Source organism: Pavona decussata, unplaced genomic scaffold (assembly GCF_977016875.1).
Source record: "Pavona decussata unplaced genomic scaffold, jaPavDecu1.1 SCAFFOLD_321, whole genome shotgun sequence".
Taxonomy (NCBI): domain Eukaryota; kingdom Metazoa; phylum Cnidaria; class Anthozoa; order Scleractinia; family Agariciidae; genus Pavona; species Pavona decussata.
The window spans coordinates 199,845-271,933 of NW_028145711.1; the positions used below are offsets into that span (position 1 = coordinate 199,845).

At 38.6% G+C, this 72,089-nt stretch overlaps 3 protein-coding genes and 6 pseudogenes across 5 annotated transcripts in view; 7 read left to right on the forward strand and 2 right to left on the reverse strand.

Annotated features, from left to right (window-relative positions):
* Positions 1-3,168: 3,168 nt before the first annotated feature.
* LOC146453886 (uncharacterized) lies at positions 3,169-4,991 on the forward strand (annotated as a pseudogene).
* A 1,900-nt stretch (positions 4,992-6,891) lies between these two features.
* Positions 6,892-8,943, forward strand: LOC146453887 (uncharacterized; annotated as a pseudogene).
* Positions 8,944-14,231: 5,288 nt separating this feature from the next.
* LOC146453888 (uncharacterized) lies at positions 14,232-18,272 on the reverse strand. The gene is made up of 4 exons (XM_085095978.1): positions 18,206-18,272; positions 17,000-17,071; positions 15,867-15,970; positions 14,232-14,479 (listed from the first exon to the last, which is right to left on the reverse strand). The coding sequence occupies exons 1-4, from the start codon at positions 18,270-18,272 to the stop codon at positions 14,408-14,410; spliced, it is 315 nt and encodes a 104-aa protein (XP_084952104.1). The 3' UTR covers positions 14,232-14,407.
* Positions 18,273-19,571: 1,299 nt separating this feature from the next.
* On the forward strand, positions 19,572-23,556 carry LOC146453889 (uncharacterized). Its single transcript, XM_085095979.1, has 5 exons — positions 19,572-19,796; positions 19,976-20,158; positions 20,270-20,469; positions 22,940-22,956; positions 23,480-23,556. Exons 1-5 carry the CDS (start codon positions 19,572-19,574, stop codon positions 23,554-23,556), a joined length of 702 nt encoding a protein of 233 aa, XP_084952105.1.
* A 4,429-nt stretch (positions 23,557-27,985) lies between these two features.
* LOC146453890 (uncharacterized) lies at positions 27,986-29,757 on the forward strand (annotated as a pseudogene).
* A 1,004-nt stretch (positions 29,758-30,761) lies between these two features.
* LOC146453891 (uncharacterized) lies at positions 30,762-41,133 on the reverse strand (annotated as a pseudogene). The gene is made up of 3 exons (XR_014859378.1): positions 41,061-41,133; positions 33,000-33,579; positions 30,762-32,228 (listed from the first exon to the last, which is right to left on the reverse strand). The product of XR_014859378.1 is annotated as an uncharacterized LOC146453891 (transcript).
* A 12,376-nt stretch (positions 41,134-53,509) lies between these two features.
* Positions 53,510-54,752, forward strand: LOC146453892 (uncharacterized). The gene has a single exon (XM_085096038.1). It carries the CDS (start codon positions 53,607-53,609, stop codon positions 54,750-54,752), a length of 1,146 nt encoding a protein of 381 aa, XP_084952164.1. The 5' UTR covers positions 53,510-53,606.
* An 11,451-nt stretch (positions 54,753-66,203) lies between these two features.
* LOC146453893 (uncharacterized) lies at positions 66,204-70,121 on the forward strand (annotated as a pseudogene).
* A 1,483-nt stretch (positions 70,122-71,604) lies between these two features.
* The window catches only part of LOC146453894 (uncharacterized), a 2,714-nt pseudogene continuing 2,229 nt past the window's right edge, over positions 71,605-72,089 (forward strand). The window contains exon 1 of the transcript XR_014859366.1: positions 71,605-71,922. The product of XR_014859366.1 is annotated as an uncharacterized LOC146453894 (transcript). The remainder of the gene's footprint in view (positions 71,923-72,089) is intronic.

A 72,089-nucleotide genomic window follows, 5' to 3' on the forward strand; every position in this document is an offset into this window, starting at 1 on the left:
CAAGTATCGGCCAAATATGGCAAGTATTAATGAAAATAAAAGCTGATGTTACAACGATATTAAACGACAATCAGGAACTAAAAAAGGACGTGGAAAATTTGAAGACCTCGATGCAATTTCATGCTGAAATGGTAGATGCACTCAAAACGCAAAATGAGAAACTGGTTTCAACAAACAACGATTTACATAGCGAAGTATTTAATTTGGGAAAGAGAGTGCAAACACTTGAATACGAGCACGATGCCTTAGAGCAATATACGTGTAAATTTAATATCGAAATCCATGGCATTCCAGAATTCGAAGGTGAAAACTTGCAAGACATTGTTATCAAAACGGGCCAAAGAATGTCAGTAAATGTAACAACCGAGGACATTGACATTGTACTTCGACTGTACCGAAAGTCGCCAGCCATTAGACCCATAATTGTTCGCTTCACTACATACAAGAAGAGATGAGAATTTTACAAAGGAAGATTTAATTTAAAAGAAGCGAATACTACAGAGATCATCGGGTCAACACAGGGAGATACAGAAGGAAGAATCTTCATAAACGAGAACCTTACACAATACAGACAAGAAATTCTGGCTAAGGCAAGAAAAATGAAAAGAACCTATAAGATCAATCGAGTTTGGACTGTGGATGGGAAAATTTTTGTTCGGAAAACTGAGGAGTCCATACCGCTTAGAATCAGTGAGGCTTGGGAATTAGAAGAACTGGCAACCTGATTATACTATGACTGTTTACCTCATATCCTTTAATACCTCATAAGTCGTTGGTGTAAGGAAAAATGAACAGACCTAGATATACTACATTATTCAATCATCATCAATTTTTTTTTTATTAAATTACACGACCAGTTTTCAGGAGGCAAACACACCGTTACTAGACTATGCTTGTTCGATCGCTCGTCAAACCTTTTTGTGCCTAGTGGCTCGTCGTAGAGCCAACAAGGCACTATGTTATCATCCACGCACTCATGCGTGCGTGTGTGTCTGTAACTCGGCTTTTTCTTGTATTCTTTTGCCAACAACGCGAGTAGAACGCGAGATCATTCGACCAATGTTCGTTTGTTTTTCGCATCTCGAGGAATGACGTAGATGGTAACGATCAACCCGATACCACTTTCAAGAAACGTTCGTTTGATTTTCGTATCCCGAGAAGACATGACGTTGCAAGGTCGTTCCATGTGCTCACATCACACAGTGCGTTTGTATTCATCGTTGGTAAGTTTTCTATGTTTTATATCTCCCTTACCTTCTAGAGGCAGGCTGAACTTTCGGTTAAATTTCAAAGAATTTGATGTTAAAAGCAACATGAAGAGATTTTTAAAGAATTTTCTTGCTTTATCGGCAAAGAAACTGAAGAAAGTCTCCATGATTCTTCCCTCGATCAATGGCCGTGGACGAGCGCTTCCTGCCCAATCCTGTCTTTATATGCCTTGTTTAGCGATCAGTAACTTCTACAGAAGATGGAATTACCATGCAAAAGTAGGAAATCTTATGATAAACAGCCAAAAGGTGTACCACGACGGTCCTTCTTCGCTCGTTGGCGACTGTTTATATAAACTCCTTCGGGAGTGCCAAATGTCCCTTCGGGGAGCCATATCTAAACTCCCTCGGGAGTGCCAAACAAAATCTCTTCGGGGAGCCATATCTAAACTCCCTCGGGAGTGCCAAACAAAATCCCTTCGGGGAGCCATAAATTTATTAAAAAAAGACCACAATGACCCAACTTTGAAAGCACCAATCGAAGTTCAGCCTTGCTCTAATGACTTACCAAATAAATGTAAGCTGTGTAATGAAAAACACAGACACTCTCGACTGTGTGTAAACCGTGCTAAATGTAGGATGAGAGAAAGAGAGCCGTCTCGGGTTAGGATTAAAACTATTATTGATTTGCTCAAAAAGAAAAAGTCACGTGACAAACTTAAGAGAATGGTGTTCAGATGTGTACCTGTTTCATCTATTTTGTATAAAGTTGCAAAATATTTCAAGCATTAGAAAATGAAGTTTATTCGAAAAGAAAATAGTTTCTATAGTTCACATTTTTATGCATTTAAAGTTAAGGGAGAAAGATATTATGTGGCTAAACGCAAAGTGTCATTATCAGGTGATGTTGAATTAAATCCTGGTCCTTTGACTGGGAATACTTTTCAAACCATTTCTGTTAACAACCAAAATTCTGTATTGCGATATAGAATGCTTAAACATGGATTACAGCCATTAGATGTAGGTGGTGAGGGTGATTGTTTATTTAAATCAATATCACATCTGTTATATGGTGATTCAAACCGTCATGTTGAAATTAGAGCAACAGCTGTGAGATTCTTATGTGATAATCCTGATCGGTTCATAGAAAGTGTAGTAGGCACTTCTTGGATTCAATATCTGTGTAATATGTCACACCAAGGTACATGGGCTGATAACATTGTTATACAAGCAATTTCTGACTCAATGCAATTAAAAATAAATATAGTGGAATCAAGTCAAACTTTTAGAGAAAAAACAATAATTGAGCCAACAATTTGTAATGATGCTGGAAATATCCAGTCAGTATATATAGGCCATATAGGAGAAATGCATTATGTATCCACATGTCCAGTCTCGCCTTTAGAAAATTCTACTGATATAGAACAAGAAAAATCGGGTGAGCAAAATAGAGCTGAATATATGAAAAAATATAGAAAAGGTACTGATTCTCCTGAGAAAAGAGCAAAGGAAAACGAAAACAAAAGAAAGCGTAGAGCAGCTTTAAATACACCAGAAAAAAAAGCTAAACGCAATGCTTATGATAAACATCGTAGAGCAGCTTTAAATACACCAGAAAAAAAGCTAAACGCAATGCTTATGATAGACATCGTAGAGCAGCTTTAAATACACCAGAAAAAAAAGCTAAACGTAATGCTTATGATAGACATCGTAGAGCAGTACTGAAATGTAGGAAAGGTACTGATTCTCCAGAAAAAGGAACAAAGGAAAATGAAAACAAACGAAAGCGTAGAGCACCTTTAAATACACCGGAAAAAAAAGCTAAACGCAATGCTTATCATAGACATCGTAGAGCAGTACTGAAAAATACAAAGACATCTGTTGATGTTAGTGTGAAAAAGTTTCATGACATAGTTAAACAAGGTCCACTATACATCTGCAGTTGTTGTGATCAGCTGTGGTATAAGCATAGTGTAGTAAATGCTTGTAAACTTAGAGAATCCCAACTTGATAGTGCAAAATATCTGTGTAATAAGATAAGTCTTGATGACAAAGAGTGGATTTGTAGAACTTGTAATAATTATTTGATGAAGAACAAACTCCCTCCATATGCTATAGCTAATGGCATGGGTTTTCCAATGAAACCAGAATTTTTTGACCTCAATGAATTAGAATGTAGATTATTAGCACCAAGGATTGCATTCCAAAAATTAATGCAAGCTCCACGAGGTAGACAACTAAAGATACATGGCAATATTGTTAATGTACCTGCAGATGTTGCCCATACCGTAACCATGTTACCACAACTGCATAGCGAGACTGCAACAATTAAAGTCAATTTAAAACGTAAGCTACAGTATAAAAGTTCAGTATTATCTTTGAATGTAAGGCCAGATAAGGTTGTTGAAGCAGCCAAATGGCTGATGTCAAATAGCACCTTATCTAAAGATGAGGGAATTGTAATCAATGAAGATTGGGCAAATACATATGTCACAGAAGTTGCTCAGCTAGAAAATGATGATAATGAAATGGAGTGTAATGATAACTTGACCGAAAATGTAAATAATCAAAATGAAGGTGAAGATGTACAACAAATTTCAGCTGGTGTCACTGATACTTTATTCACTGCCACAGACTTTTTAGAAGACTCTGAACGTCAAAATATACTGAATGTTGCTCCAGCTGAAGGTAGTCAGCCACTTAGTGTTTTTAGAGACAAATATTATGAAGAACTAGCATATCCTGGAATATTTTTAGGACAGTCACGACCAGATACTGAACAGCGAAAAGTGAAAGTAACTTATAGTGATATATGTAAATCAGAACTGAGACGATCAGATAGACGAGCTGCAATGTGTGTGGAGAATATATTCTTTAAGACAAAAAAAACTTCAAATGAAAATTCTTTTGGGAAAGTGCCATACTGCTCTTAGAAAATGTAAGGGAAATAGCCGAAGCATTAACGCAGGACAGTTGAAACAACATGGAGCTTTAGATAGACTTATTCGTCATGATGAAGGCTACAAATTTCTAAATGCTTTGAGAGGTTCACCACCATATTTTGAAAAAGCCAAAAAAGACTTCTTTGCAATGATTAGACAATTGGGTCCAGCTACATTGTTTTGCAGTTTCTCATCTGCTGAAACCCAATGGGTGCATTTACTTAGAATACTTGGCCAGCTTCTTGACAATAAGACTTATACTGATGAGCAAATAGAGAAATTTAACTGGGAAGACAGATGCCGTTTGATACAGAGTGACCCAGTTACTTGTGCCAGACATTTTGATTATCAAGTAAACCAGTTTTTAACTCACTTTCTATTAAGCTCTTCAGAGCCTTTAGGTAAAATATCAGACTGGTTTTATCGAGTAGAATACCAACAGAGAGGGTCACCTCATATTCACATGCTGATATGGATAAAAGATGCCCCACAATTTCAAATAGACAGTGACAAAAAAGTGACAACATTTATTGATAAAATCATTACATGCGTTAAACCTGTAGACAATCCAGAACTGTTAAAACTTGTCAATAGACAAGTACATAGGCATTCACATACATGTCATAAAAATACAAGCAATCTTTGTAGATTCAACTATCCACAGCCTCCAATGAAACAAACAATGATATTGTATCCACGTGATGAAAAGACACCCAATAGTGACATAAAGGTGTACAAAGAGAGCTGGAAATCAATAAAGAGTTATCTGGATGATTTACAAAATTGTGGAAATATGACATTTGAGGACTTATTACTTCAGCTGAATATAACTGAAGAATAATATTTTATGGCTATCCGTTCATCTTTGAATGCTGCTACCATATTTTTGAAACGGAACCCAAATGAAATACACATAAACAACTATAATGCAGATTGTTTAACAGCATGGAGAGCAAATATGGATATACAGTATGTATTAGATGTTTATGCATGTGCTGTATACATAGCAAATTACATATCAAAATCACAAAAAGGTATGAGTGAACTTTTGAGACAAGTTAGAGAGGGCAATTGCAATATAAAACAGCAAGTAAGAGATATTGGCAGTAAATTTCTTAATAATGTAGAAATAAGTGCACAAGAAGCAGTTTATATTGCATTGCAGTTACCCATGAGAAAAGCATCAAGACAAATCATATTCATAAACACTTCACCTCCTGATGACAGGGTAGAGCTTTTGAAGCCTATAGAAGACATTAAAGAAATAGATAATGACTCTGAAGAAATATATACCACTGGGTTACTTAAGAGATATTGTAAGCGCCCACCAAAATTAGAAAATTTAACACTAGCAGATTGGGCTGCATGGTATGATAACTGTAGTTCAAAGCCATACGTTAAGGAAACAAATGAAATTTAAACGTACGACTGACTGAACACAAACGAGCAACTAGAAATGGTGATATCAACAATCACATTGCTGAGCACCATTTACAAACGAACCACAGAATCGACTGGGACTCTGCCAAGTGCATCACCTACTGTACAAATTATTATCAACGACTCACTCTGGAAAGCTGGTTTACTAACTTAGAACAAACGCCACTCAACCGTTGCCTACAACTACCTGCACCATACAAACGACTTATTGACAATAACAGCGAAACAAACAAATAGACATTTTACTAACAATAGACCCACGGACTTTTTGACTAACAAAAGACGGATCGAAACGCACCAATCACTTTTTACAGTCTTCACAGCCAATAACATCACGGCTTACTGACAAACGACCAATAACATCTGGACTTCGTTGACCAATCAGGTTAACAACCAGGGACGTATATATACCACCTACTGACGTTCCACAATTCACTTGACTCTGAAGATGACTTCCGCTCAGGTTGTCGAAACGTCAGTCAAAGTCACCACAAACAGTCCTTCTCAGGACTACACTCACCCGGATGATCATAATTTACGTACTTATGAGATTGATATTGATGGTCTTCCATTGGAAATATATATTGATGATGAACAAAATGATGATGATGAGTTTGTCAACACAACAACCAGTAAAACAAAGAGACGTTCTAAAGCTAGGGTTTTAAGAAGCGTATGGTTTAACAAAGAAAAAGAACCAGAAAAACATTATCATGAACTTTTAATGCTGTTTACTCCATGGAGAAACGAGGAAACTGATTTACTAGGAAACTTTGCATCATATCAAGATAGATGTATGGTTCTCTCCAATGTTATTAAAGAACAAATGAAACAATATGCTGTTTGTAATGAAGATTTCAATGAAATTCAGCAACAAATAAATCAAATAGAAGAGAGATATGATGATATAGCTCCCTGCACACAAAATATAGAACGACAACATCAGGCAGAAGGAGACCAGGATTTACATCCTGATTTTAGTGGCAATTATAATTTATCAGGTGATTTAGGAATACCATCTGTAGACAATAGTGAACCACTGACAATGAATGAATTACCAGACGATGAATACAGACATATGGTACAAACTTTGAATAAAGAACAAAAAGAATTTTTCTATCATGTCTTGCATCAGATTAAGACCTCTAAAGAACCATTTTACTGTTTTCTTAGTGGTGGTGCAGGTGTTGGTAAATCACATGTCACTAAAGCCTTGTATCAGGCTACATTGAAGTATTACAATACTAGACCTGGCATTGATTTTTCGCAAATAACAGTATTGATGCTAGCACCTACTGGAAAAGCAGCATATAACATTAAGGGAAATACCATACATAGTGCTCTTGCAATACCAGCAAGTCGGTCACTAAGAAACTACAAAAGCCTTGACTCAAGTAGACTTAACACAATACGATGTCAACTAGGTGGAATAAAACTCATATTTATAGATGAAATATCTATGGTGGGAAATACCATGTTCACTATTCAAATAAATGGTAGACTAAAAGATATCAAAGGTAGTTCACTACCTTTTGGTGCAGTCAGTATAGTTGCTATTGGTGATTTATTCCAGTTACAACCAGTGATGGATGATTATATATTCAAGGACATGGACAACGATGAATATAGAATTCTTGCTCCTAATGTGTGGCAAGAGCTTTTCAAAATGTTTGAACTGAAACAAATAATGAGGCAAAGAGAAAGCAAGGAATTTGCTGAGCTATTGAACAGATTAAGAGAAGGTAATCATACAAATGAGGACATTGCAAAATTAAAGAGTCGCTGCATTGCATTAAGTAATCCAAGCTATCCAAAAGATGCACCACATTTGTTTATCCAAAATTCAAAAGCGAATGATTTTAACCACAAAGCTCATAATGCTCTTACAGGTACAAAATATTCTATCAAAGCACATGATAGTGTACTTGGAGCTGAATCACAGGAGCTTAGAAACAAAATATTGAAACAGATACCGAGCGATCCTAGGAAGACTAAACAATTACACTCAATATTACACTTAGCAGTTGGAGAAAGAACTGAGATATCTCTGAATACAAGGACAGATGATGGCATGACTAATGGTGCAGGAAATGTTATTAAACTGATGCAAATACATAATACTGATAAGCCTTCAGGAATCATATGGGTACAGTTTGATCATACAGATGTAGGAGTAAAGACAAGGAAGGAGAACAAACATTTGTATATTAATGGCATTGAAGCATCATGGACACCAATTAAGCCTATAAGTACACAGTTTGCTGTTAGCAGATCCAAGTCAGTCCATATTGTCCGAAAACAATTTCCATTGAGACCTGCTGCTGCAAAAACTATTCATAGATCTCAGGGTGATACTGAAACAAAGATTGTAGTAAATTTTGAGACAAGAAGGTCAATTCCTCACATACCTTATGTAGGATTAAGTAGAGTAACAACTATTGATGGTCTCTATGTGACTGACCTGTGTGAGAATAAAATAGCTGTTAGCAATGATGTGCAGACAGAAATGCATCGATTGAGAACTGAAGGACAATTGACACTTGCAGTTAACCCATTATACAATGTTCCAGAAATAAGTTTGAAAATATGTTTTCTCAATGCAAGGTCTTTGCATAAGCACATCAAAGATGTACGTGCAGATCTAAACTACTCCAGTACTGATGTAAGCATTTTTGCTTAAAGCAGGCTCTGCAACTTGGATAATGATAGTTTATATAATTTAACAGATGATAACAAATACAGCATGTTCAGGAATGATGCACCAGCAAGAAATCCTTCCAATATACGACCATATGGAGGAACTGTAGTGTATACCTGTCTTGACTACTATCCAGGATATCCATTTTGTGCTAATACAAATGGCATAGAAATAACAATTCTAAGATTTATTGTTATACCACATATTTGGATAATTGGAATATATAGGTCTCCTGCACAATCAATACAACAGTTGTGTGCTGCACTTCAGAGTATTTTAGATTCACTTCAAAGAGAAGTCAATATTTTTATTGGTGATTTTAATATTAACTGGTTCAGTGTTGCTAATCGTTTGCCACTCTACAATTTCTTTGTAAATAACCATGGTTACAGACAATTAATTAAATGTACCATCACAGATAACAATACTTGCATTGATCATATATACACCAACCTACCTGAATCGCAAATTAAATTTCAAATTTTAGAAACTTACTTTTCAGATCACAAGGGAATTTGTGCAATACTTAACTGTTTTTGAATTTACCATTGACTATTATCATTCCTAGTCATGATAATAGCTAAATAAATAATTACAATGACATGTCATTTACAGATTAATCAGCTTGGATTTCAACTTGACTTTAAAAAGAAAGATGCCTCCAAAACCAACATCAAACAGCACAAAACGCACATCATCATCACAAAGTTCAAAGAAACCCACTACACCACCATCACGAGCCCAAGAACCCACTTCACCATCACAACCTGAAAAACCCACTATCTGAAAACACATTGCAAATGTCCTTTTTGCTTCTTTCGATTTGTCGTGGTGCTAGTTGGAATGCACCCAGGCCGTCATCTCGGTAGAGGCCCACGTGATTTTTAATGCCTCCGGGTAGCTGGTTTAGCAGGTATGACCCCACTAGTTCGCAGGTCTCAGCACCATCAAATGAGCCCATTGTTACATCAAATGAATTTGACGAGTTTTTCTTGGCCCATGGGGTATTATCGTTAAACAATAGCGACTGTTAACTGTGGAGGATTATTTTTCTTTCTTCGGCAGAGATGTCGGTGTAGCGGGCCGCGAATGAAAGGGCGTCGTTTAAGAGTTTTTCTGAGATTGATGGATAGAAATTGACGATGTCGAAGGCATGCCCAACTTGCAAAGTAAAATAAGCGCGCACAACAAGGACATGCTTAAAGGCGATGAAACAACCACAACCAGAACATGTAATTGTAGGGTGAAGGCAAAATGCCCTTTAGCCGAAGAATGCTTGACAAAAAACGTCATCTACCAGGCTGTCGTAACAACCCCCCATGGGAAGGAATCTTACGTGGGTCTTACTGCGACTGAAGTTAAGACTCGCTACTGAAACCACCTGTTGTCTTTCAAAGACCCGAAGAAAAAGAACGCAACGGAGCTGAGTAAGCATATCTGGCGCCTAAAAGAAAACAACATAGAATTTACCATCACGTGGGAAATAGTGGCACGGGCCAAGCCGTACTCAAACTCTAACAAAAAATGCAATCTTTACACCACTGAGAAGTACTTCATCCTGTGCGAGCCGCATCGCAGTTCCCTAAACAAAAGAAACAAGTTAACAAGCACATGGCGGCACGCCAATGCATACCTGTTAAAACACGCATAAAACCTTTGCTATAAAAGACCAGATCTTGGCCATTCAACTCGCACCTGAAGAGAGAAGGCAATGCTTTTTCGAAACAGGCCTGTCGTGCCTCAGTTTTTCCTGAACCTGGACTGATTACTTAACTACAAAGCTCCTTACTGTTGAGCACTTTACGAATCTAAGGAAAAGCAACTTTACATTGGTACTTTTTCTCCTGATTTTGCAAAAAAATGGTCTTATATCCTTAACACTGCTTCTGGAGAAATGAGGGATTTGCTCCGCGATGAATTTTCGTTCTCTCTTTGCATAGTTAAGCGAGACATTATGGAGCTTGAAACCCGGATTGCAAATGTGTTTGGTAGTTCTGTTCTGGATAAATTCAAGGACAAAGTTCAACAAATATGTGGTGATATTCAGCTTCTGTTGAATGTGCGGAGACAGAAAAAATTCACTAAACTTGATCTCTTGCGTTGTGTTGAGAATTTGGAGGGGGATGCGGTGTTTGGTACTACTGGGGAGCACACACCAACGGAGTCTCAGGTAGGAAGTTTCGTTTCTGCTATTAGACAGGAGGTTGATGGGGGTAAACAGCGTATGCCTGTATTTGTTGATGACTTGGGGCCGGAGGGGAATCTCAATGGTATAAATCCTTTACCAGCTGATTCGCCAATTCTAATGATGTCTTTATCAAAAGAAGGCGAAACTAAGGTTATTACTGAACACTTGTCGAACGGGATTACTTCTAGTCCGTCCTTGATACTCGATGACTCTCTGGATAGAGGAAGTGCGGCAGAACTTCCAAGATATACAAAGTCTTTGTCAGTTGATGACCTAGCGTTATTACTGGTTGATTTAACCGAGGGACATACTAGTGGGGAACAGGTTGAACTTCTACCTAGTCACGCGTCTTCCAGTCGAATGTGTACACCTAATGAGAGTACAGAAGGGAATGTTACTGACGAACAAAGGGTGGAAAGTGCGGCACCTCTGCCAGAACATATTGGGATGGGAATGTGCAATGATCGGGTATTTCGTGATGGTTTTCAGGTGGTTGTTAATTTATCTAGCAGAGAGCTTACACAAGCTGAGATCTCACTATTATCGAAAGGGTTATCATTTTGTCCGACTCCAAGGGGGATTGATATCTTTGCCTTGAGGAAAGACATGTTTGACTATGTGAGACGTCTGGGCTTAAAAGAGTATTACTGTGGTGATGAAGAGGTCGATGGGGACTTTTCCGAAACACCTGGGTTTCGAAAACGGTCTACGTGGTGTCCAGAGAGAAACAGAGATGTGGTATTAGAAACTTATGTGACTATGCTGGAGAGTAAGATATTCTCACAAGATTTGAGGGTTCGTTGTCAAAGAAATTTGTCGAAGGAGGAACAGAAAGCATTGGACAATTTGAGGGGATATACCGATATCATTATAAAGCAGGCGGATAAGGGTTCAGCGGTAGTGGTTGTGGACAGGGTACGGTATGTTGGTGAAGCCATGAGGCAGTTGAATGATAAGGACGTCTATATTCCATTGAATGAAGACCCCACAGCGGAAATGATTGAGCTAATTAATGGAAGAATTCGTGGACTTCATGGTGATGGCTATATTAGTGATTCAACTCTGCAGTACTTATTGATTCACAGTGACGCGAGAGCTGGGCGTTTTTATCTCCTTCCTAAAATCCATAAGCAAAATTTCCCGGGACGGCCGGTGATATCTGGTTGTAACACACCTGCAGAAAAAATTTCTGCTTTTGTGGATTATCATTTGAAACCTTTGGTGCCACAGATTCCCTCTTCTGTCAAGGATACTAATGACTTTTTGAACAAACTTAAACATATGGAGAAGTTTCCCGAAGGGGCAATTCTGGTCACTCTTGACATGGTTGGCCTTTATCCTAATATCCCCCATGATGAAGGTTTGGAAGCTATACGAAAAATTCTGGATAAGAGAATAGACCTGGAGATTCCTACCGCTCATATTGTTGACTTGGCGGAATTGGTTCTCAAGAACAATAACTTTGAATTTAATGGTAGACATTTTTTACAAAAACGTGGTACAGCCATTGGTACCAGGATGGCACCGGCCTACGCTAATATATTTATGCATGACCTTGAATCGCAGTTACTTGACTTAGCTCCAGTAAAGCCCTATCTGTGGCTCAGGTACATTGATGATATTTTCATGATTTGGACGGCAGGAGAACGATCACTTCAGGAGTTCCTGCAATGGATAAATCAGTTTCATGATACCATCAAGTTTACATGGGACTGGTCAAAACAGAACATTCACTATCTTGATGTACAAGTTATCAACAACAATGGTGTTCTTGAAACTGATTTGTATACTAAGTCAACTGATAAGCATCAGTACTTGTTCCATACTTCATGTCATCCTAAAGGGGTTAAACAAAGTATCCCATATGCACAGGCTCTTAGGCTCAGACGTATTTATTCTACTTCTACTGCGTTTGAGCATAGGGCGGCTGATCTTAGAAAGTATTTAGTTTCCAGAGGTTATCAAGAAAATTTTGTTCGGGACCAAATACATAGGGCTCGGGTAATAGACCGGGGAGAGCTACTTGCACCCAGGCCACGAACAGCTAACAAACGAGTACCGTTTGTCATCCATGTCTTCCTAATATAGGGGGAATTCTAAGAGAGTTACATCCGCTTTTACACCTCTCCAGTAGGTGTAAGCAGGCCATTAAAGATTTGCCCCTGATGCCGTTTCGTCGTCCTAAGAGTTTGGGGGACTATCTGGTTCGCGCTAAATTAAGACCTCTAGATAGGGGATCTGCGGGTATGCGAGGAACTCATAACTGTGCCAGTAACAGATGTGATGTTTGTAATTATCTCATTGTAGGTGATAGTTTCTCTAGCCATGTTACTAGTACAAGCTATACTATAAATCATAGTTTGGATTGCAATTCCAGGTATGTTGTTTATTTAATCAGTTGCAAGGTTTGTGGTGTCCAATATGTTGGCTCCACCACCACAAAGTTTAGATTGAGGTTCAACAACCACAAGAGCCGTTTAAGAGCCCATTCCAAGATGTCTGCTGCCAATAAGGAGAGCGATGACCTTGTTTATAGACATTTTTATGGTCCTGGACATCACAGACTGCAGGATGTTAGCATCCAACTATAGACAAGGTTAATGCAAGAGAAGATCTACTTGCAAAGGAGGGGCAGTGGGCATATCGGTTACGATCCTTGAAGCCGGATGGGCTCAATGAAAGCGATTTCTTTTTTAGCCAAAATAAGGGGGAACGTATCCGAAATTAGATTTCTGTTTTTTCTATCGAATTACTTATTATATATTCTAGTGGGTAATTTGTATGTAATTTTCCCCTTATTTTAGCATTTATTTGTCCTAGTCACTCATATACTCTCTGTGCGCGTGCTATTGTTAGGCACGCACTTGTTATACATTTTGGCACGCGCGTTTGTTATGTTTATGTTTGAATTGTTACCGTTAATTTCGATTATAGTTGTAGCGCGCATTTTCGTATTTCGGTGGCTACGTATAGATTTGTGTGTAACGGTTTTTCTTCATTCACCCTGAAGAAGACCGACAAGTCGGTCGAAATATAGGTGTTCCTTTAAAAAGTGTCTTGTCTTCATTTGTGTTTGATAGATATATATATATGTATATGTATATGTATATGTATATGTATATGTATATGTATATGTATATGTAATATAATGCAAGAGATAGGTTATTCGGTCATTTATTCGCCACTCTGAGTTTCATGCTTCTTGCGAAGCAATCATCAGGCAACTGCCAGAAATACCGGTTACAATAAGAGAAATTTGAAAATACAGAACAATAGACAATAGATGCTAACTTCTTTGAGTGACGTGTCACACGGCATCGTTATCAGTAACTAAAAAAGAACACTGTTTAGTAGGAATTTCCTAGCATGTCTACAACCTGATGCGAGTTCATTTCTGCTGTTGAGAGTTGACATTTCCGGCCTGCATAATATGAAAAATTTCTCCCACAAACACAGATTACATCTGTTAGATACATTCGAATAGGACCTAGCTTGTTTAACTTGCCGCCATTTAATTTTATACGCAGCCGCAGGCTGTGGTTCTGCCTGGGTCTCAGGCTTAGATTTGTGCACTCGTTTTCAAAACTCCAGGCATATATTTCAAGAAAATCCAACTTTTGTTCACTTTAAGGTGGACTCTTTCACCACATGACATCATGCCAGTCAGCTTCACAAATAATTTACCAGCTATCCCATCATTCAGCCAAGATAATTATTTCAAGAAAATCTAACTTTTGTTTACTTTAAGGTGGACTCTTTCACCATATGACATCATGCCAGTGTGCTTCAGAAATAATTTACCAGCTATCCCATCATTTAGCCAAGATAATTATATCTGATTTTATGAAAACGGGGCGCCCAACTCAAAATGCCTTGTCCACTAAAACTCCCATTGTTTGCTGGGGACTTACCGCGACATGGCAAACTGTTGCTATCCAACAGCGAACTTGAGTCTTGTCTTTATATTCCATGTCTTCAAGGTCATCTGAAAGCTTCTGGTAGTCTGCAATTGAAATCAGAGCAGACTAATGCAACAATACCTTCTCACAACAAGTTAATACTGAGCAGTTTAGTAATCCTTCCCACCCCCTCCATTACAGATTGCTTTTAGAGATATTAACTGGCTTGCACAAACTTTGCTATTGCACAATATTTTCATTCGAGTGTTGTCATTCTTATGTCAAGATCGGTGTGGTCGCAAATAAAATTGTGACTGTTGAACTTGTATAATATAAATTGTTATCGGCCATCAAATATTTTCCCTCGCACGCGATTGGTCTTACGTGACCGAATATACCCCAGCTAAAACTTGAGAATATCCGATGATATTCCCTAAGTGAATTATTCCCCAGTTTCAAAAACTTCAAGGCGCGTCTTGTTTTTAATTAAAATTAATGTCATGATAGGGGAACGGTTTGCTTTTGTGACAGGAGGAGAGATAAACCTTCCGGTCGATAAAGCATTATCAGAAAACAACATACGCTGTAAACGTTTTTGACGGTAAACTGTGCTTCAACGAAATGTTCAAATACTCAAGCTTGTTGCTACATGTTGTGAAAAATATTTAAAGGCTAATAACCATAATAGCCTTTCTTTGGCTTTAAAAATATGCTCAGATATTTGTCCTTGGACATTATCTGCTCCTTGAAGCTCACAGTTTTCCTCGAGCTTCGATCTCGGAAAACTGTTTGCTTCTCAGAGCAGATAATGTCCACGGACAAATATCTGAGGATATTTTCACGCCAGATGGAGGCTATTGTTTATAAATAGTTTACGCTATACAAACCATTAATATTAGATCAAGCTTAATTATGTTTATTTCTTTATTAGGGGAAGTATCACGAAAATTTGCGGTCATTTCAAAACTTAAAAATGTTTGACTGTTAGCAGAAACAAAATAATTGTCAAGTTTGTTAAAAATTATCACCCCAGTACAATAAAACTGTCGATTAGTGTCTCTGGCCAGAGACAGAGTAGGCCGGTTTCGATTAAAAGTTGAAAAATATTAGGCTAATGTTTTTCAAGTTCACGCATTTTTGTTTCCAAAACGCGCGAGAACAGATTACAACTTGTTTCTTTCAAAAATTGAGTTGATTTCGTTCCTCTTGTCATTCTGGAATTATTTGACAGGTGATTGAAGGTCTTATTTCATCATTTTTAACAAAAGATATCAAAAACCTCATGATACTTCCCCTTTCCTTTGTGTTATATTGTCTACCGATCCAAGTAAATGCTTATATCATTCCTATAAAGCCTTACACGTTTCGGCGAATTGTTTTTCTTCAAGCAAATAAGCATAGATTTGATATTAATTGAAGTACTTATGTTGGCTTACGTACCTTTGGAGGTTTCGGGAGAAGTTACGTGTTTAAATACATTATTTTGCTGACCTGAGGCCTGGAATCTGCATGCACATCAGGCCAGTCAGACATTAAGTTTGAGGTTCTGTCAAACGTTGCTACGATCAAGTGGTCGTTTCCTCTCTCCTGACTGGCTAGAGAAAAATGAAAGAGTCAACAAAATAATAAACTCACACAATTAGTTTATCACGGCTAGGTCTAACTGATAATATACACCTGAAGTTAAACCCTGCTTGCTAATTTGAGGTACAGACGCCATTATTGCGGTTGGGACTGAGTCCACGTAACTTTTGGCGCAATGAATAAACATCTTATCTGGCTTATAATTGTTTCACTTAATCGCATGTTAGCCTTCATATCAAAACCTCGGCCAAACGTTTAATCGTTATTGTTTCCACAGTGAAATTTACATGGTGATAAGTCAAATAATAACAAAAAGTGATGGGAAATTGATTACATTATTAAAATATTCGGCGCCTGCAAACCTGTGAGGATAAATAAAGGCCATTACTTTGAGCATAATTCAACACCTGATTTGGCGTCACAACAACGTTTTTGCTAGCAGAATTTGAGCTATAAATACAGCAAAAACAAGTTATCAAATAAATTTAACAAAGACATTTGAATTTAATTCAACAAAATAAACCGAGATTTAATAAGTTTTCCCTACACTCGTTACGTGTCCGTAGACTAAAAATATATACTTAACACCCGTGCCTAAACTAATAAACCGGCGAAACGAATCTGATATGAATAAAGTTCATGAACATTGCTCTGAAATTTCGCTAGAGTATAATTTTTAGCAGAGTGTGTGATTTCTCAGAGTGTTTAGTTTATTCAAGTCTTTATAGTTAACCCTGACATTCGCAACGACTTCGACTTGGCGAATTTGACGGGCTTATTTAAGCTTAACTTTGAGAGATTTGTAGAGAAAAGGCTGAATGCCGCCTTACGTTTGGATGTTTTAGGAGAAACGTATAATACCGCTGCTAATCTTACGGGTACTGGCGACAATTTTAAACTCTTTCAAAGCGTTTACTGCTCGTATACAAGCTTAACTCACTCTGCATTTAATACTCGCGTTTCTTCTTTTCTGACCGGGCAATTCAATTACTAGATTAAAAAAATTAAACTAAATAAGAGAAGTTACGATTCTAGCTTACCCTTGAACGGAAATCTTACTCGAATCCCCTTTTTTGGCACTCCACAAACGAGACTTGGCTTTCTGTCGCCATCTTACGAAACATCGCGGTAATAAGCATGCTCACCGAACTGCGGCCTGTTCGCGGGTTTGTCTACGAAATGCCGAATTGGCGCGATGTCTGGCGCAAAGTTTTTTAGCAAGCTCACATCAGCGTACGTAGACGGCCAAAAGCCTCAGAAAAAAATGGACTCTTCAGACTATTTCATATTCTTCCGTAGGTTTAGCGGCAACAATTTACACAGTGTACGTTGACAGGAAATCGATTTTTAACAATTTTGAAATCTACCCGGCGGGCGTGACGGCAAACGTGAGATTCGCGTTTACTTTTCTTGAACAAGGAGTACAAAAATGAGAATAGTGCAAACTTATTCTGGCCTTTGATGCTAACGCAAAACTGAAAATAGCAAGCGGCAATATAGGATCATGGATCATAAAAAGAATAAACATGGCGACGTGGTCATATCTTATGTTTGCCGTTTGTCGCAAACCTCTCTATTTACTAGAAAGGTGTAGCGCCGTGTTGGCTTTAAAGGGGAAGTATCATGGGAGATCGATGGGAGATATCGTGATTTTTGGCCAAAATTCACTAACTTTAAACTTTGAACATTGTGTCAATTAATTTCTGAATCGCTAATTTAAAGAAATGTTAATAGTGCTTCTCAGACGAAAGGTTGAACCAAAATATAGTACAACTGACGATTTTTAGTACGTTACAACAGCGAAATTTGAAAACGTCCGCCAGACGTTTTTAAATTTGAACCCCTTTCTATCTTGGTCATCTGCCGGCAAAAAATATCCTTGGATATTTCATTGCATTCTGATAGTCTTTAATGGAATTTTTGTCATTATATGATGTGTTACTAAACAGGCGCGTAGGAGGGGGGGTTCGAGGGGTTCGAACGAACCCCCTTTGAAGAGCAATAATGGCGGAAGTAAAACTTTTAAATAAAGTTCCTGTGGTCGAAATACAGCAACCAAAGAAAAATAGAGATATAAACCCGTTCTTTAGGCCTTATATCTTATCCTCAGTAAAAATAAAAATTGTCAAGAACCCTTGGAGATTCTAATTTTTAATGACGTTTTCATTTTTGGTTCAGGACGGACAAGTCGTTGCTGATTCGTGTGCTTCGTCACTAAAAGCATGTGTTCCCGACGACATTCCAACCTGTACATGCTCCTGAAAATTGCTGCCACCCGCTTCCAGTCACCACTTGTGAATGTGAACGTTCCATAAGCACAATGAGGAGGTTGAACAACTACATAAGGTGTACCAAGGGAGAGAGTAGGCTGTCCGCCCTAGCTCTAATGCATATCAAAATTAATATGGTATGCATGAGAATAATGCCTGTCAATCTTGACAAGATAGTTAATTTGTTCTTAGGCCTACACCCGAGAATGATGCAGTTTACCAGCTTGGTGTATGACTATCAGCAGATCGAATAGCTTTCAGAACTTGACAGGGTGCGGAATTTACATTCAACTTTCTTGTTTAAGTTGAAACAATTATGCCGTCGAAATGATGTATGTAGCTTACAAAGCTGCTGTAAAACAAAGTTGTGATTTGCCTTAAGTGGGTCTCAAAATGCAGGAAATGAGATTTCTGGGAACCGGCGCTCAGCAAGATTTGGGGCTCAACGAACACCCCTATCGAAACCTTAGCTACGCGCCTGCTAAAAATAGCGTGATACTGTCCCTTTAAGCCCAAGAGGGCGAGCGGAAATAAAGAAATATTGCTAGATCTTGCTGATTTCGCTTTTGAACAACAACCAGATAAGAAATTATTAGCCATTTTGTTATTCTTTCTATCGACAGCTATTTATCTGCGGAGAAATTACTCTCCCATTGAACATCGGTAATCACCTTTTTTATCATTATTGTTCTTGTTTTATTTTATTTGTGGTAAACTAAAAGCCGTTACCCTTATCAGAAATTAAGATTTAGTTATGAAGAGAGACTAAACTGAAAGGCGGTCTCAAACTTCCCTAACGCTGAAAAACTGTGAATCCCTCCTGCTGTCGTAGGAGCAAAAAAGACAACCGATCAATTTCATAAACCGGCAAACAGTAACTCAGATGTTCGAGAAGTTGAATGTTGCCATTAGCTCGGCAATCGTCGTATAGCATTACCATAATATGTAAAAGAACTACCACCTTCCAATATGTGCTCGCGGAAGCTGGCCAGACATAACGAAGGCTTAAAATCCTCAATTGGAGCTGTTTGGAAACTGAACTTTAATAAACTAAACATGCTCAAAAATAACACGTGACAATCTTCAATTTTTTCTCACCGAAAAAACCTAGAACTTAACGCCTCAATAAAATGCCGGCGTAATTATTCCTTTTTCCCTTGTCATAATTGTTGCGTTTTCTGCATGCCTTGAAGGCACTTCGGATTAGGCCCACAAATTCTCTTGCTTCTATTAGGAAGATAAATCATCCAATCGCAGCTCTTGTTCCCACAGAATTTGTTTCGTCAACTCCACCTTTTTACTTGCAATAAACGTTATTGTGTGCAGTGTTGTTGCCGTCAACATGGCTTTCGCAAACGTACGTCGAGTCATGTTGAAACACAAACGCAGGGCAAAATCCCCCTTATTAGATAAGTTTCTGGCAGAATGTGTCGAAGAGGATGTTAATCAGTTTGTGGCCACATTCGAAATCTTTGAAGCTTATGCAAGTGCAGTTACAGTTTGGACCGATGGAGACAGCGTCCACGGCCAGACCAAATTTTTAATGAAAAAAAGCGGCTTCAACAAGGTAAGTATATATGCTGACAATCTCAGTGTTTGTATTACAGTAGTTATGCTACTACAAACACGCATTTTATCTTGCAGTAAGCGAAATCTTTCTTCAAAGAATTGCTGATACAACAAAACAGCCACTTTATTCCTACATTTCTTATTTTGTCGACAGCAATTGAAAAAAAAATCTTGCAGCACAGTCAAACACGTAAATGGAGCGTCCGGGCAGACATCCAAGGCGGCCACAGGCGCTACTGTGGAATAGGGCTGAAACGGCCTCGCCGTTGCCCACCAGGGTATGAGTTTGGTGGGCAACTAATGATGCAATCTGTTGCAAATTATATGGAGATGTACCCTCCGCCAGTTCCTCCGATAGAGGTGAGTATTCGCGCCTCTTAAGGGCTATTGAGTTGTTGCTCCTGTATTTGCTGTAATGTCACCGGCCCTTATGTAGTCCAATAAAAATTTATCCAACCTTGCATTTCGCAGATTCATAGGGTCCCAAGTGACCCCAGAGGAGCGGGGGTCTGTGCCTTTGCCAATCGAGACATTTCAAGGGGGGAAGTTGTTGTGGAGTACAAAGGAGAGGTGGTGGCAGTTGACGAGGTGGCCCAGAGAGAAATTCAGTTTCAAGCGGAGGGCAAACCATGTTCCCTTATGATCATAGAGAATAGGGGTCCCCAAATTGCGTAAGTCCTTTCTCTAAACATCAGTTAAATAAATAGAGTACTCGTCCATTTTCTTAAGCAAGTTTGTTTGTGCATCTGACTGAAGTGGCAAAATAAAAAAATAAAAATTATTATTATACTTATTATCATTATTATTATTAATATTATTATTATTATTATTGTTATTATCATCATCGCCATTAAATAATAATAATTATAATAATAATAATAATAACAATAACAACAATAATAATAATAATAATAATAATAATAATAATAATAATAATAACAACATTGATAATAATAGTAATAATCATTATAAGAAATCCAAATGCAAACAACACCAAAATTAAATTTCATTGCCTATGAGTAAGTTAAAATGCAGGACGTACAGTTTTAATATGGCAAATAGTAGCTGCTTAGTGTCAGCGTAGTGTTAAAAGTTGTATAGGTAACAGGGCGAGGACAATTCTAACAATGTAGCAATTAGTTTAGACAAAACAGTGTAACTCTCTTAGTCGCCTTCCTAAAAACCTTGCAACGCAATTCAGCCTCATCATGGTTATCGACGCCACTTTGATGAGAAGGCAATCCCGGCTTGAAAGAACAGTGTTTGTATGGAAATCCGATGTCAAATAATTTTCATTAAACATGGCTTCTGAAAAATTCATGAATTGTAAACTTAAAGCACTATGCAAAGGTTTTTACAGAAAAAAACTGAGGAATGTGGCTGTGCTAGAAAGCATCTAGTTGCATTTTGATATTTTCATAAACTTGTCTGTATAGGGAACCAGCCGTAAACTGCGACTAAAAATAGTTCGCGCGAAAAAATACGCTTTCTGGCACAGCTACATCCCTCCAATTTTATTTCTTAAAATCCTTTTCCTAGTACTAAAAGTTTCCAATTCATGAACTTTTCAGAAACAATGTTTTATGAAAATTATTTGACATCGCGGATTTTCATACAAACACTGTTATTTCAAGACGTGTTTGCCTGCTGGTCAAAATGGCGTCGAAAACCGTGATAAGGCCTATTCCCGCAACAAATCATTGGGGTAAAAAATTTTCCTCGCACACTGTGTTGCGTTACGGCGGCCCCAAGATATAGAGGTTAGGCTCACACGTTTTTGATGAAGGATAAACGAGTAATGCAAGCACAGCTGTCCTCTTTAAGTTTAACGCTCAGTGATCAGATCCGGCGTTGTTTAGTGGTTAAATCAGTTGCAGGATATGAACTAGTACTGATGTAACGAGGAATTCAGTTTTGGCCGTTTACAATTGAGGTGTCATGCTCTTTGAGCGACTAATGGGTCTCTCGTTTGCCAGCTGCACGACGAAAAAGCAGTAGTACTTGTTGAGTTGTTTATCGTAACTTCTGGTTGAAGCGGGTGTTCTTTGTTAGTTTTTGTGATTGCATACTTGCAGTAGCTTGCGTGAACCAGGCAATTATCACAATAAGAGTTAAGCGAATTGTATTGGAGACATAGAGAAGTACACCTGTTTCCATTCGAAGCTGTTCCAAGTGTAATTGACTTCTGTCGTAGAGAATATACACTGTTGTACTATTGAATTGGACCTATCCTGCGTGTGATAAATATTTGTTGACACAACTCAGTAACTTCTGAAGGGCAATTATTGTCTTCCATCGTCCATTAATAGCCAACTTCATTTGCGTCAATCATATAAGGATGACATTAGAGACTTTTGAGCAATAGTGGGGAAAGGTAGTGGTAAATAACATGCAAATGCCAATTTTTGATGCAAATCCATATCGACGAGAAGGGTAGTGTTCTCACAGCTTTAGGACCGCGTGGGACCTGGACGATGAGTGCTTGAGAACCGGAAGTCTCTGAATAGTCAAAAGAGATCGACGTTTAACTAAGTGAATACACCGGTAAAGTTTGATAGAAAAGTTCCAGGGACGACCGCGCAGTTCAATTTGAGTTGAAAGTAGAGTCGAGCGATTGGCATGCCTTGGCGATGGCTATTTACTTCGCTACAAGGTTATCAGAGCATGCCCAAGATGTCCTGACAGAGAATTAAACTGACTTCGGAGGAGATCATCGCGCACTCAAAGGGTTGTCATTGCGTTTCGATAACTGGAGAAAAATAGAATTATTCTGCACCCAACCAGACAATCACGCAAGAGGAAGACAGGTTGATCTTAAGCGTCGATCGTCAGCTCAGGTCAAAGCTGTTAATACGTTTACAAAATTTTTGACTGTATAAAAGGCTGATATTAAACAAGGGATGGAGGTGCTAATTATAAATTCTACTAATAAAAGCTAATTATGAATAACGTGATACAACTCTATGAAAATATCGTTTAATATTACAGTGCGACTACTGTAAAACGCTTTTTAAGATGCCTTACTCAGTAAAATTACAGAAGAAAATTTAATGCCAATGAAAAATTGAAAACTGCTCTTTTGTTTGATAGCAACCCTCCCCTTTTAAATCATTGTTATATTTGTGTGCTTTCTTCTGGTAGTTCGTGCCTCTTGCATGGTATGCTGTATTGTTATTAGTTGACTTTGTTGATTATGTATATTGTCGTGTTTCAAATAAAATTTGTGTTCATAAAAAAAATAAAAATTACAGTGCGACTACTGTTACTGGGGTCACTTAAACAAAACTGGCCAATCAGCGTGTAGGACAAGAACAATGAATTTCGACCAAAGCCGATTGAACCAATCACGAATAGAAACAAAAAAAATTAACATCTCTTTCTCTGAGAAAAAAAAAAAACAACTTCAGAATACAAATAACAACGTTTTAATGATTTCCGTACAGTGGAGCTTTCAATTAAACAACCTCTCTCCATATAACGAAGTCCTAAGGATAACGAACAACCTTCATCGGCAGGGCCTTTTACATTGTATGGAACGGAACCTCCATACTGACGATTCAATTTTCCTAGTCCCTTGGCACTTCGTTAAATCGAGGTTCCACTATAGCTACAACTAGAATTTCTTCATTTGGTCAATGCGTATCAAACTAACACTTTTTTATTCTTTGCTTTTATTTTTAGCATCGATCCCTTCCGAGGAGGACAATGTGAAGAGTGAGGTGCAACAATTAATCACTCCTTACATTTTCCAAACCTGAAACCTATCGTAACAGGGAGAAACTCCGAGAACCCCCGCGTTTTTCTGGTAGCTTTGCATGACATTCCCGAAACCGTTGAGTTCCTTTGGAACTACAACGATACGGACTGGGAATGTCATGCAAACAGCCAAACGCTTCCAAATTCGGGAAATTAGGGCATTAATCTAGTTAAGCAATTAATTAGCCAAGCATGGGAAGTTTCATTAATTTATTTGCCGAATGTGGTAATGGTTAAATATTGTCTGGTGACGCGGAAATTTAACGCACAACACGCAAGAGCTATTTCAATGACTATTCCTCAGTTATGAGTATGTCTGGCTCAATTAATGCCTTAATTTCCTTGAGCAAACATAATTCTCGTAAATGAATGAGAATGATGTTTTATTCAAAGTAACATAGGCAACCTCGGATCCGAGTGCTACTATCAGGATTCGAACCTTGGACTGACCTTCCAACTCCGAAGTCCCGTAGGAGCTAAGGCCAATTAATAAGGTTCATTAGACAAACATCCTGTATACTTCTAGGATTTGAATGTCAATGTGTGGCATATACGGAATGGAATAAATGTTATAAACATTTATTTCATTGCGCCTGTGTCACACATTAGTAAGTAAGTAAGTCAGTCAGTAAGTCAGTCAGTCAGTCAGTCAGTAAGTAAGTAAGAGACTTTATTTAAAGAGGGTAACACGTGACGGCTTACGCCGGTACCCTGTGGCCTTTGCTAAGCATAACATCAGTGTAATACCTCATATTCCAATCCTAGCAGTATACAGGATGTTTGTCCCATGAACCTAGTTTAATGGCTTTAGCTCCTACGAGTCACGTGTAGCGCAGTGATCCGAACTAGTAATCAGAAGGTCTTACCTCATTATTGGAAATTAACAGTGCACTGTATTAATGCGATTTTACAAAATTCGCGTTAATTTAATGTATCTTAATTAATGTCGATGTAAATTAATGCACACTTTTTTACAACATAGTTATTTTAAAGCACTTTTATTTCGTTACAAAACCTTATTAGTTCATGACTCCTCTATTTGCTCTTCATAGTCACTATCTTTTGAATTGATAGGATCTAGTTAGGCTTCAAAACCAAATTTTTGGCTTTAAGAAAATTAAAAACATCCGTGCACTTGTCTTGGAAGGTTTTATTGACGAAAGCCAAAACGCAGTTTGGCATTCAGAAATATAAAGTGCGAGTTTGCAGAATCATGAAAATCGCAGTAAATAAAGCAAGATGCTAATCGAAAAATTTGCGATAATTTAATGCATGTAAACCTAGCTAGTGTGTTTTTAGTGTAACGTAAATTTTCTTCGCGTTGTCAACGTGCGTTGTTAATTTCCTAATAATAAGGTAGATTCGACTTGATAGGAGCACTCGGATTTCCTTTTTCCGAGTATGCCTTTGTCACTTTGAATAATACATCATTCTCATAATGATTGCCGTAGTTGAAATAGAGGCAAACAATGTACGAGTTCTTTCTCAGTATACGGGCCCCTTCGATCAGTTTAGCCGAAAGGGGCTATTTGAACTAATTTGCAGAACGACTAAAATTAGTATAATTTTGAAAAAAAAAGTTTTTTTCCAAGTTGTTTCGAAGATCGGCCTAAGGTGTTTATCGTTCTCGGTCTCCTCCATTATTGCATAACTCTGTGAATCCTTATCTGATTTTGTTGCAACATTTTACTTCGTGGAAGCTTTTCCATGCGCAATTTGGTGGATGTAGGAATGGCCAGGATTAAAAACAGGATTCAGAAAATATAAGTGTGTCGGGAAATGTGAAAGTCGACGGATTTGCCTTGAATATATTTAATTTTTTTTTATGTGAACATCTAATCACTGTTGGTTTTTCCTAGCTGTCGACATGGGTTTAGTCCGTCGTCGAGCGTTAGGAATTTTCTATGGGATCACGCTGAGCATGCCTGCTTGGTTTCCTTAACAATATTACGCGGATTACGACAATTACATGATACCAATTTAATTTTAATGTTTGTTCTCACAAAAGAAACTTGAAATTACTTACTAACAGTGATACAACCTAGAAAAGATACTGAAGTTTCACTGCGCCCCTGTTACACTTAGCAGTTCATGCGGCGATTGCACGCGTGCTTAATTTGAAAGAAAAAATAAAATTTTGACAGCGAAGAATACACAGGAATGATCAAAGGTCGTGACCGTGTCGCTTTCACCTCGTTGTGTGGTAAAATAATCTTTTTTCAATGGCTCCTAATTAGCTATTCTTAACTATACTGTTTGCGTATTAAAGGCTTTTGAGTAACTAAATAAAGATAAAACAGTGGATTTTGAGGTTAAATTCTACTTGCTGAAAATTATAATGATCCTCTGATGTAACTACTATGGTTTCGAAAGAGTGTTTAGGTTTGCGCTACACTCTTGATGACTGATCTGAATGTGAAGTACTCTATTTTCGTCACCGCCTGATAAAGACCCTTAATTTACTAGTGTACTGTAAGCTAACATAAAAACCTTGAAATTAAAGCTACTCAGTTTTGGTAAACAAATAATTAAGTACTACTTTTCATACACTGACTAGAAATTGTTGATAGCGATAATTAAAAATCGTAATTCATTTTAATTACTAGTTTGTTATTCCCTGTGTCTTCATAAAGTGTTTACGGTATTAAAACAGCCGTCTAAGACTGTTACACTAAAGTTTTACTGATCCTCTTCATCATCGACGTCTTCACTGGTAGCCGTTAAAGAGGAGTAGAAATGTTTTTTCTTCCAGTTTCAGACAAATACTTTTCTGCAAGCCTTATACAGTTTTGTTTGACATCATTGCGAATAGGTTTCTGTTCATGCCGCACTGGAACTAAATGTTCAGGATTCAGTTCATGAACGCCTTGCTTTCTCTTCACGAACAAAACAATTCTCGGCTTTTCTCTCGTGTCCATTGTAAACCTGACAAACGCTGTCTCGGTGTGATTCCTTAGTTGCAAATTTCCCTGCTCATCGGAAATTTCGCCACAACCAAAGTTTATAAATGCAATCTTCCTTACCTCAAATTTTTCTTTCTCAATGTCTTCACTTCTGGCAATATATTTCATCCTCAGAAAGGATTTGTAGTCCATAATCCAATCCAGATCTACCGAGTAGGCTTGTACGTTTTTCAGGTGACTATTTCTCAACGTCGATGCCCATTGTTGGGGGCTCTCAATTTTTTCTTGGGAATTAAAAAACTGTTGAATACAGCCAAACCGCCTGTCACGGATTGAATATGAGTGGCCCTCCAAAAGAAATTTAAGGTCGACTCGTAGAAATTCTCCCATTTTCACGAGATGATCAAGGTAGAAGAAAAGGTAACATTCTTTAAATTGACCGGGGGAGTTATCAGCCCAAAGAATAAGGTGATGGAATCTTCCGTATTTTTCCTGAAGTATTTTCAATAGATAGTTCAGTAAAGATATAACTTCGTTTGGGCCGCTTCCTCCAATGGATTCGTCATAAAAGAAACAGTGTATGATATCTTCATTGGAACAGTAAATTCCGAAAAGGTTAGTCCTGAGTTTTCTTGCGTAATGAAAATCCTGCGAAGAAATTTTTGGCGATGGCAAAGTCTTATGATAATCCATTTGCAGTGTAAGAACCCTGGGAAACATACTTCGCACAGCTTGATTCACGCAACTGAACTGAAAGTCGGGTCTCCAGGTTTTAAGATAAACATGTGCGCGCATATTTAAGTTATTTATTCACATTGCATTTACAAGCAAACAAGACGCGAGATAACTGGATTTTTCTAAAATTTGTACACAAGGAAAGCTGTCACGTTTAGCTGTTTTCTTTTTTGTACGTGATTTTACCATCTAAGTACGTCAACAGCATGTTCTTCTAGAAATAACGCAATGTGCTCGTTGCACTGCGTGGCACCGCCCAACTGTTAAGGTCACGTTGCAAAGTGTACTTGCAAAATTTGTACCCAAAACCCTGTCAGATTTCAACATTCACACGTAGCATAAGTGCGCGCATAGTTTAGTCATTTTTCTGCACCACATTTACAGCCAAAGAGAAGAGATTTGTTCACCATCAAGGTCGTCACGTTTAATTGTTTTTCTTTTACGTAATTTGAACATCGGCATACAATGACCTGATAAACGACATGTTCTTCTGGAAATCACTCAGCACGTTGGTTGCAACGACGCGGTGCCAAAGTCACGCTCTCTTAATTTTCTCATTACCACTTTTTTTCTTAGCAATATATAAGATGTTGCTCATTTTGCTGGCAGGTCTTCATATTAATGGGCACTCAGAGATTGAGGTTCTTTATTACTGCTACAAAGCATTAAGTAATTACTGCTGTGAAATTGTGACCAGCTGTCACCAAACGCGTTATTAGAAAATTCAGTAACCACAGAGAGTAAATAAAAGCACAACGTTGAAACGGAGCACAAGTGTTTGGTCAGTTTCGAGATGACTTCTATTGGCACTAATCTTAGTCAACTGGTGTACAAGTTTGATGTGTCGAGGCCATGGCAATATTTCAGACAAGGACATCCTTTTGCAAGCTCGGTGGAAAAAGGAAGGAGATCTCTGAAAACTACCCACAAGTTTAAAAAAGTCTATGTAGCAAAGAGAAAAAAGTTGACTTGACGTAAAAATGCACCTTTCAAGGACTTGAGCCAGTTGGAATTTACTTGTTGCGACGGTGGTTGCCTACTACGAGAAACCATAAACAGTACCAGAAGGATTATCAGGCAACAACGGAACATGACATATCAGAAGGGATATAATGAGCAAAACTACCTTTTTTCAAAGCTTATGGAAGTGAAAGTGACATTTCGAGGGATACGGAAGGTATCATATCATGTACCATCACTGGGCAAGGTATGTAAAACTGCCTTTAGAAAGGTTTACGGCATTTCAAAGAGCAAACTACAAGTTTTGCTAAAGAAGATTGATCTAGAGGGGCCATCTGTTGAACCAGACAGAAGGGGTGCAAAGACTCCGAGAAAGCTTCTGCCCACAGCACGAAATGCAGTCATTGACTTTATACTTTCATATGATGCCACGGAATCACACTATCACAGATCAAGGACTGGTAGCAAGAAGTATTTTAATTCTAACATTTCTATGCGACGGATGTGGTCAGAATTTGTTCGAGAACACCCCCATTTAAAAACAACTAGCTTAAGACAAAAGAATAAGGGACCTGTTATAAGTTTTTCCGCCTTTCGAAATCTTTTTAATAACGAATTGAAAGATGTGCTTAGTTTTAGAAAACCAAGGCTTGATACTTGTCAAGTATGCGTCATCGTTGTTGATTTCACCGAACGAGGAAAACAGTCTTAGTTAATATCAAGCAAAGATAAATTGGATCATACTATTTTTGGCAAAGACTTGACTTTGCCCCAGATATGGTTTGGAGACCTTCAGCAAGGTTAGTTCACTTTTCCTGGGAGGCGTTCCCGGTGCTCTGTTGCTTTCAAACATGATCTTTCGAGTATTTTCACGATTGCTAGACCCAGACAAGACTTGGTACTCCTTAAAAGATCGTTTGTGTTCCAAATCGCTGCGGAAGTTTGGTGAAAATAATTTGTTTGAAATATTTCGCAATGAAGTCCGCCGCATAAATATCGCAGATCTTCATGATGGGAATGGCGGGCCAGTTCCAAAACAGTGGCTCAATAAGCTCGATGGAAGGAATGGCTCCGAGCATGTTTATGTTGCGAGTGCATTTGCTGTGCTTGCCGGTAACATTGGCCTTAAAAACCCTACTGAAGCGGATTTTCTATGATTGGATGCTTTTGCATCCCTAAATTTTTTTCCCTTTCTTTCTTTAGGAAGTCTGCAAATTTCTGAGAGACAGAAGTCTCCATGAAAGTACAGTTTCATGTTTTAAAGAACAGAAGGTTTGTTTGTTTGTTCTTTTTATCTTTAAGAAATAAAAATACTGAAACATTGACATAATCCATGTTTGATACTTCCTACAAACTGTTACCATCCCCATTGGCTTAGTCTGTTGCAGAATTTTTGATCAGTAAATAAGTCAGAATTGATTGTCCATTGTATATAAATGGTAAAGTTCATCATGTGATTGCTATTCTTTTTTTTTTTCTCAGATGGATTTCCAAGCAATTGCAATGTCTTCATGCAGTGATCTCCAAGACCTTGCTGGTCGTGTAAGGGGAGATGCAATTCATATTAAACACTTTGCCGAGACAAAACTTAAAGAAAAACTGTAAACAGAGACTTACCAGCAAAAGGTTAAACTGCTAGAGAAAACACTCCAACATGCAACAATAACCCGCTCAACAACACTGAAGAACCAGTCAGTAGGAAAGTGTAAAGCAGTCAAAAAGGCCACATGGAAGGTCATTATCGGATAGATCACTTCAATGATTCATCAAGAAGTTATGTTCAAGTATGAGCCCAAGGGTGGAGGTGTATGTTCACTTCAATTGGCATTGCATTCAACAAGAGAAGAAATTCTACATGTTGGAAGAAATCTGTTCTTTAAAAATCGGACCAGTGCTTTTGGTTCTGATGAAGATATGGAGATTGCTTTGTACAGTTTCTGTCGTGAAGAGATACAAGATGAGGGCAGTTTCACCTTAGAAAAGTACATTGATATGTACAAGAGAAAGGAAGTGAAATTTTTCATAGCAAGCAAGAAAAAGAGTCAAAAGAGTCGCCAGTCCTCTTCCTCTGCAATTCCAAGTGATACAGATGATGAAGATGATTTAATGAAATCAGTTTATCTTGATGACCAAGGCAACGACCAAAATGTGCAGAATGTTGTGGAGGAGGGAATGGCACATGTTGCCCAGAAAAACAAGGATGCAAACAATGCAGAATGTTATTGAGGAGAGAAGGAGGCTTATTGCTCAGCAAGATAAGGAATACATTGCTTCCCTAGAAGCCGATCAGAGGCAACGACAACAGCTCATTGAAGAAGAAGAAAAAGTCAAAAGACAAGTGGCACTTATGGAGGCAAGGAGAGCCAGTGTTCCAGAGGAGCCTTGTGAAGGTGAAGAGAAGGTGGTCATACGGGTGCGCCACATTACTCAAGGGATTGTGGAGCGTGCCTTTGCACCCAATGCATTCATGAATGCAGTCTATGACTGGGTAGGCTCTTGAACCTTGTCCCTGAGGAGTTTGTCCTCTCAGATTTTACAAATGACCTCCTGCCTTCTGAAAGTGTACAATTGTGTCGTTTCTCTGTTTTAAACATGACAACGTGCTGTGGTACATCTAACTATCAATCACCACCCTGTTGGCCAGATGGACTCCCTGGCCCTGTAAACCCAGCTGCTGGATCACTGTTACAGGCAGTTCTGGGTTGCTAGTAAAAGGCAGCATGAAGTAACAATGACCCTCGACATGGTGACGATTCTTGTCCTTCTTAGTAGTTATGTTATCTTCCATGAAGGACTTCACTTCTTCTAGTTCCATAGTTTCACGTTTAATCCGTGAGCCAGAGTTTTGAGCAAAGACCAAGTTCCTTACGATTTGGGCAATTATTCCACGGCTTCCATGAAATTGTCGTTTCAAGTGGCTTATCATTGCTTTGAACACAAAACTAGAATGGAGAATAAGAGGGCCATGCTTGCAAACTTGATCTGGGAGATGTATTAGTGCATGGCAAGTGTCGGTCTCTTATGTTTCACCATACAGGCTCAGCATCAAGTGCTGGTAGCTTCTACTAAGCAGCTTAGCTAAGTCAATGTCTCTATCGGTAATGGTATCAGCCGTTAGCAAACGGATCGCAGTGACAAAAAGGCGAAGTGATAAAAGTGCTGTGGAGGAAAATGTGGTTTCACAATGGGAAGACTTGTGTGCAGTAACAAGTTTTGAAGTTCACGATCCTTCCATCGTTTTAGTTCATTCAGTGGCCTCAGCTTACGGTTGAAGTCATGAGGGAACCTAACTGCCAGCATTGCCTCATCAACCTCTTCTTTAAAATCGGATAAAAATCCATTGTCACTCTGAGGATTTATCCAGATGTTGATTCTTCTTAAAAACTCACCAGCAAGGACAAAATGTATATAGTCCAGCAGTACTTTGTCTGGTACTTCAATTACACGTAAAAGGGGTGAGACACCTTTAACTCCAAACACTGGCTTCCCTATTCTTTCAGCTGTACTGGCATGCAACAATGATTGTTCGTGGGTGCGGAGAGGAGGATCTTCATCATTACGTGGGTAGACACGAATGTTTCCCTTTCCCTTATTAATTCACTCTGCGGGATGTAGGCAGACCGAACAGCCACTCTGTCCATTGAACTGGCAGAAACACAAGGAGGGTGCCTTTGCTACTAGATTGGCAAGATGAACATGGACATCAACAGTTTCTACAGGAAGCTCAGCACCAGATGCGCCACCTTGTATTTCTTGGATTTTAGTGACAAATGTGTCTTGAAAAATCTTCAGGTCGGGCTTTTTTGGACCACACAAAATACCACAAACTAAGATGTTCGAGAAACAATACCTGAGTTGTGGCGGGAACTCCACTACAAAGCACTTAATGGGCAACAGATTTACACACTTAGACTTTACAGCAGGAGCACCATTGATGTGGTAAACAAGGGAGAGAAGCTGCTGAGGGTTGTTTTTCCCAGGTTTCCTCTGGTACACTTCTCCACAACAAATGTCCGAGTAGACTCCAAAGCCATGCACATGGTGCCTTTTGTATGAGATAATCTTGTCCCAGTGTTCTGCAGCAGAAACAGATAAAAGAGTGAAAAATAATTTCCACATGTGGTTTGAAAAAATATTTTCAATAATCACAGGCATGCAAAATGTGCAGACATTAAGACATTTCATGGTGTGAATATGTTGGGGTGATTTTTTGTTTAAAGATATGATTGAAAATAATACGTTGGCAATATATACAGTTAAATGCAATGTAACTAAGTAAACAACGAAGAAAAGCTGGCATTCATTGGGCTGTCAGCAGCTCTTGGTGTTTGGTGCATGCGCAGAGCACTGCATTGTGGTTGTGTTTAAGTGTGGCAGTGCATAGCACAAGAAAACAGTTGAAATTCTTCCAGTTGTTCGTTATTTCTTGAAGTAAAAATTCAGTTTCCCCCACTACAGTTTGATCATGTTTTTGACCTTCAGAGTAAAAAACCCTCAGTGCTCTTGCAGCTATTTAAAGAAGAAGCTACTTTTAGAAATAAATATGAATAAAAACAAAAGCAATGAAATAAAGTACAGAAAAAAGGCAAAATTTCACTGAGGAACTTTTTTTTTGTGAAGGAGGAACCGACTATCTGTGCTGTGGTTTGATATCACATATGACACAATTGACACTAACAACAGTCAAGTCAAACAGTTTGTACTATTTGACCCACACAGCATTAAAATTAATGACTTGGACTGCTTTGAAACTCTTTACTTAAATTTTATTTGTCCATATGTTACTCTACTGATGTAAAATTTGCAAAACATATTGTTTTACAATGCATCATTTGAATACAACGTACCTGTCAGAATTCTTTGAAGTTGATCTTTTATTGGGATGAAGTAACAGATCTCTATCTGATGGTCATACAACACAAGCTTCATTTAGGCACTTCCCTCCAGTCAGTCCTGCGCTGCACTTGACACACAACTCATACTTTGTGAAGTGTACATCCATTGCTTCAAGTATCTTCCTTTTAAACGCGTAGTTAGATGATAAAAGGTTTGGATCAGGAAGAACTGTGTTTAGAAATGTAATGAGATCATTCCTGGCAGATTTAGAAAAACTGTGTTTCTTTGTCACTCCTAAAAAGGCTGCATCAAAAGTTCTTCTTTTGACCGCTGTTCCTGCACAGAAAGTGTGCTCACTGTCAGAGACACTTTCACTTGATGAACTATCCCGAATGTCACTGTAAGAGCTTTCTTCGCTTGAACTGGTCTGCTCACTTGCACTGATAAACTGCTCACTTGAAATGGTTCCATTATGATCACTTGAAATCCCTAAGTCGTTGTTAGTGTGATCCAAATTTTCTTCTGCACTCTGATCAAATGACTCAGATGACAGTGGCAAATTTTCGTCTGCAGCAATTTGGAGTTCAGTATCTGTAAAAATATATGTTCCTGTTAAAGTGTGGTCACTGTAAATTTTCTTCTCAAACCAAATTTCCTTATATTCTAAAGGTACGTGGACCAACCAGACACACTTAATTGACCTATAAATGGCATGGGTGTCTCGCACTTAACTGGCCTGTAAACGAGGCAGGTGTCATACCTGTAACTAGACATCTGTGTCATTCATGCATCAATTATGTAAAAATAAACATGCAGGGAAACCAATCAGAGAGAAGAATTTTGTTATTGAGGTGGTTATAATAAAGATTATTTAATACACCCTTAATAATAATTAGGTGTAATCAAAGATATAATATCCACTTTGACACCTAATCTCAATCCTAAGCTTCTCTCATTTGCCAAGTTGGTCACAATCTCATTGGCCTCTACAAAATTTGCGGGTGATGCCAGATATGTGTCCTACAATCCATGTATTCACAAAACACTGCTCTATCATTGCAATCTTGACTCCAATCTGTATTAGGAATGCATTCCTCCTACCTCAAATGCAACAAACATATCTCTAATCATAAAATGCATTTGCGTGCTTTTAAAAAAGCCAACCATTCTGAAGGCTCCTAACAAAAAATTAAACATTTCTTAAAACTATTCAAGGAGCTCAATGCAACGGCTAAAAATCTACTTGAAGTGGCCTTGGATGCGGAATAAAATGAGAGTGAGGCCCGTTTATGGCATATATTTCAACTCCTGGGCCAACCAAACACAATGCAAACAATGTTTGAAACATAAGGTGCAGTTACACTAGCCATTTTATCCTTGGGTAAATGGCTGTTGCCCACGGGGAAGCAACTTTTACTGTGTAACCAATTTTCCCAGAGTGAAATTGCCTTCGGGAAGTTTACATGGATACGTCAAAGAGAACAAGAGAATTTCCCATGACAGTTCCTGAGGTAGCTTCTATGGGTTAATAAGAACCCAAAGTGGCTCAACCAATCATGATTAAGTGAAATGTATCAAACACTAAAAATTATGTGTTGATTACATACTGTAATCATCGCACCATCAATCCAGTACCCGCCACTGTAGTTCAAGCTCGACAACAATCAAAACATGGATCGCTCTTTCCCCCAGTGGACTAGAACCCTATCGTTCAGGGGTCGCTTAATCCAATTGACGGTCGCAAAAATACCCAAATTCGTCCATGAAAGTGAACAACGAGTAGGCGTGCTCTTAAATATAAATGAAAAACTGCAAGCTCTGGAAAAAGTGTATTTGTTGTTGGCCTCGACATTCTCTTATTGAAATAAAGTTTAAACCTATTTGAGGTGGAGGATGTAACAAAAGCGGCAGAATTACCAAAAAACATTTCATGATTTGTGTCATTTATGGGTTTCTGTTTCTTTCATTTATCAGTGTTTCTGGGCAAATAGGGTAAAGATTTACCCCTCCCCTTGGGCAATTTTTCAGTGTGTAACCGCAAGCATGAAATGATTAAAACCCAGACTGAACCCAATGCAAGCTATTTTCCAAAGGGGAGCTTTAGGGAAGAGGTCTAGTGAAACCGCACCTCTGTTTCTTGGCAAGTGAACGTTTATAAAAAGGCCGGCGAGCATAAACTGAATTGTGAAAATGTTACTGGAAATAGTCGCGACAAGAGCATCTCAAGAAATTGAGTGCTTTAGAAATGACAATACAAATATCAAGTGGCTCCCTCTAAACATGAGGCTTATCATTTAGCAATTTCGGCGATACTAGACTTGATACTCATACACTTCCCCCATTTACCTTTGATTAAACTCAAAACCATAATATGTAAGCTTAAATAAGTAAATACAGGTTGGTTTACCTTGTGTAATCTGAACTGGAAACTCGTTTGTTTTCAGCTGATTATCAAGAAATCAATGATCATTGTCAGAGTCACTTTCACAGTGTTTTTCATGGGTTTCTCGTACAAACGACGCTCAAGGATCCGGACATTTTGCTGTTGCCGTCTTGCCATTTGCACTGGAGTTCCTTCATCGTCTGTTGATGAATCGTCACGTGTTGAACCATAATTTCGGCAACTTCCTTTTATCAACCACGGTTGAGTTCGATTCCTCATTGTCTGATATTGTTTCTTTTGTACCTTTTTTACCGTCTACACATTGAAGATGTTTCACAAGCTTCTTTATGGTCACTTCTAAGACCATTCTCCCCTAAAATCAGCGCCTTTCTTTGTCCTTAAGTCCATTGATTATATTCTGAAGATGATACTTTCGATTGTAAACACTCTTCCTACGCATACGATAAAAAAAAAAAAGATTCTCTCGGAAATCAACATATTCATTTACGACGTTATAGCCAATAACCTGTCCACAATTTTTACAAACTGAATAACCTCTATCGAGTATTATATGGACATAATTTATCACAACATCGTTCGCACTTGTTCAGTTGATATTTCTGTATTTGTGACCTTGAAAGCGAAAAACGGACACTAACGCTTCACTGTTTAACGGAAAATCCATTTATATCCGTTTAACGTCCGTTTAAAGGGATCGCATGAGCGTTTAAACGCTTTTCTTATCTGTTTACTAAAATCTCGCATGCGTTTCACGATTTTGGTAAAACGTTTTAATGCTTGTCTTAACCGCTTAAAAAAGAGAGCATCCGTTTAACGCTTTGGACAAAACATTTGTTAAACGGTTAGTTTTTACGTTTCAAGTAAATTACACACTCACAACTCTCACCCAATCGTTTAAATAACCAAGCTCGTCGTCAGAGCAAACAAGTAGCCATACTGTAGCTGAAAACACAGCGTATTTACCATTTATGCCGACAATTTGACAGACTGGCTTCACTGACGCAGATTTGCATACATTGGGAAAGTTTCGGCTCAAATTTCAACTGCAATGTTCATCAATATTCACTGGATGGAAATATCTCTGCAGAATCTTTTCCCTTTCTTCCAGAAATTTTTTTTGTGAAAGATTGCATTGAAGAAATTACACGTTTTGTGGCCGCGGTAAAATAATTTTTCGTGGGAAATAAATTCATCGAACACGACAGCGCTGCACGCCCGTTGTACATTTCATCGTGCCAGAAATAGATTTCAACCGCGAACTAGCCTGTGGAAGTATGGAAACACCATGCTCATCAAAATAGTTGCCTCAAACTGCTGAGTTTCCATTTATTAGAAATATATTCTCCAATTTATTTGGATAAAGGGCCTCTGGAACCAGGGTACGCGAGAAATAGGTTTTCGTTCGCGTAGTTACTAAAACAAGGAATGACCTAAAATGATCTAAAATGATCTAAAATGACCTAAAATGATCTAAAATGATTTTATTTTTTTTAATTTTATAACAAAGACTAGTGAGCAGCACAAGGGAAGACTTCTTGTAGTTGTATACTTTTCGTTTATTACCGACACGTTTTGTCTCTATCGGAGACTTCCTGAGGGAAATTCCCGATAATTACTGTATCACAACAGCACCTTTGATTGATGCAAAGTGTCTAGTTTTTCCCCAGCAACGTGGTTTTGATTGGTGCGAAGTTCTATGTTTCGCCCAGCAACGCGGTTTTGATTGATACAGCTATTTTATATGGAACTTACGCAGAGTTATCTTTTACTCATGCGCTACCCTTGGCTTGTTAACTGCGTGTTTATTTAAGGAGATTGATGCACAGATATGCCTTTACAATGTTTACAAAAGCGTTTTAACAGTGTTTACACAAGAATTTAGCCTTGGCTTTTAATGTGCGACCGGAAAATGAACCCGAAAAAAATTGGTCAGTGCTGATATTTTTCGGTCTTTCGGACCGACCAAAAAAAAAAGTTCGCTCTAGTGCGGTTTGTTTACCCAATTTTGTCATCAAGTCGGCTTACGTCCAACCATGGGCACTTTTCGAGTCTTCTTCGGTCTTTCCGGCAGTTCACAGCAGCTTCCTGGTATCAGCCTTCACTTTGGTAAGCACTCAGTTCTGTAATTCTGTAATTTTATCTTGGTTTCACTTCATTTAGATCATTTAAGAATATTTCAGATTTATCTAAGATCATTTTAGGTCATTTTAGATCATTTCAGGTCATTCCTTGTTTTAGTAACTATGTTTTCGCTCGCTGGAAACTCTTGCTACGCAGGCTAGCGGGCAAGATTTTTATCAACAGAGCCTGTTTAAATGTCGGACAAAAGTCGAACACAAGATGGATGATTCAACTAGTACTAAGGAAAAGTCAAATAAAAGTTGGAAGAAAGCTTTTATTCAATTCAAACCTGACTCAGGTTAGATTTGACAAGCTTTCGGCTTTATTCAGCGCTTTCCACTTAGCCGTAGTCCTGTTCATAGTTCAAACGATGACGTTCTTTCATTTGTCGCATGTGAGTTCGGTTCAAATACAACCAATGTTCGGCGTAATGTGGAAATTTTCTCACCATTCAGAATCAGAGTGTTTTGCACGCCATTTAGAAATTGTTGATATCGGTGACTGAATGACGGCGTGACCTCTCGTCCGCGAAGTCGCATGTTTTCAATATTATGCAAATTCAAGGCGTCACATCATGTGTGATTGTTTATAACTTTTTATACTGCGCTGCTAGCTTGTCCACCATGAAATGACAGACCTAAATGAGATACTTTAAATTTCCATTTAACAGGTTCCAGTATTTACGTACTACAGTGAAATGTATTTTCAGTATTTGACAACAGTCAATCAAAATTATTAATTTTGTTTACGTTCGTTTCCTTGTGAACTTTTGAAACCGTTTAATGATTATTATTGAAACGTTCAACGTTTTGAGCTCTCCGTTTACGATCGTTTAACGACTTTCTTCAACCGCTTAACATTCTCAGCTTTCCGTTTTAAAAAATTCTGCAACCGTTGAATGTTTACGTCATTCCGTTTTTGGACTTTGCCCAACCGTTTAACGCTTTTATCTATCCGTTTAAACGGAACTGGAATCTGTTTAAATGCTTGTGGTAACAGTTTACTATCCGTTTAACATTGTTTGCAATGTAATTTTTGCTTGTTAAACGGAAAACCGTTAGTGCCTGTTTTTGCTTTCCAGGTCACATTTGTTCGTCACAAAACGGACAATTAAACTCTCCCATATTCTTAAATTCATCATGGATTTCTAAATTACGATTTATTCTATACTATTATATATTTCTACAACATTGTTTAATAGCGTAAGAAAAAAAAGAAGCCTTTATTTATTTAATGAGATAAAATCCTTTGATATGCAAACTGTGAAACTGTTAAATATTTAAACAGCAAAAACTTTAAAATAACCCGTTGCAGTTTCCGACGCGTCGGAAACTTTATTCTTTGTTGTCAATAGCTTGTCTCTTCGTTCTTACTTTTTTTCTTAGACGTAAGAAATTCATTCACTCCATTGCTTGTCTTCAATTTTCTCCAATATTCTATCGCTTTCTTAGTGGTAAAACACTCTTTCCGACGCGTCGGAAACTACTTAAATTAGCATATTAACTTTCAACCAGACAACTGAATTATGCAGAAGCCACTTTCTAATTGGCCGAAAAAATCATACGATTGTCTCATAACCTTGACACAATAGACTAAAGCGGGAATGTCCCACTGCTTTACACCATTTCCGAGAAAGTCATGCAATGAAACCAAACACTGAAGCCATAAGCAAAATTTAAGATTTTAACCCCTCTTAGAAGAACAATTATCTGATTTCACTTTTTGGTTACATTATTTGGTGAAAATTCATGGAAAATATTATTTGACCTTGGATTTTTTTTTTTTTACTTTGTAAATTTTTAAGGGAAAATCAGCAATGAATATGTGGGAAATTATTTTTGCACTAAAAAAATTATTGGCGCATTTTTATGGAAAATTATTTGCGCAATTATTTTATGAAATAAATTGAATCGAAAAACATATGCAATAAAATTATTTTCATCAAATTATCAATTACATAAACGACTCCCCTCGTTGCTCCGCTTCGCTTCTCTTCCACCAAGGAGTTGTGGAGTTTTTAACGCTTCTCCTCCCCTGCTCGTGCGGATCGCGTGTAAGCGCCTCGCGCTGCACTGCCAAGAAGCTAAACTCCTGCTTCGCTTGGTGAATTATAATGGATTTATTTGATGGAAATTTTTTTAAACGCAATTTTTTTGACAATTTTGTTATAAAATATTTTGGTTTCACTTTTCACTTATTAGTAGTGGATTATATGATTGAAATTCGCCCATTTCCTTATTCAAATCAAGCAAATGAATAATATATAGTTCCATTATTTAACCTTGGAAAAAATTATTAGCGCAATTTTCTGATTCATTTTTTGGTTTTTGCGCAAGTACCCTGATATTCCTCACTACTTATGTTCTAGTATATTTCGAAGAGGAGAATAACTATTCTGTGGTGTCATCAGATTATGTAAACGAAAGCAATTATCGTTATTTGGAAGATGTCAACGTCTGGTGGGGAAAGGGAAAACACGCCAAACTCTTTCCTGCAAAACAGATGAGTTATGGTACGTGCTGCAAATCTATAACCCGACAAAACTACTTGAACTGTTCGGTAATCTTACTTATTTTTCGGTTGGCTCGGTTTCCTTTGTTCTTTTCCGTTGAACATGTTAAATAGCCCCTGTCAATTACTGTCTGGAAAGCTGGTTGCGGCTTTGGTCGTAAAAGGGGAGGGCGGGGCTGAAAACAATCGCTGATAACAACAGACGAGGGGATTATGACGAGCAGGGGAATATATATCCCACCCCGCCATATACCACTCGACTTATTCCCCTTATTCAGTATTCTCAAAAATTTCAACGAGTTCTTAATCATTTATTATTAAAGAAAAAAATGAACAACATAACTTGTGTTCCTATGTTCTGTCACACATTGTGTTACTTATTTAGGCTTTGTGTCATGCGTTGTGTTACTCGCTTACATCGTTTGGCATTCTGTTCCATCGCTAGTGACAGCTAGGAATCATGGCATAGCTTTGGCCATGTGATCTTGTTTTTTCGCTTAGTCCAACGCGTAAACGCTTTGTCGTTTTACCACTAGGTTTTTACTGTATTAAAATTGGTTAACTGACTGAAGAAGGGCTTGCGTCTCATTCATTCATTGGGGAGAACTATGGATCAAGGCCTAAGGATCAGAAAAAATAAAGGAGAGATTTCTCTCCGGTGGACGAAAGCAATCAAACCCCTCTTGTGCGATCTATGGAGCTCAAGCTGCCAAGCAATGACGAAACTCACGATTCTGCCAGCAATCTTGAAGGACTTTCTGCTCAACAGTTTGTCACTCGAGCAATCAACCTTGGGGTTTCAAAGAGAAACCCGGAATCTACGGAAATTTCAAGATAGCATTGAACTTGAAAATATGGAATCCACGTGCCAGAAACGAGTGTCCAAACCAAGAGAGAAACTTATCGACAGACTGCAATGCGTCACAATAAAGCTCGAGAGAATATGGGAAAGGACTGCCATCGCAATTTCTACGCTCCAGGGATCTTCAGATTCCATCAAAGCTCTTTGAAAAGCTGTCGGTGAATTACGCTCAACCTTCAGCAAATATCAACTCGTGTGGGTTGCACTGATGGATAACACCATTCATGTCACCATGCCAGAACGCCATAGTTGGTCAAAGAAATGACGTGAAATCAAAAAGAGCTTGTAAAAAGGGCCATAAACCAAGGGATCGATCGCAAAAACGACCTTCTACACGAACTGGGGTCGGCTCGGTCTGGATCCCCTGCTTCAAGAATTTCATCAGTTTCTTACACGCAATGCGAGCTCGTGCAAGGGGCGAGGTGGTGGCAGCACTGAAAAAAGCTACAATGCAAAGGACGATTAATGAGTTTAGGCTCTAACTCACAGCTAGCGCTAGAACTCGAAGAGATAGATAGATTGGTGCATCATTCAATGCAAGAGCCAACAACACACGTTTCACACAACAAAACACATTCTCTGCATTTTGTTGGATTAGATTTTTAAATTGTATTGTGTACTTATTTAACTTTTAAATCTTAAAGCTGGATGGCAACAATTACACGAGATCCACGTAAAGAAAGCCTACTTCCAGCATCTGCTGTTAAAGTTTGGAAGCCCACCACTTAACAGGGTGTGGGATGTCAAACACTACAAACAGCCTATATGTCATGAAAGCACCCTAAAATTTTCTTTCCAAGTCTATGATATGGAAATGTTGATCAAGACGTTGGCTGAGAAAGAGGCATATTGGAGTACACAGTTGTTCTCTCTGGCACTTTTTGGGTTGAACAAACGTCAAGAATTTCACTCGAAAAAAAGAATAAACTACAATTAGCGTGAAAATAACTAGCAAGTTTGGCAGTCTTTCAAATTTAGTTGTTCAAAGGCCTCAGCCCCAGATCTTGTTAGCTTTGTTAGCGCAAGGTAATCTTAAGGGCCCCATCTGGGATTTTATTACAATGTTGCTGTTTAAGGGCCCTGTTCGGGGCGCCTGTTGTGCCTTGCCGCGGCATGGTTTCAGGGGCTTTGTTTGGGGATTTTGTTATAACTTTCGCCTTCTCGCTATTTTTTACGCTGGTTTCTTGACATTTCCAGCTGACTCGACGAATTACAAAACTTTTTCTTTTTTCTTATCTTATTTGTATTGTATTTGCTCATTAATTTTATTGTTTTTTCGTAGTTAGGTACCGCATTGTTATAGTTTTCCGCTTAGTAATTACCAATTGTTCATCACTTGTTAATTTTTTGCTACCATGTGTTATCACGCCCTGTTATGTAATCATCTTTGTAATGTTATGTCATCTTTTATACTGTGAGCTTATTTCAGGAAATTGTAATTTATTGATCACTTGCACTACAACTGATGAAGGTCAACGACTGAAACGTCTTTTTTATTAAATTTTTAACCTTTTTAGGTGTTTTATTGTATATAGTTTTCTTTAAAAATAATTCAACATTTCATGAAGGAAAAAAACAGAGCCCAAAATGGAAATGCTAACATTGTTCAAGGATTGGCACTCAGTTATTCCAGAGTGGAGTGCCTGAAAACCCCAAACGTGTGGAAGTTTTAAGCATTATTGCACAACAGTACGCAAATAAAGAACTTAAGGAGATTTTTAAACTATACAAACAGCCCAGAATATATGAAATAACAAAGGCTAGACTTCACAGTAAGGTGTATGGTCCAGGAGCGTCTGTGCCTAAGGTGAATCGCGGGCCTTGTCAGAAACTTCCATTGGAAACTAAAGCCCTTGTACTAGAATTAATTCACCATCCAGACAGTGTTGAATACTCATCATACAAAACTACTTCCTGTGAAGGTAAAAAAAATCATGGGTCAGTGAATTATTAGGTGGTGGGTGCCAACCAGTCCTGTGGTTAAAACAAAAAAATCTGTCCTATACGAGCGATACAAACGAGAATGTGAACAATATTGGAAATCAGAGCCATTATTTTTAGCGCATTTTTTAAGGGCATTTCTGCAGGAAATTTTAGAAAAATGGCAGAAAAAGCAGGCCATTACAACATTTGGTGCTGCAAATTTCATAAAACTGGATCAGCTGTTAACGCCTGGGTGAAACACTATGGAGCAAAAACAAAACAGATAAAACTCGAGAATTGATAAGCAAAGCAAAGAGTTTGAAAGGTTACCTGCTATCAGAATTTCAAGCCAATTTAAAACCCATAGTGAATGTGCCACCCACTGTGATAGCCTGATGCTCCCTGTGGTAACATTACCCAACATCAAGAAACATGCCACAGCTGCCTGCAAGTCTTCCACCTGATTACAAATATGAAAGCAGTTTCCAATCAATTAAATGAACCAACTAAATTAAACGTGTGTTATGCTTAACTAGCAAAGACTATATCGGATCTCGATGTCACAGTATGTTTTAGTTTGAAAATATATTTGCTTTTTCCACACCACATTACAAGGTAAGAATAGTAATAAAGTATGGCTTTGCTTGCTTTGCCCTTAATTAAATAACAAAAAAATAACATGATGAAGCCCCCTTTAAGTATCATTCAAACACTCATTAATAATTCATAAGCCCATTGACCTATCAAATGGTCGATAAAACATCACGTGCAGTGGTTTGAAAACCCAATAGAACCTCCTCCTTATTAGTGGCGGTGTTTAATGTTTTTCAGTGTGCTAATTTCCAACGTTCACAAAAGCATCAATGTTAAAAACTCTCAACACACCCTTTTTTACGAATGGTTTTGAAGCCATTCTAAAAACTTGCAGCACATGTTTTATCAGGTCTAAAACCACGAGGCGCAGCAGAGTGGTTTTAAATCCCAATAACACACTGCTGCTTGTGTTTTAAACATTACATAAAAAATGCATTTCAAATTTTTTTACCACATTTTACCACATGCAGGGGACCACAAACAGATGAAAGACGGGGAAAACAACGAACAGAACAATGGAGTATGCAGCTACAATGAACTGTGAAACCTAAAGGAAACACGAGGCAATTTATGAGTCCTTTTGTAAACCGCCTAATTTTTAAATACGAGTTTCCTCAATTTCATTACAAATATTGTTATTTCATGTACTGTAGCTTGCTTTTTACACTCACGATTTTTGTAACATACATGTAAGATATGAGTGTTTATCTTATGAAGTAAACGTTATTATTATTAAGATTGCCTATCTTTTTGTTAGTTTCCCTTTTTTAGTTCAGTATTTCATTCTTTTATTCGCTTTCTTTCATCCACAATTTCTTGCTCAGGCTTATGGTATCGCACACACCTCTATTTTATTTCATGCTGCTTTACCAAAGTTCAGTTCAGATTTTTCCTTGCGCGGAAGAAGCACAACCCAGTTTAGTGCAAGTCGTGTTTTTGCACTTTCATTCAAGTATTTTTACTGTGTGTCAGATATGTAAGTGCTTTGTTTTCTGTTATTCGATTCTTATTCTAATTGATTTAGCATGTTGCATGGTATATGATTATTTTCATGTACTATTGTTGTTAAGCGAGTTGGGGTTCCACCCCAAAAAGGTGGCCGTGCCAGGTGCAAGGCTTTATACCAACGAAATTAACTTGGCCCATTCTCGTGCTGTGCGCTCATCTCGACCGGTCAAACTATCCGGGCCCTTGAGACAGGAGTTGGAGCATTGGCTCTTTTTTGGAAACTGGAACGGTTTCCTTCCTAGGCGTTCTGAAAAACACTGCCATTTTCGTTTGTTCTCGGATTCTTCCTCTTTTGCTTGGGGAGGCGTATTGAGTCCGGGTGGCATTACTGTTCGCACTTCAGACTACTGGAATCCTTCTGTTATTGGGGCCGACATTGCTACCAAGGAAACTCTTGCCCTCAACAATGCCTTACATTCCTTTGGGAATACGGTAAGAAACTCATGGGTGGATGCATTTGTTCACAGTCAGGTTTTACTTCACTCTTGGAACAGGCGTGGTTCCCGTTCCCACTCTTTGGTGACCGCTCTTAAGTGCCTGTTTCCAACCACCATGCATCTTAACGTTAATCTACATGTCTACTATGTTCCTGGCCCTGAGAACCCTGCGGATTCTCCCTCCCGTCGGTTAAGCTTCCAGGACTCTAGACTTAGTCCAGAAACGTGGGATTTGGTCCAAAGTCTGTATGGTGGTCCCAAAAGGTCTTCGTTGATCTTATGGCACAAACTTCAAATGTCCAAACTGACCTGTCTGGCAAACCTCTACCATTTTTTTCTGAAAGTCCCTTAGTTAATGCTTTGGGGGTTAATGTGTTTGCACAATCCCCTAACTTGTATCGTCCTGAGGTTTTTTTGAATCCTTACGTTTTCCCGCCCATTTGCCTTATTCCCAAGGTCTTTTAGTATCTTAATAGCCTTAAGTTGCCATACATCCTTGTTGTCCCAGACATGATCCCATGTCGTTTTTTGGTGGCCTTTGCTTCTGTCTGCATGCTCTTCCAGCTCCTTGCTAGCCTTTAAGGGGGGCTAGTGGCGTTCTTCTCACCACTTCCAAGGATGGTATCTTGGGTGACAGGACGATCCCCTGGGACCTTTGGGTTTTCTGGATTTCAAGTAATAAGACTCACAGTATTTCATACTGTTTAAGGATTATCAAGCAGGCAAATCCATTTTGCTGTTGCACTGATGTGTTTCTGTCATTAAGATGTAATTTCAATAAAGTCATTGAGTCTTGTACTTTTCGTTTCTCCTTGATTTTATTTAGTTATTTTCAACTATATTTGGTATTTATTCTCATTTAGTCTTTCATCTGTCTTCCCTATTAGGATCTTCTACAAGTACAGTGGTTTTTTATCCCCGCTGTGGCTTGCCCTTCATGTGCTTTTGCCAACGACCATTTGTTTTGCTTTTGCCAAATGTGTGGCTACAATAGAAAGTCAGTCCCACGTCAGCCTGCCTCGAAAATGAAAGTGGATCTCGCAGCCATTGATTCTCGTTTACAACAGCTTACACAAACGGCCAACACGTCTTCGTATTCAAAGCAAAAATCCTCTTTGCGCGTCGAGTTTGAAACCTTTTTAGTCTCTTTACCTAATACAAAGTCTATCTATTCTGCCACCCACAAAGATGTTTCGCATTTTCTGATTTGGAAAGATCGTCACGGGAAAAGGGTTGTCCACGTAGCTGAATGTGTAAATGCCCCAAAACAAGATGCTTCTGATCGTGGTTGCCCCTACCGACTCGCATTTAAAACCGTGGATTCCTATATTGGAAAACTTTGTGCAATATTTAACGAGGCCGGCCGTTCTGGCGAATGGAATAGTATGCCAAGTTTTGGTAATCCTGCTGCTTCTTCTCCAGTCTAAAGTTATCTTAAGGCTGTATCTGAGGAACAATTGCGTGCTCACATCGTCCCCAAGCAAGCAGTCCCGGTTTTTCTACCAAAGCTCTTACTTCTGGCAAGGTTATGGGATAGAAAAATGGCGGATCTGGCAGTCAGCCCTTCCGCTCTCTTTATTCTGGCTCGAGATCAAGCATTCTTTAAAACTCTATTCATCAGCGCGGATAGAGGTTCTGATCTGGGATGTGTGAAAACTGCAGAAATTGTGCGTTTCCCTAAAGACGATGGCTCTTTATTTAATCATGTTTGGGGTAAAACTTTACGAGACGGCGCCTGTAACGTTTTTGGAATTCGTTGCCATTCAAATCCCCAGCTTTGCCCGGTCAAGGCAATTGAAACATATGTGGCTGTCGCCTCAGAACTGCGCATAACTCTCTCCAACGGTTACTCATTTCGCCCCACTAATCACCAGGGTCATATTGTCAATAAGCCCCTTACAAGTTCTTCTGCAGAAGCCCGCTTGAAATATTATTTAAAGGACGCGAAAATTGATGAAGGCGAGATTCTGCACAGTTTCCCCTTGGGCTCCGCCACTACCCTCGCTTTGTCTGGATCACAGCTCGCTGATGTGATGTCCGACGTGGGTTGGTCCAACATGGGTACTGCCCTTCACTACTTGAAGTTCGCTGAAGTTCTTCGTGAAGGATCTCCTTCTGACTTATTGTCTTCAAACAATTTGGCGGCCTCCGCCTCCACAACTATATATGCGGATCTTACTCACTTAAAAGACTTCGTTTCTGCATTTCCTCGTTCCTAATTTCTGTTTTTGTTGAGGATGGGCATCCGTTTGTGCGGTTTTGTGGTTTCCGCCGTGGTATTTTAGGGTTATCTTCAACACGAGACTGTTGGTGCCCATACTTAACAATAGGCATGAGGGAGACAGGTGAGAATAGACTACTATTCTCAGCGGTCCTACCTCGTGCGTATAAAAGGCAGAGTAGACAAAGGAGTGATGCCATTTCTCTCAAAGCTGCTAAGCAGTTTATATTCAACATGTCGACCGTTCTCATCGTTTCCTTTTACGCCTATCCTTCTCAGGTCTCCTTTCTGTGGCTTTTTCCCACCCTACCCACCTCAGTTTTATATTATATTAGTCAACAGATCGAGACTGTTGGTGTGCATACTCAACAATAGGCGTGAGTGAGACAGGTGAGAATAGACTACTGCTTACTTGGTGACTGCTGCTATTGTCTTGATAATTTCAGCACTGCCATTTTCATTTCTTGTGGGTTCATATGCTGTTACTATTAGTATATTTGGGGAGACTTTTGATGCCATTTCCAGATCCTGTTTAGAAATGCCACTTCTTTTCCCTATTTTATATCTTTCATGTGGTGTACTGCTTAGTTATCCTTGTGCAAAACTGCTTGAATTACACCACCCCGGTTTTTTTGGCATGTTAATAAGGTCTAAAAGGTTTGTAACAACCATTCAAGTAGTTGACATAACAGGTAAGTCTCATATATTCACTTTTGCACCATATGCCAGTATCAAAGACCAAAGATCTCAAGTAAATACAAAATTCAGGATAACAAGTAATTTGTATTGGTTATCATGCTGTGGAAAGCCTTTATTAGATTGTTTACCTTTAGATGAAATAAGCCGAACAGTTTTCATGCATGGAAGATTGACTGGAGGTGCTCAATGTTCTTTGAAGGGATATGAAAATGAGGCAGGATCAAGGAAATTTGACAGCATGGTTGGGCAGTATGAACTGAAGTGTACCCCTGATGATATTATATCTGACAGTTTTAACGATCTTTGGGTATGTGATAAACATTACAGCAGTTTATCAGCTAGAGGGCATAAGCCTCCAAAGGGGAAAAGCTCCACCAAATCACGCAGCGATGCCCAGCTGAATATTATGAAGACCATGCCATGCATTGTGACATGTTCACAAAGCAACAATAAGGTGTGCCTTAGCAGTGATGTTCCCTGCAAGAAACAACATAAGTGTTTTCAAACACCTGTTTTCAATGGCATGCAACTTTTTGGATGAAAGAAATGGCAATAAAACTGAGTACAATGACTTGTACTCATACATAGATCCCTGTGATGGAACTTTTCCAGACTGCATATGCATGTCATGTCAGCGTTTCTTTTTAAAATCAATTAAAATAGAGAATGAGTACAACGAAACTAAAAAAATGTTCCGAGAAAAACAAAGTTGTTCAACTTCTATGATTATGCAAACAGATATCAATCAAGATAACAAGCAAGATTTGTCTGAAGAATCAATCACGAATTCAACTAAGAAGCAAAGTAATATCTCAGCTGATAAAAAGGTCTTGGGTAGAGACTTTGCTGTGCCTGATGCTTTCCTTTTTCAAGCAGGTATTTCCACAGAAGTGTTAAATGAGATTCTACAAACTGCTCTTAAAGAACCAACAGGTGCAGGCAATATATATGAGGCACTTTCGTTACCTTTGCCAGTGTAAACAGTTTTTCAAACTGTTATATCAGATATTTCCCCATGGACAGTGTCATTTACTGAGCATACAAAAAGAAATAATACCACAAAGGTTACTTTTCCCCTTTCAAATACCCGAAAAGGTGTTGAAATAACTAAGTGGAAGGAGTTAACCTTTTTCCTTCCTTCAGAACTGAAAAAAATTTCATCAAAGGATTTCAGTCCATTCACAGTACAATTCTTGGGTACCAAAGTTGACTATGGTGAACTCCCACACAACATTTTTCAGGCAAACATATTCAAATCTGCCCTGGGTGCTATGCTCAAAATGATTGATGACTTACCGGTTTGTCCAGGTATATATGATCCATCCCTGGTTGATATGGCTGAAAGCAAGAGCAAAAGTCTATTATACTTTGTTGACCCAAAGAGAGCAATTGTAGATGGAGAAATTGTTAAATGCATCAGGAGCATAAGTTGCTTCTATAAACTACCTGTCAATTCAAAAACAAGGTGCAGCAAATGTCAGGACATCTTACGCTCTTGCTTGCGTTGGCAAACAAAACCTTCATCTGAAACATTTGAGTCCAAAACAGCCTATGATTCACACTCTAAACTCAGTACCCTCTCACATGCTGAACTCATAGCCAGGGCAAGAAATCTGCACAAAATGGTTGCCCAAAGCCAAAGAAAAGGAAAACAATATTACAGTTTACATCTGAAAGAAAAACAAAAAAATGTAAATGCACCAAAAAATTTTAGCCCTAAATAATCCGACCTTGCTAAACTAATGGATATTGCTATTGAAAATCAGTGGCTTACTGAAAATTCTGTATTTTACGCCCTCCTTACTGACACTTTGACATCATTAAAGAAACAGGAGGAGGAAATTTTCAAAGCAAGGGAAGCTTACCAAAAATAAGCAAAAGCCCCACCCTAAAGGTATGAGATACAACCCTCTTTTAACAAAGTGGAGTTGCATGATAGCAAGCAAGTGTCTCAGAAAAGGTTATGAGGTGGTTCCAAGCATACTTCCAATTCCATCCTGGGAAACAGTCAAACAATATCGACAGGCAGCAAGTACAACCAGCCCAATATGCCAGGAGAATTTAATACACATGGTTCAAGAAAATTCCTTATAAAGCTAAAGCAATCTGGAACTCGTCATTGTTTTTCCTTTTTAGCAAAGTCGTTTCACCAAATGTACCCTTTGTGTTCATTTGAGGGAACAGCTAAGAGCCCCAGGAATCAGCGAAGCATCAAGGAGGGAATTGCAACTCACGCGGAAAGTCCATTTGACACAGCAAATGTATGTTACAACTAAATAAGGAATGTGGACAATATGTTGTTTGTCATCACCCTTTTCTCTTCTTATTTGTTTCACAACAAATTTCATCTGTTTTTGAAAGTAACTGGGTAGTGTTACAGTTGCAAGCTTTTGAAACCTTATCAGCGTAGGACTTATTCCTGAGCCCCATCTTATGACCTACTAAGGCCAGGTTCAGACGCCGTACTTTACATGAGCCGAATCGAATTTAATGATTGGAATTACTGACGTTCAGGTGAAGTAAGGCGTCTAATTCAATTATGAACGGCCGATCTTATTCAGATCGGCTCAGCCCTTTTTCCCTCTGGACTCAGATGAGAATAACGGCTGTGGAATCAAACGAAGAATTTGATCCAAATCCACAATTTTCATTAGTCATATTAGGATTCGGTGTATTTATTTTGGCCAAAGTAAGTTCGTTATCTAAATCAATTCAGCTGGGATTAATAATTTGGGTCGGTTTATTTCCAAATTCGATTTAAAAAACGGTGTTGGAACAGGGTCTTGTAAATACACCTTGTAACTGTGGTTTCATTGGTCTTTACCTCACTGACAAATGGTAAAAGGCAATGTTTAATTTTTTTTTGCCAAAGGCGGAGTTGTGATTGTGTAAGCTAATGAATAAGTATGAATTTAATGCCCGTTCAATAGGAAATGAAAAGTCAATAACCATATCTATGTCTCGAAATACATATAGATTGAATAACTGTACTTTTCAGGACGGAACGTGAAAAATATTACAAACGGAGGAAAATCCCACAAAGTATCTCTCGGTCACCATCGATGGGATGGACCAGGCAAAACACAACTTGCCGCATTTCAATCTACACACTAAGGTAAAAGTACAGCACCTATAATAATAATAATAATAATAATAATAATAATAATAATAATAATAATAGTAATATTCTGAAACAATATTCCCATATTCACTTCATTAATGTTATCAAACCACAAACGATCTGATTGATGTTTCAAATTCTTAATTTTACATTAATGAATGCTACGTGGAAGACGCTTATTGACAAACGGGGGAATGATAATCTGTTTTCAACTGAAACTATCCAATGCCTTACTTATTCTCTTCTGATATGATTATAAGACCCTTGCTGTTATTAATCTAAAAACGCAGCTCTGATATTGCACACTAACCGACAACCAGTTGTGAGTGCTTCTTTGTGCTCTGTATTTGAGCGTTTAAAACAGTTTTTATCTATACTCCTTTATGGCTTTAATTTGAAATAACGATTTAGGGGATTAGGTTGACGGGAACGCCTGGCGTTTGAAAACGCGTGTCACTGGTGTTCTCACAAATTACCACACTTTGGCATACACATACATAGACCTTTGCAAGTGGGCTCATGACTCCAATCTAACCATTAATGTCTTGCTGAAAACGTTGGCGGATATAAAAACAAACGGTAAGTGAATAAATTACACTCGTTTGCAAAAATGTTGACACCTAAGAAGCATAAACGATGAACGATGAGACCTAACAGATTTGTGGGTAGTGTTTAAAACTTGGCCCTTGTTGGCCAACTTGCACACTTTAAGGAAAGCTTGGACAGTTTCCATCATCCATCACATGCAACTAATTTCGGTTATTACCAGTTGCACGAGAATAGAACATGAAGCAAATAAATTAAGTATACTTATACCCATAAAGCCACTGGGTTTTAACGTTCACGCTTTATGCTTTTTAGTTGCTAACGTTTTTGCCCGGGGGGGGGGGGGGGGGGGGTGGAAGAGTACTGCCCAAAAAATGGATAGGGGTGTGCGGCCCGCTTCCCAAAACACTTACCCTGTTTATGATCAAAATCTGCGATTTTCCCTACCCTATTTGTGACCTGACAAAAAATTTGATACCCTATTTATGACCTGATACTGTCTGGTCAACTTCAGTTCAAAAACCCCTGGAGTCCAGCGCGTGACCGGAGCGCATGACAAGCCGTTGCGTCACGTACACAGTTGCTGTAAACATCAAAATGAATAAGTAGCCTCTACAACAACAACAAAAAAAAATTCAAGACTACAGTGCAAAATCTCTGGTTATAACGCTGCTGAACTAATTTTTGGCCACTCCAAAAATTGTGTATACAGTCAACTCGAGCCTTCACTAACTCGAACCAATTTTCCTCTACCTTTAGATCATTTTCTATAAAATTTTACCCTCCATAACTCGAGCTCCAGATAACTCGAACCTTTTAATTTTCCTTGGAGGTTCGGGTTATTGGGAATTGACTGTATATACCTCTTACTAAGGATACATTACACCTACAATACGGACCGAGAACAAGAGGTTAGTAACTTTTATTTATAAGGGACCTTAAGCACCGAAATTCGTGAGCCACAGACGGCAACCGGAAGTCAAATGTTTTTGTTTATGACGTGGTTTATACAATACAATACAATATTTATTTCGCCATATACACAACATTTACAGATGGGAAGAAAAAATGAAGAAAAAAATTGAAGAAAGAAAATAAATGGCGAGGAAACCTGAAAGAAACCACGAGGCTTATAACAAGTCAGGCTTCCTCACTTAACTAATCTTATATTAGAATTACAATATGGACTTACGGTAAATTAACTTTGACCGCGCACACGTACACATACACATATTAAGTAAGTTAGTTAGTTAAGAATTACAGCCTTACAGAAGGTTTTGCTCCTTACAACGGACAGGAAACGTTCTTGTTGATGGCTTCACGTTACAAACCCGATAACGTGAAAATGCTCCAAAAAGGGAGAAGTTCAATTTCCGGTTGCCGTCCGCGGCTCAAAAACGCCTTTTCACTACTTCTTCCTCCCTATGTCATTTTGTATGTATCAGTCGTGTAGATTAATTTTTAAACTTTCAAATGTCAAGTTATTTACAAGCGGTCAAGAAAACAGTAACTGCGTAAAAATATACCAGAGTCATATATAAATTAAACCAATCACACAGAAATATTTATATAATTGCAGTTAGTGTATAATGTAACTTTTTTTGATGATGGCATTCAAACTTGCCAATACATCTTTTCCAAACTAAAAGATGTTCTCTGTTGCGATCTGAATTAGTAAATACATCAGATCTATTTTAAACTTATATTTGGCGCAAAACAAACTATGTTATTTTGTTTGTTTTTCAGATCAAATTGTGTTTCCTCCTAGTCAGGCACACCCACAAAGACATCGATCAGATGTTCTCGTGTTTTGCCAGACGACTCGCCAAACAAGATGCACACATAAAGGTGGACCTTTCAAACGTGATGGAAAGCAGGTACACCCCAAGGGTCTCTATGAAATCTTTGTCTACCGCCGTGAATGTGAAAGATTGGATGGGTGAAGTATGTAACGACATGAGTGGTCACGTCTTCCAGCACCAATTCAAGATTGTACGAAACAAAGAAGGGAAGGCAGAGGTGATTTACAAAAAATGGTCTTCAAGCGAGAAATGGCTGCCGGAAGGAAAGAGTGGAGTGTTTTTATTGTAGATATGTTAAAAGGGTTAATTACTACATTAGTTTCCGTAATGGATATCTCTGTAATGCGTGTATTCAGATAAGACCTTTAGATGTCGTGCGTGTCAAAGATCATTCATTCCTGTGTTATCCTTTGTGAAAGCAAGAGCAATATCTTTCGTCCGCTCACAACTAATTCTCTCAGCCTTTTTGTCAATTCGTCGTCATGGCCAAATAAAGATGACTACATCTATGATGTTGACAATTTGACGGAACTCATGGCCTCCATGGGCACTGAACTCCCTGACTCAACTGGCGCACGTCCTAAGAAAGCAAAATCCAAGAAAACTTCCACCAGATCAGCGGGTAAATCAGAGGCACGAAACTCCAAGAACGATCCTCCACCCGCCTCCTACCCAGAAACTCAATTGGAAATCGAGAAACTCAAGAACGACAACCTAAAGCTTGAGCTAGAAATAGCGAAGGCCCAACTGGAGATGGCTAAATTAAAAGGTGCGACTCCAGAGTCCCCACAGACACCTAAGGTTGTCGAACAGCCACTTTCCCTGCACGCCGCACTAACATCTACCCCAGCCACTTCCACCGCTCCGTTCCGAGTGATCCCCATGCTGGAGCAACTGCGGGAAAAGATGAAACCCGGATCTACCCTACCCAATAACTGCGTCTTCTCCTCAAAAGGTACGATATTTTATGATTCCTTAGAGCTCCCGGATTTCGTTAATGGGTTTTTAGAATTCCAAAAGCAACAATCTGATCGAAGTAAACCAGCCTTGAGGACACATCTTCAACTTCTAATGGAGCGTGCATCTACTTACACTTGGTCGAGTGTGCGTAACTTTCATTTAGCGATCGCTACCGCAATAGAACAGAATAGGCTCTCCTGGTCGAACTCTGACGCTATTCGTGAAAAATTGCAAACATTCTTCACTCACCAGGATCTGCGCACCGCTTCGCAGTCACGCCCGTCGGGCACTCTGCGACAGCAGAGTCAAGCGGGTCTACAAACACCATTTCAGCGATCCTTGAACCGCTCTGACCGCGCACAGAAGGAAAGCCATTGCCGGGACTGGAACTATACTGCGAAATGTAGTTGTTCCGCTACGGCTACAACATATGCCGCCAACCACCGATGTCGTGTATGCGACTTGGTGGAACATCCTATGCTGCATTGTGCAAAACGTAAATTTCCCATCCCCACAGTCACGACAATTAGCTCTGTGGATTCCAGTCGAGACTGACATATCTCGCAAGTTGGTCTTGCTGACTTAGTGAGATAAACTTTACGTTACAATTTTCAACAACGGACTCAAGCATTAACAACACCCTTTCACATTGAACGTTGGAACTATTATCTGAGCAATTCTTCCGATGCTATTGTGACACAGTTTTTGCAATTTGGTTGACCCATCAATTACACTTCGAGTCAGCTTCCGCGCTCAACAATTTATAATCACCCGTCCGCGCATCGCAATCTGCAGCTGCTTCGCAATTACGTTCAACAAGAACTTCAATATCATGCCATAATTGGCCCATTCAAATTCAACCCTTTTAGTGTCGATTGTGTTGTATCTCCTTTACAATGTGTTCCAAAACGCGACTGCAGCATCCCACGCGTGGTCCATGATTTCAGTTTTCCACCCGGACCTTTCAAATTGCGTTTACCCGGGATAGACAGACTTACCGAGTTTATTAATCTCAAGGGTCCTGGTTGTCTTGTTTTTAAAAAGGACCTCTAACGAGCCTACCGACAAATTCCTGTGGACCCGCACGATTATCATCTTCTCGGTTTCACAGTGGATGGTCAGTTTTATTTTCACACTGTCATGCCTTTCGGCTTACGCGCAGCTACTTTAGCCTGCCAACGAACAACGAAAGCCGTCGCGCATATTCTTAACCAAGAAGGAATTCTCGTAGACGTTTACATTGATGATTTCTACGGCGCCGAAACTGCCGAACTTGCCACTCAATCGTTTGATCGCATGACTCATTTATTTTCCGAGCTCGGATTGCAATCATCGCTTGCTAAAGATACTCCCCCCACGCACACAATGACCTGTTTAGGAATATCTGTGAACACGCTAACAATGACATTGACAGTTCCCGAGTTCCGCTGGCACGAGCTCCAACACCTCCTTTCTTCATGGTTGGATAAGACCCATTTCTCTAAGCAGGAATTGCAACAACTTCTGGGCAAACTGGCGTTCGTTACGGCTTGCGTTTGTCCGGGTCGTGCCTTCAGTTGTCGTTTAATCAATGCCTTACGTGCGTGTTTTGCCAGTCCCCGACATCAGTCATTTCCTGTCAGCGATGTTATGCGTGAGAATCTTATCTGGTGGAAATTTTTTCTTCAACACTACAATGGTGTCTCAGTGATCCCGACCGCCATCATCGTGTCCGATCCAGAATTGTTCGCGTGTGATGCTTGTCTTGACGCTTGTGGTGCGGTGTGTTTTGGGGAATTCTTCCATGCCACGTTTCCTCCTTTCATTGTTAGTCAACATTTGAACATTAACCAGCTTGAATTGCTTACCATCCTTGTTTGCCTCAAACTTTGGCAGGATCGCTTGCCTGGTTCACATGTTGTGATTCTCACCGACAATCAGGTCAGCGTGTACGCACTGAACAATCAACGTTCCTCGAACATTTTCATACAACGCTGTCTCCGTGAACTTTGGTTGTTGCTGTCCCTTAACAACATCCGTTTATCTGCGCGTCATATTAGCGGAAAGTCCAATGTCTTAGCGGACACGTTGAGTCATTTTCATTTGGATTCCTCATACTCAGACTATGCGCAGCATGCTGTAGCTGCCTTGAACCTTACCCAAGTGTTCCCTAGTGATTCTATGTTCGCTTTTACCGTCTATTAAGTAGCTATGTCCTATTTCTTTCCACAAATTCATTTTTGATTTTTTCTTTTCTTTTGTTAAGATTTCATTTCGCAGATCACTCCGACGCTTTGCAGCAGTACTTAGGAACTGTCCAAGTCCACGCTTTTTGCGATTCCACAAAGTGCTCGATGAGATGCTATCTGAGAACATATTTATTGTTTTGCTGTTATTTTCATTTTTCGCCTTTTCCAGTTTCAAAATACGTCTATTTGCTCTATTTAGTTTTTTTGTCATGTTCTTTTAACTCATATCGTTTGGTCGTTAATTATTTGAGTATTATTTCACATATTAACCGCTCGTGCGGTGCTAGTTTTGCATTTCTTCATGATTATGACATTTATCTTGCCAAACGAGCGGTGCGTCGGATACTGGGTGATCGTGTCGCCCCAAAAGCACTGATCACTGTTGAGATCCTCTTACAATTGTTTCGTCTTTTCGATTGACGTAATCATTTGCACGTCTGCATGCGTGCTTTCTTTTTGGTCGCTTTCTTTTCCTTTTTACGTATCTCCAATTTAGTCCCGTATAAGTTGTCCGACATTGGCGATCCTCAGGCATCTTTCATCCCCCAAGGGGCTTTATTGCGTATCACGCGCACTAAGAAACTTCAGTTTCGGGAACGCGTTTTAGAAATCCCCTTGCCACTTATTCCTGGGTTGTCCCTTTGCCCTGTCACCGCGCTTAGGCAATTTTTAGCGCACGTCCCGTTGTCGCCTTCTTCACCTTTATTTGTTTGTCAATCTCGGGGATCTTTCAGGCCTATATTGGCTCACCAGTATAACGCTTTTATTAAGAAGTCGCTCTCAGCCATTGGGTTTAATCCCGCACAGTATTCCTCGCACAGTTTTCGTCGCGGGGGCACAACATTTGCTTTTTGTAATTGAGCGCCTGCACCTTTTATTAAATCACAGGGCGACTGGAAGAGTGACGCGTATTTAGTTTATCTCACTCTTTCCAACGCAAATAAGTTTAAAATCCTCCATTCTATCACAACCAGACTCTCTCCCACATCGTAATTTTCGTTTCTCAATTTTTTCCATCCGTTCATTTTATTTATTTTTTTTCTTTCTTCGTTTCTTTCCTTATTCTCTTTCCCCTTTGGGTTTGGGGGTTTAGGGTGTTGTCTCTTCAGTAGTATCACATTTGAATAAACATCCGTTTACCCCATCTGCTGAGTCTGTTTGTGGTAGTAATTGAGTGTTTATATTGTAGATATGTTAAAAGGTTTAATTACTACATTAGTTTCCGTAATGGATACATCTGTAATGCGTGTATTCAGATAAGACCTTTAGATGTCCTGCGTGTCAAAGATCATTCATTCCTAAGTTATCCTTTGTGAAAGAAATTGTTTTATCGAAAGACAATCAAGAAATATTGCCAGATCTTGCAGATTTCGTTTTGCAAGAACAACTACAACACCATTTAATGGTAGCCATTTCTCCGGCATGGTATACTGGCTCATGTACTATGGCCACTAAGCTAATCAAACCACTAGATTTGCATTATACAATGATCCAGTTTTTAATGAAAGAGTATAGCCAATAGAAAATTGCAATTAGTGCCGTTTAGGAAACGAAAGTTAAATTAACCTATTACCATGGTTGACCCATGGTGCCTAAGACAATTGGGCTAATCGCAAGGTTACAGCATATTGTTCCTACTTAGTGTTTTGAATATTTATTAGTCTCTAATCGTACCTTACATAACTTATGGTCTCATTTCTTGGGGCAATGCATGTAAAACCTTTCTTGATCAAATTCTTGTTCTTCAAAAGCGCGCATTGCGACTAATATATTTTGCTGAAACAAACAACCATGCCATATCTTTTTTTGTTAAAGCAAAAATATTACCAGTACAATTCTTGTATTATGAATCCGTTTGCAAGCTCATGTTTGATATAAACGACAACACTGCCCCAAGAAATATTTTAAATCTGTTTTCTCGAATTTCTAGTGTCCATTCCTATAAAACACGTTCCTTTACCTCTGATCATTTTTATACAAAGGAATCTCGCATTAATGCCACACGAAATGCATTCTCACGTGTTGGGGTCAAGATTTGGAACGGGATACCTGCAACTCTAAAAAAAAGTACAAAAAAATCTTTTAAAGAATCCCTAAAAGGAAAGTTACTTGATACACTTGAAACTGTAGACTCCTGTATTAAAGTGGAAACGATAATTGACCAAATGAAAAACTGATCATCCATGTCCTTCTCTTTGCCAGTATAATCTGTTTCTCCTTTTCCCTTTTCATCTCTTTTCTATTATAATATTACTGATAATAAAATATTACATATAATTTACTTTAATTTTAATGTATAGTCTTTTCTAAATCTGCGTTATTATGTAAAGTTAAGTTTTCCGTTTTCTAGCATGTTTGTAATTTACTGTAATTTTTTTTTGTCTTGTCCTGCCTCGACTAGCTTTGTGGCTATTTGCGGGACAAGCCCTTTATATAATCTGTATCTGTAAATAAATTGTGGTTGTTGTTGTGTGTGCGTATATTCACTTATTCAAAAACAGCACTGTGAAGTGTGATTAGTCGGTGATGTCACTGGCGATTAATTTGAAAAGGTTTAAAGACATTTCGTCAAATTTTTATCTTTCATCTTAGTAACGTTGAATTTTGCTGTAAAAAAAGCGAAAATTAGGTGCCACTGCTGATAGATCCATTTTAGACTAATTGCAATGGCTATATTAAAAGAAGCACTGCCACTTGTTTTAAGTGCAACTTTAAAAAGCAAAAAATACAACGGGGCACTCCTAGGACAAGTGTACGACATTGGTTATACATCATATCATAATCATCAAAACTTTATTTTAAGAACTTCACAACCCACACTGACTGCCTTGCATGCGAAACAGAACCATCACCACGTTTTATTATTTGACTTCTTCTTAAGATCTTCTTTCTTTTTTGGCAAATGGTCTCCTACCTCACTTCAGGAAGCAATAGAAAAACTAAAGGTGGAAAATGCACTGTGTTTCTACTGGAGAGAGCTATTACAAAACTTGAATGTTTTAAATTCTCATATCATTTCATCATGTCAAGTTCTTTGTACATTTGTTCGCAAATTTACAAAGAGAAGATGTGTTACATACTTGGCAAAAGATGGGCTTTCACCCCAACATGAGGAGGATGAGTCAGCAATTCGTCAAATGCTGAAAAAATTCCATTTAAAAAAAGACCTAGGAAAGACATCATCCACAGCCCAACCCTCAGACACCTGTTTCCATTGCCACAAGCTACGTCACTGGGCAGCTGAGTGCCCAGAGGGACATGAAGTAGAGTGGCTGGCAAAGCAGAAGTGTTTCTTTTGTGGTCACAAGGCCACATACAATTAGCATGCCCCAAGAAAAGTGAAAAACAACAACTGAAGTCTAAAATCATACAAAATAAGCCTCCTGCTGTTAAGCACACATGGTAGCCAGCTAGCACATCTCTTACAGCTAGCACATCTCTTACAAAGCTGTTAAGTACTTTAACAGCAAAACCTCTTGATGATTTTACCTGTTATAAACAACTTTCTACATCACCCAGTAGTGATGGTGACCCTAGGTGCTTTAAACAAAGGAGTGTTCAGTGGTTTAATTCGCATAAAGGAAAAATCAATGGAAGCAAGGCTGCAACTGCCCTTGGATGGTATGGCAAAAAGGCAATGCTTGACTACTGGAATCAACTTTTTAGTGATTTGCATGGCTTGCCAACTTCATCAAGTGAATCAAACCTAGCTATGTTATGGGGATCTATTAATGAAGATAGTGCTCTTGTCACTTACCTTAAAAACTTTTTTCCAAAAGACAAAGATGGATTGGTTATAAGGGAAACTGGAATTTGGTTTTTAAAGGACAAAAACAACCGAGATTGGCTAGGATCCTCTCCAGATGGTATAATTGAGCAAGATGGAATTTTAAAAACTGTCATTGAAATACAATGCCCCTACATGGGAGGAAAACCTATTCCTTACAAAAATGTTTGCATAAACCACATACCCCAAATCATGTTAGAAATGTACTGCACATCAACACAACAATGCCACTATATTGTGTGGACACCAATTAGTACAAAAGTCTTCCTTATAGAAAGGGATGATGCATATATAGAATTGCTTCTAAATTACTTGTACAAAAATTGGGGCCTGGCCTCGAGCAAAATTGAACCAACATGGCACGAAGATGTCTTTGGCTTGAAGCAAAAGAGTAAGGAAATTGCACTCAAAAGCCCCTGCATAAGTTTTATTTCTAATTCATTACTAACACCAAATGCTCTTTCTAAGGAGGCTGTGTCATATTGAGTAAGGCAAAAGAAGTTTCCAAATCTCCGGAAAATTAACATCTTTTGCAAAATAATGAACAAAAAATTGCCCGCTATTTTGAAAATCATTGAGGTATGACGTGACGTCACACTGGCAGTGATCACTGGACCAATGTTTACCCTAGAGACGCCCCCTCCCTCCTGAGCGCTATAGAAATCACACAGCATCCTTTTGACAAGAAAACAAGAGAAACGAAACTGAACTGTCTAAACACATTTGGGCACTCAAAGACAACAACAAACCTTTTACCATTAAGTGGAGAATCGTTAAGCAGTGCAGACCTTATAACAACATTAGAAAAAAATGTGATTTATGCCTTTTTGAGAAATTTGTGATCATCTACAAGCAGCATTTATGTAATCTAAACAAGCGAAGTGAAGTAGCAAGTCCCTGCCCCCATCGAAATTGATACCTACTCAAGAACTTTGGGATCAAGTAATGCAATCTTAGAATCACACGCGATTTCAGTTTTTACACCCCATTGTTCTTGTATATCATAGTAACTGTTTTTTATATGCCATAGCAACCTATACTTAGTTTTTATTGCCACCTTATGTAATTTAACGGTCATTCGTTTATATTGCCTGATGAGTGTGGTCACTCTTAGAGCATACAAAACAGCGTTGTCGCAACAAAAACGATGAATTGAAATCTTTCTACTAGTGATCTTTATTATTAACTGCTCCTCTCAGAGTTGAGCGCTCTTTAAATTTATTCTATTCAAGTTCAAGATTTTTTAATACCATTGTCCAGTACATGACGATGCATAATGTTACCAATTAAATGATTTTTTTTTTCAGGATGGTACTAATTCTGTTCTTACAAATGTTTGCTAAGTGGCCACTCTGCCCCTACTTTTGCTTGAAATTGGCCACGAAAATAGTCAAACTACATGAAGAGGGAGAGCTTATTCCTCCTTCTTCAAGCAAACAGAGGAAGAGGAGGACAATCTCTTTCATTTAGTTTTCTAAAAGGCCTAGACCCGCTAAATGTGAATGACCAGAGGGTCATTGAAGATCTTCCAAGCCGTTGGCTGGAAACCAAAATATGACCACAACATGTAACAAAGGGAATCCTGAAAGCACTTTTTTTATCATTGTTCTATTATAATGTAGCAAGATATTGAGTAATTCTAACAACAATAATCTACTTGGTACAGGGAACAACCTAAGTTATATCTTGTAGATGCTTCCTTTTAAGTAACCATACTTGTTGCAACAAGTTTTGGCGGCAATGTTTCAGCAGTACTCGCTTAATATTTCATTTGGACCAAAATTTAGTTATGTTAAGCAGATCATCTTCGTGTCAATTTCGCTTGTTGTAAGTTTCCATGTATCCACACTGTCAGGTACGTTCATATTGTCCTCTCACTGTTTGTCTTTTGTATTGTTATTTTATTGCCTTTAGCTCGTACTATTCTTGTTATCTGTCGTTAGCTTCAGTGTATGTATTTGTTTCTGTTCTAGAAACCACCAGTTACAATTTCATGTAAATTACAGTTTGAAGTAACTATCACGTACGTTTGAATAAATTTACCAGTGGATTTGCTCCAATACTTAACTTTGTCATTTCAGAGTTCTGTAAAACAAGCTACCTCGAAGGTAAGATCCCACATTGTTATACATTTGAATTCAGTAATAACGGTTGAAATTTTGCCTTTATAAATTTTAACGTGTCATTTAACCCATGATTTGGTTAATATCAAATTATGCAAATAAATCATTACCTCACAGCCATCCCCTGAGGGCGAAAGAGCTGATTGGGTAAATATTCCTCTCAAGAGCTGTAATTGGAACCTCTTGGAAGGGGACATAGAACAATCAATGTCATAAAATGTTGCTTGTATTTTCGCATGTTCAAGTTTCAATTTTCTTTTTGAATGATCCTAGGACGATGCAAAAGATGACAGAAAATAAATGTATGTTAAATTGGCTTTTGCAGAGAAGGTACATAACAAGACATGGCTTCACAAAAATTATTTATTTTAACTAGCTATAATGAGACAGGATTGAGTGCAAAGCAATTCCGAGAGACAAACTGTTCGGCTTGAACTGCTATTAATAAATAGGGTTCTTTTTCTGTTGTTTTGTAAAAGTTCTGACTAGAATCTATTTTACAAAAGTATGCTAGCTATAATGAGACAGGATTTAGTGCAAAACAATTCCGAGAGACAAACTGTTCGGTTTGAACTGCTATTAATAAATAGGGTTCTTTTTCTGTTTTTTTTTGTAAAAGTTCTGACTAGAATCTATTTTACAAAAGTATGAAGCGCTTTTGCAGAGAAGATACGTAACAAGACATGGCTTCACAAAAATTATTTATTTTAACTAGCTAGAATTAGACAGGATTGAGTGCAAAACAATTCCGAGAGACAAACTGTTCAGATTAAACTGCTATTAATAAGTAGGGTTCTTTTTCTGTTGTTTTGTAAAAGTTCTGACTCGAATCTATTTTACAACAGTATGAAGTGCATTTTCCTTGGGGATGCACAATCTGCGAGTCAGCGGGGCATGGGAGGCAGGTGTGTGAGGTATCTAAAAACACCTGAGGCACAAACAGCTCATACCCAGTTCTCGTTTCCTGTTCTTTTTGCTGTTTGTCGCATCCTGGCACTATTTTGATCAACAAGAGCAGAGTTTTTTCATCAAAACGTTATCATACTAATGTTTTTTTTTTTACGACCACATTTGCATTCACACATGTGAGGTTAACAATATCATTTACAAGCTGAACAGATGACAAATAGACGAGTTCAATTATGTGGAAGCCAACAAAAAATGGCTGATCACTTTACATTATGATCCGCCAACAGTGAGAAATCACTGCTTTTATCGCTGCTTGGCGAAGTCTTTGGACATTGTGGAGGATGATGTTGTAGATATACAAATCATTTATGATTTCTAACCAAGTGATTTGCTCTTAACACACGGTGAGCTTACTTCTACTTCCACGACGATTTAGAGAATTCTTCACTTGTCACTTCGTTTACCTACTTGCCATTGTATGTCTTTTGCATCTAACACTATAACCATCACTTTGTGCTTCTTGTTAAAGTCACTACCTACGTTTAGTACATCGTGTCAGTGCCGTTTTATTGATGCCACCAATGGTCTTCAGTGATACAAATCACCCCCACCCACCTCCTAGATATATAAGTATGTTGTGGTTTAAATTTGTTTGCAGTTTTACGTTTTTCAAATCAGTATAATTTTTATTAATATGAGACAATGAAAGCCAATCACACTGTATTAGCTGAAGGTATCTTGTACATTGGAATGTTTCTAACTTACACTTGTAGGACGGTGAAACAGAAGAAGAGGATTTATTCACGTAATTATCAAATGAAGAATTTCCCAGGCTTGGGAAGAGGCCATCGTTATGGCTTCAGGCTGTGGAAGCTTTGCAGAATGAAATGACAATGCATATTCTCATTGCTCGAATTCCTCCTTTAATAGATGACTTTGGAAAAAATTTAAATCCCTTTCATACGGCATTCTTCAAGCACTTAGATTTAACAAAACAAAATATGAGCCTGCTATACATGTCTAAGGAAATGGCTATAAATGGCAGATGATCGAGGGAATGGCATTGTACTCGTAACATTGCAGGAAAACTACGCTACAATTTAGCCAAATTAGTGGTAAAGTAGTATTTACTAGCCTTTTTATTTTTTAATAGTGAAGGTGAAAACTAGTCGCAAATTTGCGACTCCTCCAAATGTTTTAGCCGTAAAAGCAAATACCAGATTGGAAGACTTGAAGCCATTGAATCCACAAAGGATAGCTCAGAAGTCGTAAGTTTCCAACTAAAAAGAAAGGCCTCGATGAGAATTCATTGTTTTCTTATATTTTTGAGCAGAAAATGATGTTTATGTCGTTTCCAAAGATGAACTTTCAATGAGCTGGAAGTCCAAAAGCAGCAGCTGGAACCACCACCAGGGAAGGGTGGAAAATGCACTCTGCATCCACCATCCAAAGAAAGTCTCCTGAAACCGGGAATTTTGCGTAACAATGACAACGATGATAATCTAGTCACTGCAGATAACCAGCATTCCACAAGCCCTTAGAAGGACAACGAATACTATGACGTACAAGATGTAATTGGTAGACCGCTGTGAAAAGATGCAGTTTGTTATAAGTACAAAGTCTGCTTCCAGGGTTATGGGTCAGAAGAAGAAATGTGGCTCCCTGCATTCCTCTTTTAATAGAGCTATTATATTTGTGTCTGCCTCAACTTTTGGGAGAAAAAGAAAACACACCTTCGACCTGGAAAATGTCATAGCAGACAACAAAAGAGCAAGGCAATCTCCAACTTTCACTGCAGGGCCTCTGGCAAAAGAGAAACGAGCAATGCGAAGCAAACTAAATGCAGGAGAACAAAAAACCTTGAATGTACATCATAGAAATCTGTACAGGAGCAACCTCGTTCCCAGGGTCTCTCGCCTTCCCGCCCAAGCGAGAGAGGAGAGACCCTGGTTGGGTCTGGTCACGTGTCTCCCAGAATCTGGGAGATGACAATTAAATCATTGAAGGGAGAGGCGTCCTAGTATTAATTTTGTCCATACTGAGCCTACTTGAGTGTGGAATATGTTGTCACCAAAATACACCTCGTTTCACGTGCTTCCACGATATGTTGTTTTGCAGCAATGTCCGACGGTAATATTTTGCAAACGCCGAAAAAAACTTATGCATCGTCTGATAATGGAAATCAAAGTTGCTGTAGGTTGTGTGGTGCAGTTAAGGACTTTTAAGTATTGTAAAAATCTCTTCAAGAATTTAAATGAAGAATTGCTTGCAGCGGCTGAGGTGGTGTATGGAGGAACTCTACCAGGGAATGAATTAAGACCACATCTACTATGTAGGCCATGTGAACGACGGTTAAATAATTTCAAAGCATTCAAGGCCATGATCACTGAAAGCCAAAGTCACTTCCAAAGGAGCGATAGAGTGAAAAGATGTATTCAAGCGTCACCGTCCGCGCCCTCCACTCTGAAGAGCGTGAAGGATGATACCAGTGATACTAGTATTCGTCGTCACCGCAGTCTAAATTTCGCTGTCGCTGGTGATAAAAAAGACTTGTCTTTAACTGAAAAGGAGGTTAGAAAAAGAAAAATATAATTTTTGTGTCATTAATAATTCTTCTGCGTGGGTACAACAGCATTCCATTGATTTCCTTGTTTGTATGATGATTCACGATTGTGACACCTCGAATATTTTCTGACATCTTCAGAATGACTTACCGGAGCCACTGGAAATCTCTCAAACCATGAATCTGCAAGAACATCCAGCTGAACCAAAGGTAAATTTATTTTTAAGCTTGTTTTCATTCATTCTAAGGCTTGTTGTTTGGTTACTTGTCAAATAATTTCAGAATTACTGAGTGAGATTTTAACTTGTTCGACAAGGATGCCGTTGTTAATTTCACCTTTGTATTTTCCTCTAGATAAGAAGACCTTTAGCCGACGAAAACAGATATGAAGACGTTCTGCAAAAAGTTCTTGTTAAAGTAGAAAATGAGTTGTTAGAGGTGGCGCGAAGAGTGACAAAGTCGGTTCTAAGAGAACGAGGATTGCCTGGTATGGGTACCCTAAACTTTGAGGAGATTGTCAAAGAAGTAGAGACTCACTGTTGAACAGTGTTCAAGTTGTTATTGCAGATGATCCAACTCAGTCACAACTCCAAAAAAAAGACAGCTCCTTTGGCTCTTATATATGGAATCATTATGTTTAGGAGATGCAAAGAGTTAAGCTGTGTTCAGCGAGTCAACACAGTCCTTCTTAATGACGGCGGTGCAAGTAAAGAGGTGGGTAGACTACAGAATTGAACTACTTATAATCAGCTGATAATAAAGCTTTTGAAATATTAAAAATATTTAAAAATATTCAGGAGTCGTTACATGTATTAATAACGAAGGTTTAGAGAATTTAACCCATCAATTGTACATTGCAATTATTTCTGTGACTTTTGGATATTTTGCAATTCAATATTTTTTGGGAGGGTTTCTATACCACTTCATTATCATTATTGCTATTAATGGTTTTACTGATATTACGCCATGCAAAGATCATTTCACCAGGTTTTCAGTATTTGAGGTATATTTAAGGGTAAATTTAATAATCTTAGAAGAATTTGTGTACATTTGAGAGTAAAGGTTTGCAGAGACAGACCATGAAAAATAGGTGTGGAATTTCCTTGGTAAACATGGCCAAATTAAAACAATTTAGTCTCTTCAGTTACCAATACCTGATTGTGTGCAGGGACTCATGATAGTTGTAGGCATACAACGCTCCAACTCTTGACATCTTTAAGACTGCATGCCAAAACCATGATTCCCTGCACGCCTCCCAGGGAATAGTGAAATATTTAGATCCTTTTCAGGTAAAACAGCAAAATTATGTTTCTATTCTATTTTAAGCTTGTAGATAGTCTTAACAAGTATGGATTTTGCCTGGAGAAATCCATGAAATATACTATTCAAGAAGAAATAGGGAAACATTTCCTGGATCATGTCGTACAGCTTGTAAAGGAAGGCAGATCATTTGTATTTGTTCTGGACAATAATGATTGGGACGCCAAGGTGCATGACACGAGGTCTGACAAGCAAAACCGAAGTGTCCATCTGAAGTGTCCATCCTGTGGCCACCAGCATAGTATTTGATCGTGTTTCTTCTAAGCACTTACCAGATGCTGGCCCAAAAAACAGTCTGGCAAATTACAACCTCAAAGACATCTTAAGTCTGAATGATGAGGAAAAAAGATGTACAAGGGAGCGGTACAAAGTGTTCATTGGACGAATCTTAGTTGAGTTCTTTCCAGCATTTGCTTTTCTTAAGGACTTTGTCCCTGATCATACACCTTGTGAGTATCACACGGAGATGAGTACCAAATCAGTTGTGGTACCACTGCCAGTCCTCCTCAAAGATGAAAAGAAGTATGCTGCGGTTGTTGATGTGCTTGATCAGCTTGAGCTCTGGACACGCGAGATATACAGTACGGCTGGCCTTTGCAATCCTGCAGACCCAGAGCATGTCCCACCTGGTCCTCCCATTGGAGCTCCTGCTAGACGGGATCAACCAGCTTCCTGGTGCCACCAGTTCCGGATGCCACACTCCACAAGACAGATTGGATCACCTGCATTTATTCGGAATAGTGGACTGGCACACTAAGAGAAGCTTCCTTAAGGTAAAATGCCATTTCTTATTTTTTTTTTTTCATTTTTTAAGTGTATTGAAATCCTCATCTACTATAAAATGCTCAATAGCAGAGCTAGAGCTATGGATAATTATGATCCAAGGGCTGGGTTATTTACACATTTACTGCAACTCTGAGTTTCATGCTTCTTGCGAAGCAATGATCAGGCAGCAAGAAGCAAGAGTTGCAGTAACTGTTTAAATAACCCAGCTCTTGGATTGTATCGTAGATCCTATATATACACACATAGACTTGAACTACAGTGCTAGTCGAGTTCCCTAGGGACAGTTCACAACCAAGCGGTAAATGTCCCTCTCCTGCTCTTCTCGCCCCTCTCAATGTTGTTTTCGGCAATTGTTCTTGTCAAACTTGTGAGCCAACATTGAGAGGGCAGGGTAGCGAGATCTGTCGCAAGTAATTTGACTAGCACTGTAGGTCAAAAACATTTATTTGCTTCTCTGAGTTTCATGCTTACGAACCATATCATATCATATATATATGAAGTAAATGTCTGGCAATGTGTACATTATTTTTTTATGAAAAGGGGGGTGTTAAAAACATAATCAGGCTTATCAATGTGACAGTAGCATTTTTATGCTAATAGATATTCTATTGCCAGACATTTATTTCATTACGCTGCAAGAATCTTTTACTACTTATTACGACATGCCCTTGTTTCTTCGATAATTTTTTATTAAATATAAAAAAATAAGTGTGAAAAATCAAGTTGCAGTTGACAATTAAGTCTACAAAAAGTGCTTGTCTCCGCTTCGATAAGTGCCTTTTGTAAGAGTTTATCGATGACTGCAATTCAATTCAGTACTACATAGCAACAATTTGCTTTTTATTTTAAAAAAAATAAAAATTAAATTTATGTTTAGTTTAAAATTCTTCATTCTGTCCACTTTTTTGAAAAGTGACTTGGAAGTGGATTTATGGGCTAGGACATGCAATTTTAGCAAATTTCAGCAAAGATGAACTGGTTGCTAAATTATCTCAAGGTCATGTTTCTGTTATACGTGGCAGCGATTTAGTCACTAGAATACTGTTGGTATACCAAGTGAAGTTTAGAACTCATTATTAACAGGAATAAATGGCGGGTTTTAAATACTATGACCTAGCCCCTTTAAGGATGATTCTGAACCATTTAGATGTAAAATACACTTGAACCATAATTAATATTATTTTTTGTAGCTTATTTTTAAGAAGCTGTACAAGAATTCTGCCCGTTAAAAAGGGACATTGCGGTTCTTTTGAAAAAACACTACAACAAAGAAATGTAACTATTGATGTCAAACACTTAGCAGACTGCGGACAGTTATTTTTAAGCATTGGCCGGTGTTTGACAATTCGCGCATTACTTAATTTCTTCAATATGGAAACCACGGATGCTCGTCCTACCAGGAACAGACCCCCATATCATGTTTTGGATGTTGAAGACAACAAGAAGGGCTATTATCATTCTGTTCTGGATAAATTCATTGATGAATTCCTCATCATCTCAGCCCATGACATTGATGAAGGCAGCTCTGATGATGATGATTTCGTTAGAAACTACTCCATGTGTCTCCTGAAGTACTTCCTTGTTTATGCAGATCCTCAGGATGCAGTAAGGGAAGGAAATGGCAAGAGACTTGGAACCCTGCACAAACAGTTGCTGCCCCTTTAGAAGTCAATTCCTGGGTTCAATGCCTATGCAATTGAGATGTTCATAAACATTGCGCAGAATGAAGTGCTACTTTCAGAGGCAGAATCACATCAGTGTACTTGGGCTGCCACTGCAAACTGGAAAGGTGGACCTAGAAAAAACATTGAAATTGACATTCTGGAAGAGAACAGGAACAAAGACATCAAGAAAGAGATACGGGGAATGGGTGCCAACAAACTAACAAAGCAATCGACCGTGCCAGCAGAGCTGCTGGGGGACAACGGAAAATAATGGAAAATTTTGAACCGCAAGTTGGCTGAGGCGTCCAACATTCTTCACATAGTCACAAATCCTCTGCAACAGATGAAGCACAGTATGCAGGGATCTTCGTGATCTTAAACCATTCGCCTTTGTGCCTAACAGAAACCACGATTCATTCCCAGAGATAATGGCTGATCCTTGGCCTAATCAAATGAGGAATACAATAAATGGGTGGCCCGGCATAATAAGAATCTTCTGCTCAATGCTCCAATTGGACAGGAGGATGAGGAGGATGAGCAGTGAACTTTCATGGTTTAACAGTTGTCATAAATCATGGACATGATAGTGGACTTGACATTACCTTCATGAGCATGTAAATTGGAAAATAAGGCCCATCCGAATTCCTTATACAAAGGATTTCTGATTAGCAAATAGTCCAGTTTCCAAATCTCCATGGCCACTGAATGAAAACAGGGAAGGCACATTTTTACAGTGTTAGCCTCGACCTGAACCAGATCTTTTCACAAATTCCGGCAAGGAGATGATGTGTTTGCACTCTGTCGATTGATTAATATTCAAATTTACAGTGCTTTCCTGTCGGTATTTGTGAATATTACACTTTAGGTCGAGGCTAACACTGTATTGAAGCGCCTTCCCTGTTTTTACTCTGCGGCCATGCCGAATTTGAAACTGGACTATTGCTGCCCCTTGCCTAACCTTTGTACATAGTGCTATAGCAAAAGTTAGATAACCCCAGTGGGGAGGCTGACAGTGGTATGAACTGAGTTTAAATAATTGGCCCAGTAAAGAAATTTGGCTTGTGAGTTGGTTCTTGTTTAGTTGAAAATAAAAGGGAGGTACAATTATTCTAGAATGATTTACAGATCTCCTTATGGAGGCAATCGTGGAAAACATGACCCAGGGAAGATCAGACGTGGCTGCCACTAGGAGTTGAATTATATTATATTTCCCTCTGATGTTCACCATATCCTCTACCAGTGCTCTGCTTCTTTACCTTTCTTTCTGTCCAATAGAGACCATTGACATTACCCTCTCTGCATTTCTAACAATGCAAGTTGTACAATTATAATATTTTGGATTGATGCCTACTGGGCAGTTTTATGTAGGGTGCATGGGGCGGGGACAGGGGGGGGGGAGGGCACACCCTATCCTAACACTGAGTTCTTGTACTATATATTTTCCCCAAAATCTTACAAAACTGATTTCTAAAATGCTGCACTCTCCTGAAGAATGGTTGTGGAACTCTTTGTAGACCATGGTTTTCTTGAACATTGTTTCATTCAATTACATCCATTAATACCCTTACATATACAGTAATATTCTTAAGTTTGTAGTAAAAGATTCTTTTGTCAGACCTGGTTGATATTTCTTCCAGTTACTTCAAAGTGAAAGATGTGGGAGTGACATACACTACATGCTCATAAAAAATATGTATAAATATAATCATACATATTTCACCAAATATTTACTTGTAGGGAGTACTCAACAGGCTAAGCAAATTAAAGGTAACTGCTTCAAATTATCGAACACTGACCAAAATGGAAGCATTAGGACAGTCACATGATGCATGCCCTCAAGATGTAAGAAGCAGAATAACCACCAAGAGGGCTTTGTTGGAGGATAAAAACAACGAATTTCAGCAACTCCATGAGCAACTGTTAAAGGATGGAGACAGGAAACTAATATCACCTGAGTCCAAAGATGCCAGAAAGGAATTGAGAGAGCTACAGAAGAGCTGTCATCCTGGTTTTGTCATCACCTTCGACAACATTGATTTTCATTTGTCAAGAAGGAATATGTCCATGTCGGAGCAAAATAGGGATGTTCACTGGGTCAACCATAGTATGGTAGAGAATAGGGTGTCAGGGAACCATCTGTTGACTGCAAGAGAGAAAGATATCCTTGATATTCCTAATATCCAGTTCTTGCCTAGTGTTGAAGATCAAAGGCGACAAAGAATGAACCATATAATTCTTGCCTCCAGAATACTTGTGGACTACTTTGATTCCTTCGATGTGTTTAAAGATGTGTGTGCGCCACATACCTCATAAGTACAGCCAAGAAATGTCTGTCAAATCAAGAAAGGTAAAGTTACCACTGCTTACAGATTATGTATAATTAGTGGACTAAATCCAGGATGATCAAGTTGAAGGGGTCTTAGCCTGCTCTTATCATAAAGTTCAATTAATTTTTTTACTTTAAAATTTAGTTGTGCCTCAGGTTTGAATTAAATAAAAACTGTGCATTTGG

Excerpts from the sequence above, each read along its gene's own strand:
- LOC146453888 (XM_085095978.1), bottom strand. The coding sequence starts at position 18,272 with ATGGAACGTTCACATTCACAAGTGGTGACTGGAAGCGGGTGGCAGCAA. Across the intron at positions 15,971-16,999 it reads AGTAAGATTTCCGTTCAAGG|CCAGTCAGGAGAGAGGAAAC; the intron begins GTAAGCTAGAAT and ends ATTTTTCTCTAG. Across the intron at positions 14,480-15,866 it reads ATGCAGATTCCAGGCCTCAG|ACTACCAGAAGCTTTCAGAT; the intron begins GTCAGCAAAATA and ends TTTCAATTGCAG.
- LOC146453889 (XM_085095979.1), top strand. The coding sequence starts at position 19,572 with ATGGCTTTCGCAAACGTACGTCGAGTCATGTTGAAACACAAACGCAGG. Across the intron at positions 19,797-19,975 it reads AAAAAAGCGGCTTCAACAAG|CACAGTCAAACACGTAAATG; the intron begins GTAAGTATATAT and ends AAAATCTTGCAG. Across the intron at positions 20,159-20,269 it reads CGCCAGTTCCTCCGATAGAG|ATTCATAGGGTCCCAAGTGA; the intron begins GTGAGTATTCGC and ends TGCATTTCGCAG.
- LOC146453892 (XM_085096038.1), top strand. The coding sequence starts at position 53,607 with ATGTCGTGCGTGTCAAAGATCATTCATTCCTGTGTTATCCTTTGTGAA.